Raw genomic sequence first — 71,435 nt, forward strand, 5'->3', positions numbered from 1 at the left:
TCTCCCACCCACTACCACATCCAGGTGCTCCCCTTTGAACAAGATTACAGAAGAAAACATGGTCTTCGGAGCCAGACACACCTGGATCAGCACTTCTTACCTGTAGGGCGAATCTTTTTGTGCATGTATGGGTTTAAAAAGGAAAGTGTATCACAGCCACACGACCAGATCCCCACTCCCTGCACCCTGGTCAGTTTTCCTAAGTTCAAACTCAGGCTCTCACCGATTGGCTGTGTAACTCCGCACAAATTCCCTAACCTGTCTGTCCACCTGTGATTCATCAGTAAAATGGGATGACTGGGCCTCCCTCACAGAATTTGTGAAGACCAACTAATATAATACACAAAAAGCAATTCAAATCATACCTGGTATGGGCAAGGGCCAACCAAAGGAGGGTTAGATATGATTATTATTTTCTGTGTCACCTTGGCCAAGTGACATGAGCTATGTGGGTCTCAACTTCTTCATCTGTAAAATGAGTTGATAATCATTAACCTTATCCATGCTTGTAAGAATTAGTTGCAAACTTTTACACGTGGGGCAAGCTCTACAGGCAGACAGCCTGGGTGGCATAGGCTCCCTGTGCCCAAATGCACGTTGCACCTTGAAGACGGTTAAAAGTGGGGGTTCTGCAGTCAATAAGTGGGCTAAGGAACTAAGGAGGCACTTCACAGAAGAAGAAATACGATCAGTCAACAAACATATGAAAAAAATGTTCAACAACTCTGGCAATTAGAGAAATGCAAATTAAAACTACACATGAGACTCCATCTCACTCCAGTCAGAATGGCAGTTATCAAAAATACAAGTAACAATAAATGTTGGTGAGAGATGGGGGGGAAGGCACACTCATTCATTGCTGGTGGGACTGCAAATTGGTGCAACCACTATGGAAAGCAGAATGGAGATTCCTCAGAAAACTTGGAATGGAACCATCTGTCACAGTTATCCCACTCCTGGGCATAGATCCAAAGGACTTAAAATTAGCATACTATAGAGACACAGCCACATTAATGTTTATAGCAGCTCAAGTCACACTAGCTAAACTATGGAACCAACCTAGGTGTACTTCAACAGATGAATGGATAAAGAAAAATGTGGTATATATCACAATGGAGTATCACTAGCCTTAAAGAAGAATGAAATTATTGCATTTCCCCGGTAAATGGATGAAACTGGTTAAATTTTCTTCACTTTTATGCTAAGTGAAATAAGCCAATCCCAAAACATCAAAAGCTGAATGTTCTGATATGTGGGTGCTAACACACAATAAGGGAGGGGAAAAGAAGAATGGAAGTTCACTGGATTAGTCAAAGGCATGGGGTGGGTGGGAACAGAAAGGACAGTAGAATGACTTGGACCCAACTTTCCTATGTTCACATGAATACACCATCAGTGTATCTCCACATCATGTACAAACACAAGAATGGGAAGTTATACTCCATGTATTTATGACCTGTCAAAATACACTCTACTGTCATGTATATCTAAAAAGAACAAATTTTAAAACTTAAAAAAATAAAACCAAAAAAGTGTGGGCTCTGGAGGACTTTCATTGGTGGCAAAAAATGAAAAAGACTGTTAAATCCAAATTTCAGAAAAACAATAGACTTGTGTGTGTGTGTGTGTGTGTGTGTGTGTAAGAATGACCCATGCAATATTTGAGACATTTTGAGACTATATGTATGTTGTATATTAATAGTTTATCTAAAATTCCAGTTTAACGGGACGTCCTGCTTGGCCACCTTATTCTGTGTTTGTGTTTCAGGTACAGACTTGAGCAGGTTACCTATCTACGTGGGGCCACCTTTTCCTGGCTTTGCCAGCCTGGGCTGTGTGGGTCAGAGAAGCCCTGAACCCCCTGGCGCCTGCCTGTTCCTGTCTGTCAGGTGGGCGCAGGAGAGCTCTGCTCCCTACAAGAATCCTAAGGAGAAATGAGGTGTTTCATGGGGTCACTATTGTGACAGAAAAATGCAAACGCCGTGGCAGGCCACACCAGGAGGAAGCGCAGCCTCAGCACCGTGTGGGAGGTAAATGCAGATGGGGGCGGGGGTCGTCTTTAGTAAGTGGAGCAGATACTCCATTTGGCTGAAAATACAAAATACCAGAAAATTGTCCTGACTTTCCAAGCTATTGAAAGGAACGTAAAATTGACCTGCTTCTTCCTTCCGGACCCCAGAACGACATTATATTCACTCGCTGAGGCTGTGCCCTGTGCAACGCTGATAAAACAGCAAACGGAAACGTAGGAAGTGGGGAGCAGGAGCTGGAGCTGGGGCGTCAGAGAACCACGCAGCCCCTCTTCCCGCCGCCTGCCTTCTTTTCTTTTCTTTGGGGGGGTGTGTGTGTGCTATTTCACATCAAAAAGATCTTTTCCAAGTGGTTGAAATATACTCCCATGGTCTCTGGACACAACTTGCAGATAGAGTGAGGAGACAGGAGCTGGGGCCCCCAGAGCCACCCCGGGACGAAGAAGCGTCCCCTGGTCCTGAACAGCGGACACGTGCAGGGAGCTCTTCCCCTGCTCAGGACCCTTCCTTCCACTTGCAGGAGGAGGGAGCTCCGCCCCCAGGACGTCCTCCTGGCAACGCCTTTGGTTCTCTTGTCGCCAGCGCTGACCAGGTGAGAGGTCCTGACCCCCCGGGTGACAGAGGACCAGGCCAGGGGGTGCTCTGAAGCCAGCTGCCCTCTCCCTCTGCTCCACCGGAAGAGGGCGAGCGCTTCCTCTACTCCTCACTGTCCCCCTGGGACTGGTTTTGCTTTGGGAAACCACAGGGGACAGCCCGCCTCAGGACTGAAGGTGCTGCTCCGGCCCTTCCCTGCTCCTCAAGGGGCGTGACGTTCCCACAGAGACGGCAGCTGTGACCGCCAACCCAGGGGTTGACAGAGGCGTCCGTGAGGTGTGGCACATGTCTTCAGAGCGACCTCGTCTTCCCGGGCCGGCCACATCCCACAAGGGACAGGTTAGAGGAACCTGTTGTCACTAAAAATCTCTCCCGGGAGTGATAAAGGAAGTTCAGGTGATGACATTCCTCGCCCCGCCAATTCCCAGGGCCAGGTCCCTGGAGAAGAGCCTCTGATTGTTTTTTAGTTGAATGGAACCTTTCTCCTGACTTCACGACGACTGTCTACCCAGGAGGCCGACAGCAACCTGCAGTGAGTGATTCTGGGAACACGTCCTTCCCTTGCACGTGTGTGTGTGTGTGTGTGTGTGTGTGTGTGTGTGTGTGTGTGTGCCCGCGCACGCGCAGTGGTGGCATCCAGGGCGGGGCATGGTGGGGAGGGCGTGGCCTAGTAGGAAGTGGGGGCATCCAGGGCGGGGCATGGTGGGGAGGGCGTGGCCTAGTAGGAAGGGGCAGAGTCTAGCAGGGAGGGAGGGGCTAGAGGGCTGTGGCGGGCACTTCCTAAACCACCTCAGATTAACTGATCCACTTGTCAGCAACGTCATTCTCTGAGGCAATGGTAACAGTGGTGGGTCATTTGTCCATTACTGCATAATAAGTTAAAGCTCAGCAGGGTCAGGCGGTAAAGGCTCCTTATCCTGGGTAGTTTCGTGACCAGAAATCCAAGAGGGGCTTGGTGGCATGGGACTGCTCCAGAGGTTACAATGAGGACAGCCATCAGATCTGCTGTCATCCAGAGGTTTGATGGGCAGTCCAGGTCCAGGTCCAGGTACAAGATGGCTCACTGGCCAAGTGCTGGTTGTGTCCAGAGGCCTCAGTCCCACCCATGGGGGCCTCTTCTCGGGTTGCCTGAGCATCACAAGGACTGTGGCTGGCCTTCCTCAAGAGTGGGCAATGTGAGAGCCCAAATGCTTTTTTTTTTTTTTTTTTTGGTACCAGCGATTGAACCCAGGGGCACCTGACCACTGCATCCCCAGTTGAAAGTACTATAGGCTTGCCTTCGGAGAAAAATGCCCTTTATTGAGGAACAGCTCTGTATATTTATAGAGCTGAGGGTGGTTTGACAGTTATGACAGTTTAATGGTTGAAGGGTTTGACAGTTGGCATGGGGTGCTTTCTGATTGGTGGGTAAGGATCCTGTGAGCCAGCAGGGCTCACCACTGGACGGCTCTTCTTGGGGGATGGGGAAGTTAGTCTTTGGAGCCGTGGCAACTCCCAAAATTCCCCCCTCTTTGTTATTAAATGAGAGTGGGCATAAACTCATTCTGGCTGCTTCCTGCTGAAATGGGTCTGTGTGGGAGAAAGAGAGGAGGGAAGTAAGGAACCACCGCCCCCCTCAGCCCCAGGGCAGAGAAGACCGGTATCAACGAAGGTTCCTTGCCACCACAGATCCATGATGATGTTAGTCCATTCGGCGTAGGTCTGGACTGGAGGTATCATCAGTAGCCAGGAGTTGGTAATTCCTGAGGAGAAGCTGGTTAAAAGCTTGATTAGAAATTTTACCCACCTGAGTCTGAATGAACTTTATGATAGGGGGAAGGAACAGGCACAGGGAGTTTTTGTTTTTATAGCCCAAATCCAATGGGGTCTCTGGGTCTGCAAGCTGCCTTGTTGGCCCAAGGGGGGTTAAGTGTTCAACCCTGAGCGGGGGTGGGGGGTGGGGGGTGGTGGAGTGTTCAGCCTTGAGCGGGGGCTAGGGTATTTGGGCTTGAAGCAAACAGGTGACATAGAACCAGACAGAGGGTTTGAGTGGCCAGGTCATTCTGCAGCTAACTTTGTTTGGCATGCCCTGCAGGCCCTGCAGACCAGCCTGTCCTTCACCTAACACCCTCAATTCCGCTCTTCATTCCTAGTCCGATCTAGCTCCCTCCCCTCTCTATTAAGGCTGCTCTTCAAACTTTCTCCTACCTGGGTGTACCAGCTTGGTTCTCTTTGCCTTTCTCGAAGGCAGTGAAGGGAGGACGGTGGCCCATTGTTACCATATTTCTCTTTGAGAGCAGTCAGCTCTCTCCAGGTTTTATGTGAAACACCTCAACTTTAAATACTGATACTTGAAATTCTCACGAAACTGGGAGGGTAAACAAAACACACATGTTCCTCCTCAGGCCCAGAAGGCACCTGGTAAAGTGCTCTCTTATGATCACACTTATTCAGGGTCACCATGCTCTGGACACCTAAGTGGTTTGTCAGAAGGACAACACACAACGGTCCCACTACCGGCCAGATTCAAGCAAGAGGGGGGGAGTCTGGCTGGAGGGGGCCCTTAGGGTCACTTGCCTTGAATCTTCAGACATAGGGCGAAGGGAGGACCCAAGAGGGGCCAGAAATGAGGGGGAGCACTGACAAGAGTACTAATGACAGGTGACGATCGTTGGTTCTTCTGATGAAGGTGTAGGAGTGCCAGGCTTAAGCCTGGAAATGTGAATTCACGGGGTAAGTTGGTTATTAGACAGCTTGAGTTTGGCCGCCAAGGGCGTGCACATAATCACCTGAGCAGGACCCTCCCATTTTGGTTTTAGAGGGGGCTTTTCCCCCCATGGGCAATAGTAAACAAGTTGACCAGGTGTTAAGGAGGTAGGGTTTTGAGAGGGACTGGGGTCAGGAAGGAGCCAGTCTTGATAGCGCCAGAGTTCAGAGCGTAGATGGAAGAGGAGGGGCAGGGCATAGATTTCAGAGATGGGTAGGGGTTCTGTAGGCAATCTGGAAGGAACGAGGGGACGACCATACATGACTTTGAAAGGTGACAGATTAGAAGGCTTCTTTGGCAAGGCCCTAATGCGCAATAAAGCCAAGGGGAGCACCTTTACCCAGTCCAGGCTTAATTCCATGGTGAGCTTGGTGAGGGTCTCTTTAAGGGACCGATTGGTCCTTTTCAACCTTTCCTGGGGGCGGTAAGGACAATGGAAATGCCTAGGGAGTGATAGCGTCTGAGCCAGTCCCTGACTTATCTGCGAGGTGAATTCTGGGCCATTGTCTGATTGGATAGAAGTGGGCATCCCGAAATGGGGGATTATGTGATTAAGCAATAGATCAACTACCCTAGAGGCCCGTTTGTTAGAAGTGGGAAAGGCTTTAACCCATCCCGAAAAAGTATCTACCAATACAAGAAGATACTTTATGTTTTTTACTTGGGGCATGTTGGTGAAATCAATTTGCCAGTCTGTGGCCGGGGTGTGACTGCGGGCCTGATGAGAAGGAAAATGTTTAGGTTTTGATGGAGTATTGGTATTGGTTCTCTGGCAGATCTGACAAGCGGAAGTGATCTGTTGTAGGAGGGTCTTATCGTGTGGGAAAGGGTGAAAAAGGAGTGAAAGAAAGTAGTGAGACTCTGTGGACTAGAATGGAATAGAGAGTGAAGAAACTGGAAGAGTTGTTGGGGATCTTTGGGCTGATCCCCGGTGGCAACAAAGAGAAGCAGAGAGGAGGTAAAGCTCTGTAGGGCAGCTGATCGAGCTGCTTGATCCGCCTTGGAATTCTCCATAGTAGTAAGGGAGGAGTCAGTTTGGTGGCCTTGTAATGGATTATTCCCAGTTGGGAAGGCAGCCTGGAGGCTCGTAGTAGGCCAGAAATAAGTGTGGAATTAATGACTGCCGTCCCTCTGGTGGTCAATAGCCCCCTTTCTTTCCAAATGGCTGCGTGGGAGATCAGGATATGAAGACTTATTATATAGGGAGAGGGTTTTTCCCTCCACTAGCTCGCATGCCCTTGTGGCAGCTATGGGTTCGCTTGTTGGTTGGTGGTATTGGGTGGGAGGTTTTGCCTCCATGATGGATGAGAGGGAAATGACAGCATACCCCACCACTTTAACCCCTTCGTGTATAAAGGAGCTACCTTCTGAGAACCAGATGAGGTCCAAAGAGGGCAGAGGTCCCTCAGAAATGGTGGTAAGGCAGGGTAAAATCATCTCTAATACCTCCAGGCATTTGTGGATGGGTTCTTATGAGGGAGAAGATGGGAGCAGGACTGAAAAGAGATGGAGGGATTTTCAAGGAGAGATAAGGAGGGATAGAACCCTGGAAAGAGCAAGTGACTGTAGCCCCTTTAAGTGAGAAAATCCTTTAGATGGTGAGGAGATGAGATGGTTAGTGAGGAGGCAAAGGTAAGCTTGTGTGCTTCTTTCTGAAGGTCATGGGCTGCTGATAGGGCTCTGAGGCATGGGGGCCAGCCCCTGATGGTGGGGTCGAGCTGTTTGGATAGGTAGGCCACTAGTGCAAATGTGGGGCCATATTCCTGACCCAGAACACCCAGACTTTGTCCCTGTTTTTCATGTACATAGAGGGTGAAGGGTCGGGAGAGGTCGGGGAGCTGCAGGGCGGGTGCCCAGAGGAGGGCCTTTTTGTAAAGGGCTTCCCTACCGCTGAGGGTAGGGGTTCACCTTGGGGGCCCTTGGCTAGATTATATAACGGCCTGGCGAGGAGGGAGAAATTCAAAAGTAATCCAGGCCCTGAAGTACCCAGCCAAACCCAAGAAGGACAGTCATCTTTGGTCTTTGGTGCAGGTATAGACACAATAAGCTGTTTTCTGTCTACTGTAATGGACTTTTTCCATTGAGAGATAGAGAACCCTAGATACATGCTATTTGGGCCTTTTGTGGAGAGGCCTCATATCCCTTTAGGGCCAAGAAATTAAGTAGGAAAACTGTGTCATCTGTTGAGCGCCTTTTGGACAGGCTAGAATTTGTAGAGGTTTGCAAGAGGTGCAGAGAGCAGGATTGGATCGGAGCAAGAAGAAGGCCTGGACATAAGCGATCTCTACCCATTTTTTGAATGCTCACAGTAATTGTAGAGATCCCTTAGAATGGAGGGATCCAGGGGCCCAAAAGGGGTCATCTGCGTTGGTCGTCTAAGGGATGAGTGGGCCAGCCCTGGGTGCTATATTTGATCCAAGAGGCATTGTAGGGGAGAGTCAACTGGCAGAGAGGACACATTGCCCATGTAAGGAGGAGGGAAGAGGACGCAGAGAAGGAGGAAACTGATTTATTGGCAAAAGGGGCGTCCCCACTAGAACCAAAAAATCAGGAGTGCCTAAGTAGCAGGTTTGAGCTGCAGAGATTGGTCATCACCAAATCCTGACAGTTGAAGCTCTTGTCCTGGACGGAGCCAGAGCCATGGGAGACCTTGGCCAAAGCTTTTTGGGACCCCTCCTGGAGAGGCTGGATACTCCCAGGGCCGGAAAGAGAGGAGAGGAAGGGGAGGGTAAGTGTCTCTCTAGCAGCCGAGTCTTAAAGGTGAGAGGACCAGGACTTTTGAATATGCCCAAGGAAGGAGTCCCTGAGGACCACTGTAGCCTTAAAGGCTGTGGTGGGGTGCTTTAATCAACATATTGCAAGAGAGTGGATTTGGGGCACTGGGGGTGAAAATATTGGAGGTCGCAGGCCAAGGTTTGTCCAAAGAGGTGTGGACTATCTCGAAATCCCTGAGGAAGGACAGTCCAGGTTAGTTATCGAGAATGTCTGGTGGTGGGATCTGTCCAGGTAAAGGCAAAAAGATCTTGTGATTCGGGGGCAAGGGGAATGGAGAAGAAAGCATCCTTTAAATCTGTGACCGAGAAGTGGATGGCAGAGTGGGGGACCTGAGACAGCAGGGTGTATGGGCTGGGAACCAAAGGATGTATGGGCCTAACGGAGGGGTTGATGAGTCGTAGGTCCTGAACTAAGCGATAGGATCCATTGGGCTTTTTTACCGCTAGTATGGGAGTATTGTAAGGGGAATGAGCAGGACGGAGGTACCCCTTGCTAAGAAGGTCCTGAATAATAGGTTGTAGGCCCAGAAGAGCTTTTGTGGACAGGGGGCATTGGGCCTGATTGGGGAAGGTGTTAGGATCTTTGAGATGAATGTTAACTGGAGGGCAGGAAGGGGGTGTGGGTATCCCATACAATCGGGTCAACCAGGTTAGTATGATATTTCATGTCAGCCTCAAAAATGGAGCAGAATGGCCAGTCTTCTGCCAAAAGGGCCAGAAAAGATGGACAGGCTGATTCTAGGGCCTGACTGATGCCAGGAGCCCGTATGTTGATTGTTGTATTGAATTTAGAGAGAATATCTCGGCCGAGCAAAGGAACTGGACATTGGGACATAACTAGGAATGTCTGAGAGAATGGGAAGTTGTCTATGGAAAGAGTAATAGGGGAGTCTTTCTTGGATAGATGGTCTTTCCTCCTACCCCAACAATAGGAGAGGTGGATGGCACTGTTTGCCCCCAGAATTCTGTCAGGACTGAGAAGGTAGCCCCGGTGTCAAGGAGAAAGTCAACCTTGTGTCCATCCACCTGAATCTGCACCCTGGGTTCCTGTCTATTGATCGTTACAGCTGGGAACAAGGACCCAAGGCTCCATCAATCTTCGATTGCCATGCCCAGAAGGTCGGAGGGTTCCCTGGCCATAGGCCTCCTTCTGGATCTAGGACAGTCAGAGCTCCAATGACCTTGTTGTTGACATTTAGGGCATGGGGTACACGGAGCGCATGGTGCGGGGCATGCCCTGGCCCAATGTCCCTCCTTGCCACACTTGAAGCAGGCACCCAGGGGGGTTTTCAGTGATGGGCGGCGACCCAAGGAAGCACCCTGCAGGGCCTGGGCGAGCATAAAAACCTTAAAGGCTACCGCCAAGAGCTCTGTCTGGGGAGTGGCAGGGCCTTGTTCGAGATTTTCTAGTTTGGCCCAGATGTTGGGGTAGCTCTGCAAGAGGAAATAGGTCATAAGGACATGACGGCCATCTGGGATTTGGGGATCTAGGTTAGTGCTGAAGGGCTTTCATAAGCCGATCCAGAAATTCCAGTGGGGTCTCTTGTAATTTTTGGAAATTGACAGCCTTACGTGCCGCTGTTTTGAGCCCAGTGATAATACATGCCTAGAATCGGTCCCTACTCTGTATGCCAGCTTGTGTATTATAATCCCAGTCGGGAGTTTGATCTGGGGCAGCAAGTGGCCCCAAAGGGTGACTGGGATTAACTCGGTGAGTTTCATCCACATGGGCTCTGGCAAGTTCCCAGACTCTGGTACGTTCCTCAAGAAGGAGAGTATTAGCCAATAACATATAAGTGAGGCTATACACCTGGAGGACCCTTTGAAACTCTCTTCTGTGGTGAATGAGCCCAACCTTCCCTCGAGTTGTGTGAGGTCATTCATAGAGAACGGGACATGTACCCGGATAATGCCCTCAGGTCCAGCAACCTCTCTTAAAGGGACCATGGTTTGTGGGACTAGGAGCAGGACCTAGTTTGGGGGGAACTAAAGGTGTCAGCCAAGTCAGGGGGAGCACCTGAGGGGCTGGATGGAGCCGACGGGGGAGGTCGGTAGGGAGGGGGTTCATCTGCCGGATAGGTCGGGGTGAGAACGAAGAAGAGAAAAAGCCTCAACATAGGGGATCTCCTTCCACTTTTTCGAGCACTCGCAGAAGTTAAACAGGTCTCTGAGAATTGCGGGATCTAGGGATCCTCCTGGGGGCCATTGACTTTGATGGTCTGATTGATAGTAAGGCCAATCTTGTGTGCAGAATTTAATAAGGGGGAGTCTGAAGAGAGGGAAGAAGAGGCCCCCATAGGTCAGGAGAGGGACAAGGGTGGTTAAGGGGGGGGGGGAGAAGGGAGTGCCTGTTCTCCACCCCTCAGGACCTCCCGCTCATGAACCGGGTTCCAGAGAGTCCACTGTGACTGTGAAGGTTGTGGAGGGGTGTGTTCTCTCCTCCAGATTGGGCATCAGAGGTTTGCCGGACGATCACGGTCAAAGCCCCTGCGTAGCCCATCTGAAGTTGGATACCCGATAGGGGAACTCACCTACTGAAGACTCCCAACACCAGTCCTATTTTGTATTTTATTTAGAGACAGGGTCTCATTGAGTTGCTTAGCACCTTGCCATTGCTGAGGCTGGATTTGAACTCGAGATCCTCCTGCCTCAGCCTCAAGAGGGATTACAGGCGTGCATCACCACGCCCACCCAAATGCCTTCTGAGGGCTATTCCAGGAAGGCTCAGCCCTGCACTTCTGCACTCTGCTTCACCTTCACAGGGAATCACCAAGCACAGCTCACACTCCGGGAGTGGGAAATTGGCCTCCACCTCTTGATGAGAGGAGCACCAAGAAATCTGGGAGCAAAATTAAAACCCTGCAAGTCACTTGGTTCAACGGGGAGGAGCTCAGGCTGAAGGATCCTGAAATTTGCTAAATTGACCATAGCAGGAATAACACACAGGTGTCTGCGGGTTTGGAGAGCCTTCCCCTCTGCCGTGGGCTTAGGGAGTTGACTTTCCAAAAGGAAGGGGCCAGTGCGGATGCAGGATGATGTTCAGAGAGTCTGGGGAAGAGCGAGGCATGAGGACTGGGGGCTGCTGATGGACGCAGACTGCTGGAAGGCGGGGGGCTTGGGGATCCTCGACGTCAGGAGCAGCACCTGGACTGCTAGGAACAGGTTTCCCTCTTTTTCCAGAATCACTTGTACTTACTGCAAGGTTTGGAGCTGTTTCATTAAGTGCTGCACTGTGGTGAGACTGGATAGTGTGGGTCCTGGTATTTACTCCGGTTACACTGACCCTCCCTGAGAATTCCTGCCACACGTGAAATGGCAAGAAACCACTGTTCTTCAAGATTCTTAAATGCTTTTGTCTCTTAAGATGTTCTGATTCTTAGTACTCACACACCACTGATCACTTAGGGGGTACTTAGAATTAGCTAAAAAAAAAAAAAAATCAAATGAAAAAATTAATTTGCATTTTCACATGATTTTTGAGCCAAGATGCTATAAACCAAAGGGGCAGGAAAAGGATGTAAATTTGAAATTAAAAAATACTATGGAATTTCCATGTGTCCAAAATTCTTAGATGGATGATGAGAAACCCACACAGGACCCTGGGGGTGAGTCACAGCAGAGGGGTAGCCCGGGACAGGACAAGCATCCAGAGTGCTGTCTCCAGAAGCCCAGCTCCTATTTTCATGTGCCCTTTGGCTCTCAATGCCCTTGGAAGCAAACTGGGAGATGGCGGAACTGGCAGTAGGTGACACCACCTGGAATCATCTCTCGGCCCTGCAGCTGGAGATGCTGTCACTTTGGGTGGCAGATGGCAAGGTGCAGCGGGCACGGTGGCTAGGCTTGCCTCCTCCTGCCCTAGCAATCCTCTCTTGGAAAGTGAAGGAAGCCTAGCTGTCCTCCCTTCCTGTCTTCCGGAAGTCTCCTGGGACACCTGCAGGAGTGTGCCCCGAGGTATAGATGGCACATGTGAGTGGGGAATCTGGGGCAGTCTTTTCGTCCCTGAGGTGGGAACAGAAGTTCACATTTAACGAGAGGCTGCCTGGAGGAGAGGCCAGGAGGTGGGGGCTCGTCCAGGGCCTCTCGTCTCCCCTCTGCTACCAATTTGCTGGGGACAGCCATTTGTGCCAATTAGACCCATTTGGCTGAAGGTCGTCCTGTCTGTGAGACAGGTAAGAAACCAATGGCAAGGACAGGGGGTCAAGGAAGGGGACACGTTACTGGTGCCTCCCATTCTTCTTAGTGAGGCCTCTCAATTAGCTCCCTGAGAAAGTAAGTATGGGTCCCTGCCTTAGTTGGGGCTGGTGACCCCACAGAGCACTCCAGTTCCCAGACAAATGCACTGAGATCAGCCTCAGCCTTAATGAGCCCCTGACTTCAGAGGAAATTCCGGAAAGTCCTAGTTCTTTCGTGAACTTCTCCACAAACACAGAGCAGTGATTTAATGGTGAAACAAGAACAGGAAGGAACCAGCCCTTCCCTCTGGCTGAAGTGACCCTTTCTCCTGGGAATTTGTGACTTGCCTTCACAGCTCGTGTTCTGCTGGGTCCTTGGGCAGGGCTGTTGGCGGGCGGGACTTCTCTGAGCAGCTGGCATCCCACCTGTGGGGTTGGTGCCTGCAGTGAACGCATCTCCCAACCCATGAATCTGGTGTGACAAATGCCCTCCCTTGAGCAGGGCAAGGGGGACAGGGTATCACTTCCAGGGCTGCTGATGACCTGAGGGGGCTACAGTCAGTGGTCAGAGAACTGGTGGAGAAGCCACATGGCAAGGAACTAGGTGGCCTCCAGGAGCCACAAGAGGCCTCAACCAACAGCCCCCAAGAAAACAGGGACTCCAGTCTCCCAGTCACAAAGACACCAATTCCACCCAGAGCTGAATGGGCTAGAAAACACTTTCCCCTGGTGGAACCTCCAAGTGATCTCACTCGGCCTGACCCCTCGATGGCAGCCTCGTGACATCTTGAGCAGAAGACCCTAAGACCCTAAGGCTGGACTCCTGACTACAGGACCTGGGAGCTAATGAACAGGTGCTGTGGTCCTTTGTCACACAGCAACAGAAAACCAACAATCTGCCATGCCGACCGGTCACTCGGTATTTGGTCATCAACCCTAAATTTGTCATTCATGCTCAGCTAGTCACATAGAGCTCTATGATGTGGAATTTTATCTAGAGATTGTATTGTTGACCGGAGCTTCGTGTAATTGTGACTTTCTTCTTCTTCTTCTTTTTAAATATACTGTAGTTGGGCACAATAGCTTTATTTTATTTATTTTTATGTGGTACTGAGGATCAAACCCAGGGCCTCGCATGTGCTACTCAAGCTCTCTACCACTGAGCCAACCCCAGCCTAATTGTGACTTTCTTAACAACATGGTAAGTCCCATGAGGTCCAGAGCTCTGTTCTTGGACTTTTAGCCCCACAGCACATCAACATACTTGGCACATAGTAGGTCCACTCACCTGTGATTTGGGGTCTGGACCCTTCCTTTGTCCAACTAAACTCAATGGGTCTTAGATTAAGATATGTGTGGCAACCATTTCTGTGTACCTACTATGTGCCAGGTGAGATCCCAGACACGCAGAGGACAAGTCAAAGGTCCTGCCCTTGAGGAGTTCAGGGTTCGGTGCCACCCTGAGATCTTGTGGTCTTACTTCCTATTATCAGGCAGAATCAGAAGGGACCCAAAGGTTCCTAGAGATCTCATTCAACCCCTCAAGATCAGGAGTTCACAGAGCCGGTGGAGGTGCACTATGGGGTTCCTCAGGGAATTTTTAGTGACTTTTTTGTGAATTTTGCATCTCCAAAAGAAGAAGAAAAACAGCCCCTGTGGTACCCATCTCCCATTTAAATAGGAAGTCACCACAAACACATTACTGTCCCCTCCCACACCATGCCCTATCACACCTGTCCATCAACTCGATGACTCAGGTGGACACATCAGAAGACCAGAGATCAAAGCTGTATCAGGCATGAACTACTTTTTATTCATAGGATTACAGAATAGATTGAATTAAGAGGCATATCATTTGTTAACTCTATTTACCAAAAAGAGCTAAATACAGATACAGCCTTAAAATGTATCCATTGTTGCCTGCATACTGCAAAACTTACTTTCATATGCATATAAACTATTCTAATGTTACCTAAGTTATGCATTTAAAATACATAAAACAGTACCAAATGGCATATTGGCCTATTTTATCACAGTTCTTATACATTCTTGATAGTCAAAGGGATGGATAGGGAATGCATAGTTACCTACTAGAAAAAGGTGGATTCTGACCCAAGCCATGGAGTGCAGTCGCTCTGTGTAGATCTCAGAAGCCTTACAATGTGATTGTTATTTTAATCAGCATCACAATGGGTGGTCTTCAATAACCACTGGGACGCTGTTCATTGGCCTGGTCATCCTACCCTCTGCTTGCCTGGCTGAGGAAAAGGAAATCATGAGAATTTTTTTCTTCCAGGTTTGTTTCTATTTTCCCAAGATACTTTCCTTCAAGGCCATCTGCCCTGAATTTCTTCCCGTTACCTCTCGATGGTCCCCAAATATGGACCACCTTTCCCATGGCATCTGCAACTAGCCTGAACCCAGCCTGCAGATGTCCTGGGCAGCGCACTTTTCACCCCAGTGCCCTGTTGAGTGGAATCCCTGGCCACTGTCTAACTAAAGAGCTGCCTTCCAAAGCTGTGAATGAGGAGCTGATAACTGCAGCTTAACGCTGCAGAAGCAGAAAGGCTGCTTTAGGCGACATGCAAGCAGACTCCCCTCCTGAGCACCTCATTTTACCGCTTGCCAGAGAAATTTCCATCGTGAGCGCTCCTGGCAGCCAAACCTCCTGCACCCCACATTGATTTCTTTCCTAAAAATACCCAGCATTTCACTCCATGGGGAGGAAAAAACGCAACGCTGTCATTTTCAGCGAGCTCCCTAAAGGCTGACGAGGGCCCAGAGCAATTCATCACTGCTCGTACATTTGGGTTTTTAATTTTTCTCTCACCAAACTCCTCTTGTTTATCTGGTGGATGGTGTGACAAGAAGCAGACTGTGTCCAAACCTCAGCCTCCGCCCACAGCAACGTGGGAGGAGACACCACCATGCCAAAAAGAGATCCTCCAGACAACAGAAGACTCTCGGAAGTTTCTGGAAGACTTTCAAGAATGGGGCCTTTCCTGTTATAGCAGTTCCATGAAGCTTGTTCATTGTTAAAAAGAACCAGCGGATGGGCGGGGTCTGTGGGGTATGATGTTCTTTCTGGCTTATGGATATTTTGTGACACTTCTTATTTATCCAAAGGTGCTGCTGTTGCACCATCATGATAACATGAAGGTCTTTTGTGGGGAGGGTATTGCAGAGTGTCACAGAGTTTAAAAAAAAAAAAAATGGAATGCTGCCAGTCAGAGGGAAAGTTGCAGTTTTGCCACTCACTACTGATAACCAGAGGTGGGCAATCTTCTGAGCTTCTGTGTGTCATGTCCCTCTTTCTGAAATCAGAACACCTTGCTCTCCAAGCTGAAGAATCATTTATGTTCAACGAGATGGACACAAATGTACATGGAAAGAACTTAAAGCTTTGCTGAAGTGCAAGGTGATTTGTGCACTGCTCACGAACACGGTGTTCTTCCCTTCTGAGGGGCTCTTAGAGTCTTTATGGAAACCACTTTCCACCCCACGGGGTCTGGGGACAAGTCCTCACTTTAAGGCGGTGGCTTTAAAGCCACATGGCTGTGAGGAGGGACCAGTGCAGCAGCCTAGCCACAGAGATCATGAGGAACAGACAACTGAGCAGGTGGCCACCCCATGATGACAAGTGGCCCTCCTCCGGCCATCTCCATGAGGGGTACTCCTACCTGTCTCTCCGCTTTGGGTTTTTGTGGGCCTCATTTGGTTGGTTTTGTTTGTGGTTTTTTTTTTTTGTTTTTTTTTTTTTACATTATTACTGGAGAAAAGCTTCTTGTAGAAGTTGCTTAAAACTCCAGGGATTCTCGGGATGGGGCCATCAAATTAACAAAGCAGAACTTCTACCACCTTATGCCAAGAACATCTAGGCTCCCTTGGTAGTTTAGCCAGAACAAATCTCTCCTCCCTCAGCCTAGAACTACAAGATTGCAGACTCCAGTCTTGTATAAGCTTTCGTAAAAAGGAAAAAGAAAATTGGATTACTGTACCCACCCTCTCACACCCTGTCCCCACCACCTACATGAGATCTTTCTCTTACTTCCTGCTGCCCCATCTGGACTCAACAAGCCCCCACCCAAGCCCAGCACCTGCTGCTCCCTGGTTCTCTAGATGCTAAGCAATGGTTCCCAGTGTGGTGAGTATAGGTGCCTCGTCCACAGCTTTACCACGCCGAGGTGGCACTACAGAAAGATGTCCCATCTGCCTCTTCTGTGAACTAATGGCTGAAACCTGGAACATCCTTTCAACCTGGCACAAAGGCAGGGACTTTCTCATGGCCCCTTACTGCTTGCCCAGGGCCTGTTTCTCCACCCTGGCCTGTATGAGGGGTTCCATGCACCGGGAAGAGTTGGCCTGTCATCACAGCTGGAGCCATAGCAGAGCTGTCCCACCTGCAGCCTGCGATGTGGAGATCTGGGCATCTGTAGGCCATTCAAATAAACCAAGACTGCAAAGAATGCAGAAAAGGGCTTTGTGTTCAAAAATGAAAACAAACCACTTTTCTCTGTTTGTATGGTATTTAGTAGAAGAGTTGCAAAAACCACACTTTGGACCGTGGGTGAGCTGGTTCCCTAAACCCCTGGCTTCCTGGGCTGCAAGCCTTGGCCTGCGATTCCAGAATGTTCTCAAGAGTGCTGATGCAACACCAGCGTCTCAGACTGAGTGCCATTGACTGCTCAGTCTGCGTTGCTCAAAGTCAAAAACAACAAACACATTCACATTTGGGGCAAGACATCCACCTACTCATGATGTGGCCAATAATCATTAAAACCTAATCCCACCCTGCAATTGCGAATTTCAGGGCTGGAAGGAGTTGCTGGGGTACTCTTTGCAAATCTCCGACTAAAGCATCCACCTCCTACCCTCTGAAGAGAAGCAGCCACCCAGGCAGAACATCCCCTAGGACACTCCCACAAAAGCAGACCCATGTGCTTCCCCGATGTCCACCCAGTAGCCAGTTTGAAACAGGCCACCTGGTCCCCGAGCACAGACCTGTCTATGGGATTCAGCTAGTCTGGCTCTAGCTGCTCTCTCCAGCTCAGCCTGGAAGTCCTGCCTGTCCATGATGTCCCACCACCAACGTGGCCCTCTGCCGAGTGTGGGGCTCCAGGGGTCTCCTTGCTAACGCACTAGGAGAAGAGGGTGCGTCCCCGTTACAAATGCCCAGCTGGTGATTTGATGGCTGCAGCACCTTCAGCAGGGCAGCGAGACCAGCAACTCAACAGGGCAGGACTGTCCTAGGAGGAGGGAGGTAGGCTGGGGGCAGGTAGGCAGGCTGCTACTCAATCACTTGAAATATTAAGTTGCCCAAAGGGCAAAGACATGCACAAACCAAAGGGCCACCTCTGGGTTTCAAAGCACAACGAGATCTGTGTAAAGTCCCCTTGGACTCCATAAATTCTCACTTCAAAAACTCTACCAAACACACATCAGATGGCAATAGCTGCTCCATCCCACTAAAGGACAGAGTAAAAAGCACCTTTCAGTCTTTGGCCTGTCTGCTAGTTACCCACAAACACAAAGGAGGGGTCGGGGAAGCAGAGGAGTCACAGAGCACATCAAGCAAGCATTATTGCTCTGGCCACCGCAAGGGTCAGCTTTGAACCACGCCAGGGGAGGGAGGAAGTCCTTTGTCTCACTGCTGGGCCCGCAGCCCATGCTGGGCCCGGACAGGTGTCACCAGACGTTGTCTCTGCGGCAGAGGAAGCAATGTCCAGCTTTACACTGTGAACACACCCAGGACAAATATCCCGCGGTATAAGCCAACAAAGAGCCGAGGTTCTGGAATGCAGGAGGACGCGGGAAGGCTGGGCGATCCTTTCAGGAAACTAGGATGGCTCAAAATAGCACTGCTGAGTGGTTTAAGATTTTTAAACTAATCATCAGCAAATCTTTTCAGCTGATTTTGGCTTTAACAGTTCTTACCAAAAAGATTGCTGAAATGAAATGAGAAGGGTCCATGGGTTTGGTTTGCTTTTTCTTTTTCTTTTTTTTTTTTTTTTCTTAATTTTGCTATAAGAGCTATCCTGTCTTGTTCAATTTTCTCCTTCCTCATTAAAAACAAAGAAAAAAAACCACATTACTTTCTAGATGGCAAGAGGAAATGCTGTACTCTCAGAAATTACAGGTTTTGAGATGTCTTTTTAAATGGTGGAATGGGCATCTCATGCGGTTAGCCAATAAATGCAATCCCTGATTAAAATGTGAGTCCTAAAAGTTGGAAAATTTCTAACTATTTCCCCAGTGCAATTGAGATTGCCATTTCAGAGCTCTGAGCCTGGCTTATTGTATTTTATTATTTCTTCCCGGTCCTCTCTTCTGAGGGCTAACGCTTCAAGTCTTTTAAACCCACCCGTCACCCCTTCACAAACTTAAGTCGACAATGATGTGTTCAAAAATCTTTGTTTTCCCTTTGAAACTGGATGCAAAAAAGAAATCCCTCCTGTCGGTGGAGACGGCGGTGAAGGAGCGAGGGGCCTGCACATAGATCTCCTTGAACTTTTTGAACAGCTGCTTCTCCTTATCCCACTGGTAGATCTGTGAGAAGGTGTAGTCGCTGCCCAGCGCCAGGTAGTGGTTCTCTTTAAAGGAGAAGGGCTGCAGGGTCATGGCCCCCCGGGAGGGGAGCGCCTGGATCTCCACGAACTGCTTGCTGTTCCACCTCATGACCCGGGAGTCCCCGATGAAGCGGGTGAGGGACAGGTAGAGCGTGTTCTGCATCCTGAAGCTCTTCACAGCCAGCACGTCCTCCATGTTGGGGATGTCACCGTGGGGGACGAACTTCTTGGAGCTTTTATTCCACTGGAGGATGATGGGGACCTGGGAGCGGCTGGACAGGATGAGGTGCGACTTGCCATCGATGTCCACGAACTCGGCGTCCGTGTCGCGGAACCACTCGTGCACCGACTGGTAGGAGTAGAAGCCCTTGCTGTTCCACTTGTACACGGTGGACAGGCCGGCCTTGGAGCTGTCCGCGATGATGAAGAACGTCTCCGCGTCGATCTGGAACAGCTCGATGTCGTTGGGCTTGGAGATGCGCGACACCTCTATGTCCTGGAACTTGACGAACTTGGTCCAGCTCTCGTCGTATTTGTAAATGTGGGAGCCGCCGAAGAGCTGGGCCACCACCACGAAGACCTGGTCCTCGATGAGGATGGCCTTGCAGCCCACGATGGACTGGCCTGCGCCCCAAGAGAGGGAGGGAGATGGACAGGTTAGCCTGGCACCTCCAGATGACCGCCGGGCCTGTGGACAGCCACTGTGGGAAGCAGCTTGACAGCACCCCCTGGGGCCTTACGCAGAATGACCACGGGACACCACAGTTCCTCCTCCTGACACGCACCCCAAGAATCAGAGCAAGTCCTCACAGGGAGCTGCAGCAAAAGCTATTGGTGTCCCCCACATTCCTGTGTTGGATCCTATCTCCAAGGTGATGGTGTTAGAAAGTGGGGTTTGGGGGAGGTGAGTAGCGCCCCCATAAAAGAGGCCCAGAGAACTTCTTCTGGCCTCCCACCATGTGAGGGTACAGCAATCGGACCTCCTGCTATGACACAGAATCTGCCAGGGCCTTTGTCCTGGATGCCTCAGCCTCCCAACTGTGACAAAAAAATTCCTGTTGAGCAGCCCCATCCCAGACACCCACGCTCACAGCGTCATTCTCCATGACAGCAGAAAAGCAGAAACAGCTCCAGTGTCCATGATGGATGAAGGGACAGACAAGGTGTGGCTGACACATACAATACTACTCAGCCCTAAAAAGGAGGGGAACTCGGACACATTCTACCACATGGACCTTGAAGACCAAGTGCTAAGTGAAACCAGCCAGGCATGAAAGGACAGATGCTGCCTGACTCCACATAGGAGGTGCTCAGAGCAGCTGTGACGAGGAGAGGGAGAGGGGAGAGTGGGCTGAGGAATCAAAGTCGCTGTTTGGTGGGTACAGGTGAAAAGAGTTCTAGGGATCACTGGAATGTATCTGACCCTATGAAATAAGTACACTAAAAGGGTTAAGATGGTAAATTTTATATTATGTGTATTTTGCCACAATTTAAAAAAAAAAAACTTTTTTTTTTTTTTTGGTACCAAGGAATGAACCCAAGGTAGCCTGACCACTGAGCCACACCCCCAGTCCTTCTTTTATGTTTTATTTTGAGATAAGGTCTCATGAAATCCTTAGGGCCTCACTAAGTTGCTGAGGCTGGCCTCGAACTTGCAATCAATCCTTCTGCCTCAGCTCCCCTGACGCCAGTTGCCGAAATCACCAGCATGTGCCACCAACTCAGAGTAAAAAAAAAAAGAATTTTTGAAAATCTTTTAAAAATGTGCCACCATGGAAATGGGCATGGGAGGTGGTTAGGGCCTGCCAGTCTGTAAAGGCAGGCATCCGACTCAGGAAATTCATTAGCACATGGGAGAAGTGTCTTGGTGTTAGTCAATAAATGTACGTTAATTAGCTTAATGGGACTAGTCCACAGTGAATGCGTATTTCCAAATATCTCATATGTGATGAATATTTACAATTTTTATCTGTCGATAAAAATATTTAAAATAAGTATATATTTAAATAATATTTAAATATATGTATATACATATACATATTCACATATATATACATATTTTATCCTTAAGAAGAAGAAGTCTTTCTCGACTGGCAGAGTGGGCAAGGGCACAGCTGCTCCCCTGGGTAGTAAGGCAGGGTGAAAAGCAGGGGTCAGCCCTCAAGGCAGACGTTCCCAGGGCTCTGGAAGCCATGCAGACTCTGGAGGGTTCTAGAAGACCAGGGAGGCGGTGGGTGTTAGACCTCAGCCTCCACAGCAGGTGGCCTTGGGTTCAAACCCCAGGCACGAGGCGGTAGGGTCCAACGCTGGGCCAGGGAACTCAGCTCTGGGGCTCCAGCCCTCACGGGTACACGAGAGGAAGGCAGCCGCGGAGCTGACCTTGAGAACTAGAGGCCAGCTCACCTGAGTGTTAGCACAGCAGGGCAGCGTGCAGGGGCCTCACAACTGGTACCATCTTCACCTCACACCAGGAGCAACCTTCTTGGTGGTCAAAAGACCCTACCCCCAGTGCTCGCCCACAGCGGGCACTGTGCAGACACCCGCAGAATGGGCAAGGTCCCCGGGATCAAGGTCAGGCGTTTGATGGAAAAGGGGGCCGTGCTCCACAGGAACTCTCCTCTCTGGGTCACACTCGCGGTCCTGTTCCCCACTGTACCTGGACCTCCCCACTTCCCCATCCGGAAGCTAACCAGCAAGAGGACCAACAAATCTCAAGGATTTCCCACCCTCCGTCTCATCATTCCATGAAGCTATTTCCTGGAAGGTGTGGTGATGGCCAGGCCCGTGGTTCATGACTGGGAGGCAGAGGCAGGAGGATCTCAAGTTTGAGGTCAGTCTCCGCAACTTAGAGAGACCCTCAATAACTTAGCAAGACCCTGTCTCAAAATAAATAGAAATAAAAGGGACTGGGGATAAAGCTCAGTGGTGAGTGCCCCGGCTTCAACCCCCAGTACCAAAAAAAAAAAAAAAAATTAAGTTCTTTCTTTCCCTTAATTTGCTAGGTAATTTGGACTCAGATGAATTTGGTCTGTAAATTATAAGGATTAATTACCCAACGTCTGTCCTGAGGATTAACTCTGAGGCAGACGGTGGGTAATAGAGTGGTATTTACTCTTCTCTTTCACTGTTCTACACTCCATCCAAGAGCCTGACCCCTTTTCTCTGCTTAAAACTAGGGCATTTTTTTTCTGAATAAAAAGTGTTAAATGTTCACCAAAACAAAATGTAAAAAATAATAATTAGTAGAACTAACAAAGTGGGTATTTACAACCAGGCACTACATTCTAAGCACTTTTGTGTGTATTTACTTATTTGATTTTCACAATTACCATCTGAGGAAGGTACAATTCTTGTCATCAACATCCCCATTTTACAAAGGATGAAACAGACAGTGAAGCTCACCAATTTACACAAAGTCACACAGCTAGTATGTCATGGAGTCTGGGGTTTCAGTCCAGTAGTCTGTGACTCCTAAGTACCAAAAGGCATGAAGAAGAAAATGAAAACCACTTGTACTACAAACATACAATGAGAATAACTTGATAGATTTCTTTAGTCCATACACAAATTCAAATATGCTTATTTTAAAATATTGGGATTTATATTACACACATACTTTCTAGAATCTACCTTTTTCTCTTGACTTCTCTGTTGTATGTAAACTTTCTACGATTTTTTAAAATACTACACAGTATTCCACGGCATGCATGCACCATATTTTATTTAGCTAATCCCCTGCTGTTGGACATAGCAGTTATTTCTAATTTTTCATTATTGTCAAATAACATGTTTCTTTTAACATATTGTTAAATAACTTGTTTTGGAACCATCTGGCAATGTTCATAAATACAGGAATTGCTGGGGCAAATATTGTGAATGTTTTTAAGGCTTTGGGGCTTCAACTGTCAAACTGTTCTCCAAAAGGTGCATCAATTTCCACCCTCCCAACACTGACAGTGCACACTCCTGTCTCCTTCTGAGTGGCCTGGCTGTGCAGGCCCCACTGCCCAGAGGAGTCCTAGAGGTCTGCCTGTCACAGCCAAGGGGACCCATGAGACAGTTTCTTGGAGAGGCTGCCTCAGAGTTCTGTAAACACTTTTAGTCTCTAAGGAGTTGTCAGTAGCAGCAGAGTGTGTGTGTGTGTGTGTGTGTGTGTGTGTGTGTGTGTGTAGGGAGAGAGATAACAGGTTGGAACACACATAGCTTCCGACACCACAAAGCAAACAAACCCCTAAACCAAAAGCAGGAGAGCTGAGATGTCGAAGAGACTGAGGAGCAGCAGACACTGGCGTGATCATGACCCTGGTTCCTCCCTCTCCTTGGGGACAGACAGCTGGAGCTACCCCATTGGCACAGAGGTTACCAGGAACCCAAAGGGGGAAGCGGGTACCCCTCTGAGTCCTTGGAGCCCACTCTTACAGACACAGACTGAGAAAATCCTGCCTAGCCCTTGCTGACTCAGGGATCACCCCATAGCCACCCAAAATGACATGAGGGGACCTGGTCTGAGGAGTGGGGGAGGGGGACATCCACATCCACCTTGATCCTGTGCCCCTGCGTGTCCACCTGTGCTGCAGGATCTTCCAGGCTCATTTCCAGCTACCAACAGTGATGCTCCCTCTCCCAGCCAGGGGATCTGCCCTGTCTGTCCCCACCCCTGCCCCACCTCCCTCAGGTGGTCCCGGCTGCTCCCTGTGCTGTGGACAGCCCTAGGGAGGCTTTAATTAAAGTAGACAGTTAGGGTCTGGGGTGGGGGGAAGAGGTCCTATTTTGTCCCCAGCTTGTTGTTGTGTCACTCCGTGCCGGGCACTGAGCTGTCACACACCCATTCCCCACGAATCCTAACCAGAGTCCCCGAGTCCAAACCCTGCTGAGCCCATTTTACAGATGAAAAGTCATCAAATGCCCATTTCATAGGTGAAAGGGTCCCTGCTGGTAGTAACCACAAACCAGCCTGATGTCAGAGCTCCCAAGTTCAACTACCACAGTGCTGTGACAAGAGGGTCCAGGAGGACCCAGCTCCCGAGGACTCGGGCTTGGAGACCAAGGTCTAGCCTGAGGTCTGGCCCCGGCCACGGCCACTCCAGGACACCGACACTCACCCACCACCCTGCAGCTCCGTCAGGCCCAGGTCCCCATGGCTGCCCCAGACCCGAGTCCCTATAGCAGCTCCTTGGGGAGTTGCTCTGCTTCCGCCTTTGAACCCTTTCCCCAGAGTGCAGAGCTTTGAAGTCTCTCTCTCCCCCCCAAACCCATCTGTCCATGTCTCTCCCTATCTCTTTCTCCTCCGTTATAATCTAAACTCCTCTAGGGCAGAGGTTTTCATCTCGCTTGGTCACAGCTGTGTCCCCAGCACCTACAACATGCCTGGCCCAGAGAAAGTACTCACGAAATGTTTGTGAGTAAATGAATGAAGGAAGAATGAATGAATTTGGGGATGCCACCATCTGCCACATGTCCCCAGGGTAGGGGGTGGGCAGTGCCGTCCCCTCCACCAACATCAGCTTGGGTCAGAGAAGGAATAGGGTGCCACGGGGCCAGGTCCCAGCCCTGTCCTTGAATGAACATGGAAGGACTTGATGTGTAGAATCCTCCCCATTCGCCAAGGACAGCCGCCGCAGAGGCACACCGACTTCCCAGCACCCAACAGGGCACCAGCGCTCACCACTAGTCAAACCCTCAGCTCTGAGGTCGATATCCCAGGTCTCTCTCGGAAAGAGGGCTTCGGTCCCTCCCTGTGGGCAGGCAGCCCAGGGCCACTGCGTAAGGGGCTGCTGTGAGTTGCCCAAGAGAGCAGCCAGGGGCCCTCCCAGGCTGCAGCAGCCCTGGGCCAGAGCAAAGCTTCAGGCTGCTCCTGCCTCCTGTCCTGGGGCAGGCGGAGAAAAGATCCGGCAGCCCGTTCATCCTTCCCCTCTCCCAAGTCCAGAAAAAGAGGGAAGCAGGAAACACTGGGCTTCGGAGGCTGCACCTGGGCTGCCCTGCGCTGAGCCTGCACCTCCAGCTGCTGCTCAGGAAGGGGAGCTCAGCACCCAGAGGCCAGATGGCCCAGCGACAGCAAGCGGCTCCTCTGAAATGCCATCCCCAGGCCCATGAGCAGTGCCTCCCCAGGGTGACACCGCTCTGGCCTCCTCACCTGCTGCAAGGCCACCGTGAGCGACCCCTAGGAGCCTCCCAACCCTGATGTTCTACCTCCTACACTCCGGCTGCACAGGTTAAAGGGAAAGCTGCTCTACACCCAACAGGGGCCTGGAGAGGAAGCCCTGTGGGGGTGGGGGGCACTGTTGGTAAAGTCAGCACCACATCAGACTGCACTTGATCGCGGAGAAGTTCCTGAAAGCCTTTTTTTTTTTTTTTTTTTTTTAAATTTCAATTGTATCCACTTATTTCAAAAGCAAGCAGACATTTTTTAGATCTAAAACCCTGGGATCCCATAACAGAAGCCTTAACTAAGCCAAATCCCAAAGGCCTGAGTTGAGCGATCTGTTGGTTCTTATTTTGTATGTTCCTATTAAAGGAGAGCAGTGTCGGAGGAAGGAGCTGGAGGGGGCGTGGGTGGGTGTGGGGCGTGTTAGTTAATTAGCTTCACAAGCTGGAGCTATTACGGAGCTGCTAAGAAGCTGGGCAGACAGGCTGCTACAGCAACACAGGTCCCGGGACCTGGGGGGACTTCTGCCACCACACAATGCTTTCTGCTTCCCACATGCAGCCCCGGCCCCTGCCCCCTGTTATCCGGCTCTCCACCTGTGGTCTCTGCTCTGTCCAATAACTGACCACACAGATAAGACACAGGAAGGACCAGGCTGGGCTGCCATGGTGCCACCTCCGACTGCGTTAGAGTGCCAAGTCCTCCCTCGACATGACTCAGGGGCCCAACTCAGCCACAACGCACCTGTGATATTGTCGTAGCTCCGGAAGTTCATCTCGATGTGGTCCCACTCCAGAACCATGCAGTTCTCCATGCTGGGCTGCGCGATGGCCACGTACACGTCGTTCTTGGAGTTGAACGTGTCCACCGACACCGACTGGTAGGGCAAAGTCTGGTGGACAACAAAATCTGGGGATGGGCATTAAAAAACAGTTCATGAGATCTGTAAACTCTCCCGTGGGATTCACCAACCGCCCAGGCCCTTCTCTCCTTCCCAACACGGGTTCCAGAGGCCTGGGGAGGAAGCAGGAGTGTGGGAGCCAAGCAACTCGTTCTGACGGCTTTTACTCTGGAGATTGCAGAGGACCATCAGCTTCTCATGCTGCTCCCTGTAAACAAACAGCCTCATGGGTTTGGCAAAAGATAACATGTTGAACAAAACTGGTGAGACCTGGCTTTCAACAAGCCAAGGCCGCGAGGAGGCTGCAGAGAGTCTTGAAGCTGTCATGCAGATTGCTCTGTGACCAGGGGGTGCTGTGGTCCACTCCAGCCCTCCCAGCACAGCCCTGCAGGAAAGCAGCCTGCTTCTGAGACTTACCACCTGGAGATCCCCGTGGTTGAACGCACCCCAACAGCGCCCCCACTGTTCAGAACTGACACTGCACTCCAGAGAGCAGGCGCCATCTGGAAACCAAACCAAGCCCTCCCCTGCCGTCCCAGAGGTTTCCCAGCCAAGGGGGAAGTGAAACTAAAGGCGCTATCCTGGGGTCTAGAGCCTGGCACACATTCTCCTGGTAGTTCATGGTGAGTCAAGGATCCCCGTCTGTGTGGCTACCTTGAGCTGCAGCTGACTTTCTGTATTATACCTGACTCGGGAGGGACATAGAATTGCCAAGGAACGGAGCAAGCATGCGCTTGGGAGCAAGGCTAGCTGGTGTGCAGAGTAGCTTCAGAAATGTAGAGGAGAAGGAGTCTGCTTCAGACACACACACACACTAATAAAGGTTGTAAAATAAAGTTTGAGCTACATTTTTGGTCAGAGGTGCTTTAGTGCGTGCCACTCTTTAATAACATGGGGCCATGATGGGTGCCAGCTAAGGAGAGTCATCCCTCGGAGGAAATCCTGGCGTTTCCCAGCCCCTTCTCACCCAGTGCTTAACCACCCCATTCCAGTGCCCTGTACTCTGCCAGGCCTTCCCTAAGCAGCCCAATCCATGAAACTCGCTGGGCTGACCCTAGGCACGATCATTTAAATCTTACTATTTACCATGACTTCAAATAACATCACAGTCCAGTCTGGAGATAAGGGAAAGAGCCTTGAACATTTTAGAGTGCCCAGAAAGGGTGAGCACCTGGCCTTGGCCACACAGCCAGATTGATGTGTCTCCTGAACCAAGGGCTCCCAGAACTGAGGCTTGGGTCCTACTCTGAGCCCCCCACAGCGCAAGCCCATGGCGGCCACTCAAGAAATAACCACCGATTAGGAAGCCTCATCAGAGATGTCACTCAAGAAAGGCACCAAAGGGCTGCTCAGTAGTGAGCAAAGGAGGAGCAGAGGAAGGAAAGGAGACAGCAGCAGCTGGGCAGGCTGAGGTGGGCGCCATGGACCAGGCACAGGAAGGGCAGGTGGAGGAAAGCGCCAGGGCTGAGGGGCGGGGCGATGGGCACCAGAAAGCACACTGGTCCTGAAGGCCCATGATCTGAAGCTACCGAAGACCCACATCACCCCCAGGTCTCATGCACAACATGGGGCAAGGCCATGGACCTCCCAGGGGCAACGGCGGGATAGATCAGGCCATGTGGTAGAAATGCCTATCTTAGCGCCCCACACCTTAATAAATGCGTTCCTGAGGTCCAAGACGAGAGAGCAAGCTTCCAAGGCAGACCTAGCCCAAGAGAGGCAGTGTCCACTTTAATGACAACTAAAGTAAGATGCTGGTGCTGAGCCGCCACCTCCTTGCAGAATGACCTTGAACAAATGGCTCAACCCATCCCTGCCTCAGTTTTCTGGATTGCCCTGCCCTTACCTAGCACAAAGTGAACTTCAACAAGTTAACTTGAAGAAGTGCCCCCCCAACTCTGGATGCACAGTGGATGCATGATAAACTCTTTTCCACTTAATGAGGGTGGGAGTGGTCAAGGCCCATCGTAAAGACTACCGCAGAGCGCATGCGGCCAAGGACGGTGCCGGTGCAGGAAAGAGGGAGGTGGGAGGTGGGCCGCATCCCTGGGAACCAAGAGGGAGCTGCCTCCGCAGCCCGACAGGCAGGAGGTGATGGACAGTGGAGGGACGAGTGACCCTAGTGGACAGGGCAGCTCCCACCCCAGCAGCAAGACAGACTGGGCTTCAGAGTCTACTCTGCTCAAGGTTAGCTGTGTGACCTTGAGCAAGAAGATGGAGCCTCAGGTTCCTCACGGTAAAATGAGAGGACGCCAACTTGCCAAGGCTGCTCCCGAGCTTTCTAGACGCAACCACCGCAGCACCTGGATGCTGCTGGAAGATGGAGGGAAGAGTCCCAGGCCCCGCCCCGCCCACTCCTAAAGATCATAGTGCAGTTCCATCAAAGGCTAAGATCAGAGCCACCCCTGCTGGCACCAGCAAAGCCAGCGCAGGAGCCACCAAGCCTGGTTGACCTCACAGGTTTTGCTGGCTTCTGTGTTCACGCATAGATAAATGAAAGAGAGGTATGTGGTGCTCAGGGTGCGCCTTTTCTGGGGGACATAAAAGGATTCCAAATGCAGCGAGTTCTTTTAATTACAGCCGGGACGGCTGTAAACTCCTCTGCTCGTCTCAGGTTGCAGCGGGCTCACCGGAGCCTGCCAGAGGTTCTAAACACTCCCTTGATGGCCATAACTCACCTCCGCCTTCCCATTAGTCTCCCAACTGCGCTCTCAGTTCTCAGAAACAGGAGCATTGGCTTTTAAATGCAGGCTGTTTAAAGTGCAGACCAGAAAAGTTTCCATTTTTATTGAAGAATCCCAGGATGAAAAGAGGCAGCCAGGAGAGCGAGCATTCTCCAGATCTACCCTTTAGCAGCCCCGGTTCCATTTATTTTTCCAAAACAGTGGTTTCCTCATATTTTCTCTATATTAACCGGCACAACACAGGCTGTTAAGTCCCTTGAATGACAAAGCTACTTCTCAGTAGAAGACACCAGCAGCAGCCCGGCCATAAAAGGAGAAGACAGAAGGCAGAGAGAGAGGAAAGGGCAAAGGAAGCTCGTGGATGTGTGTACCTCTGTGCGCATCAGAGCCGCGGCCGGGAAGCATTCAAATATCTTCTCCCACCTCCATCTTAATTTACCTTTCCCAAGCTGCAAAGCAGAGTTCTTGTGGAGGCAACTCAAAGAACACACATCCTGACATGACATCAATTCAGGGGTGTTGAAATATTAATGGCACTCTCGGCCATTCACACTGGATTAAGTTCAGGATGTCAGTGGGTCTCTGACAATTTAGGCCTTTCTCCCCCTGGAAAATCAACAGATTTGTACGAGGCTATTTATAGCACTGGCAGAAAATAAATTATACATGATGCTGAGCCTACGGGGAGAGAAAGTGCACATTAATGCACTATTTCTCTTTGCGTTTTCATCAGCCCCCAAATGGGGAAGCTCCTAGGACAATTAGGATGCAAAGTTCACTCCCTCTAAGGAATTGAGTGGATTATCCACCTAACAAGGGCCATCAGAGTAGGTAACAGGGATTTTTGAGTAGTTAGAAATAGACTTGAAGGGAGGCTTTGGAAGAACTGTGATTAATCGGAAGAGCTGGAGCACCCAGTGGTGGCTGCCTTGTGTTAATTAGTCCCCTTTGCCAAGAAACAGAGCCGTAATGGTGCCTTCCTCTTTCTGGGCCAAATGGGGAGATCTACTAGAGGACATTGTCTCCTTTCCTGAAAAGCTGAGCTAAGAGGAAAACAAGGCTCTGGGAAATCTGCTTCTTCCCCAACCTCCAGCAAGGAGACAGCAGCCATACCCTGAGCTGCCCATGGGCTTTGATTCTTCCATCCGTCCTTGTTTGCTCCCCAGCCTTTGATGAAGCACCAGAGACCCGGGCTTGAGCTGAGCAGAAAGCAGGAACCCCAAACCTCCACAATTCACTCAACTCCTTCCTGTATCGCAGAGACTACATTTGGGGACAGTTTACACTTTGTGGTGCCACCTTTTCCAGATGGGAGAAACCGTAAGAGCTAATGTGTCCTTGAGTCTCAAAAACACAGCAAAGATAGCACTGTCCTCTCTCTTTCCCAGAAAGCCCTATTCTGGCTCTGCAAAGCGGGACAGGAAACTTGCAAAGACAAATACACACAAGACAGACACGGCCCTTCAGGGGTAGGGGTCTCGCGCTGCCCCTCGGGTTCTGTTTCAGGACCTGGCAGCCTTGGTTCCAAACCATCTCCTTTCCAATAATCATTCTCAGTACCTGGGTCATTTTTATAACCATCTAGATGGTCCTAAAGTCAGAAATCGTGTTTTCTTGGATGAATGAATCCCTACTCCTAAGGTCCTCTGTGGTCCACGTCAATCCTCTCAGAAACTGGCCAGTTTTCCCCCACGAGGGCCAGTTCAGTAAGAACAGAACAATGGGAGATGCTACCTTCACCTTGGGAATTAGAGAAACCCCTGAAAAACTAGACAAGAGGCAGAAAGGAGCCCCAGCGAGCTCTGGTTTAGCATTTCATACTAACTGATCTCAAAGGCCACCTTTTGGTGCAAATGTCATTGACTATGACCTCTGATTTATTGTCCTGGCCCCACAGTACAATAAATAACCTCTTAGTGGCCTCAGCTGACTAGAGGGCACCTGCCAATTACACAGCTGAATAAGTCCCCAGTCAATGATGAAGGACAGGGCACTCCCATGAGACTTCAGGCTTTCAATCAAAAAGAGAGAACTTGTAGGGCCCCTTATTTACAAACAAAGTCATCAAGAAAGAATTTTCACTTTGTGGAATTTTGTTTATCTGTGGGGAGGGTGTTGGCAGGTTCTGGCCTCAAGATGATATTTTCTTCATGGAATTTGGGTGTCTTTTGAGTTTCTGCAACTATTTTCTGAGTTCTCATTCCTGCTGCCTCTGCTGACATGCCTAGGGGCTTTGTAGATACCAACTCTCAGCCTGAATGTTTATTTTTACAAACATCTAGAAAGCAGGTTTCATGCTGTGGATTGATCCTCTCTCCTTTAAAAACTGGCTTTAGAAGCGGTAGAAACTGTGCCTGCGCCTTTCATATGGAGATGCTCACCTGCTCTCTGCCTGCTGTGACAGTTGAGCCAGTTGGTATTTTAATTCTATTCTATAACCTGAAAAATGTTTAAACCAACACCCTGAGGCCAGGCCTAGAAAAACAAAACTGAACTTTACATTTTTCTCTCAATGATTTTGTTTCTTTTGATAACTTATATTATTTTTCTTTGGATAACTTACATTTTCTTCTTTGCTACTTATTATAATATACCTCGTGAGCTCTTCTTACTTGGAACTACAAGAGCATTTTATAGATTTAGAAGTCTGGTATTCAACTTCCAATAAACATTGTCTCAGTGAATCAGGAGAAAGCTAAAGACAAAATAATTCAGGTGTGTGACTGATTTCCCATGAAACAAGAGACAGACTTGAAAGATGTTCTTATGCCAAACTCCTGAGTTTATATTTTGATCTTAAAAGAGAAAGAAAGAAAACTTTAGAGAACTTTGAATTTTGTAAAGAATCAAAATGAAAGCGCAGTTAACAAGAATCCTTCCAAACAGTTGAGAAAGTTTGCCCACCACGTGGTCTCATTTCTTATAGAATGCTGGAACTTTCTCTAGCTTTGGTAGGAAACCTCTACATTCTCATTTCCCGGCACCCTGTTGACAACCTACAAGGAAAACGAAGGGCTTGTTCTAAATGTCCACCTTTGGCAAGGCAGGCGCTGGTACCTGTGGTTGTGCACTCGTAGTCGAAGCTGGCCACCTCGTTCAGCTTCTTCTCCTGGTATTCTGGTGGACCAGAGCACAGCACGTCGGAGACGGTGGAATTGGTCATCTTCAACCACAGATACAACCACTTGGCTTTGCAGTCACATTCAAATTTATTACCCCTTAAATCCCTGGAAAAAAAGGAGAGAGAGAGAGAGAGAGAGAGAGAGACCGACTTGATATGCTTTGGTAGTGATGTAGGTGTATAACAGCCTGACATATTTTAAACTCCTTAAACATAGAATTTTTTAAAAGGGCATTTCATGCTTCCTATCTCTTCTGTTTATCATTGTCCTTATTTAGTGCTTCTTGGGGCATGATTCTAGCTGTATAATATACAGACAGTTCCCAGAAATGGCATGTCAACTTTCCTCCAACCCTCTTGAAATTGTCACCATGTGGAAATGGGGGAGGGACAATAGAAGGACACCCACAATGTAGGTTCCCCAAAACAAAACAGGTTGTTATAGGAAGATAGCTTAAGATCCTATCAAACCATGTTCAGGAAGACGTGACGAACACCACACGATAAAGCAGATGGACTCGCTGTTTGGGAGAGTGGGGTCCTCCCGTCCAGCAGGCCTAACTTACCATTGGCCTAATGGTACCATGTCTACCATCAAATGGCAAAATCCAGCACAGGGCAAACCGCACATGGTTTCCCAGGACGTGCTACTTGCTATCAATTGTTAACGACAACGTAAAAGAAATGCAGCAAGAAGCAGAGGTGTTGGAAGATACGATTAACCCGGACCCCGTGACAAGTGTACACAGACTTAATCTCATTACTTACAGTTCAATCAGAGAGTCTAAGTCACTGAAGACGTCCCTTGGTAGCGCTTTAATGTGGTTATTGGCCAAAGAACTAGAAACAGAGAGTCACATTATGATGTGGTTATCATCTGCACGCCCTGACACTCTGAAGTCCCTGTAAATATAGCTAATGACTTAAATAGCTCTCGACCTCCTCATCACAGTGTGGCTTAATTCCTGGCCTTGATCATCAGCACTGGGAGAAAGACATGAGCTCACTTACACAAAGAAAACGTTGTAGATGTCTGATTACCAGGGAAGCCTTTTTGTGTATGTTATTTATTATTAGTACTGGGAATTGAACCCAGGGTCACTTAGCCACTAAGCCACATCCCCCAGCCCTTTTTTGTACTTTATTTAGACACAGGGCCTTGCTAAGTTGCTAAGGCTGGCTTTGAACTAATGATCCTCCTGCCTCAGCCTCTTGAGCCATTAGGATTACAGGCGTGCACCACCGCACCCAGCTTGTGTTTGCTTTTAAAATAAGAATTTATAAAGCTGTTTAGGCACATCTGTTAAACTTCAGATGGCTTTCTGTTTCCTGGAAAAAGTCCCTTTGATGGTGTGCAGGACTGTCCCTGCTCACCTACGAGAGCACAACTCACACTGCTCAGATCCAGCCACATGGCCTCCACGAGATTCCCCCAGCAGCCTCCAGGGCTGGGCACCTGTGGGCCTGTCGGGGCCACTCTTCCCCCGACATAGACACAGCTCAGTCTGCCTCCTGAGGTCTGCACTCAACTCTTCCACCCTCCCTGACCTCGGTACATCTCTCTTCCCAACTCTGTTGATCTTCATTGAAAGATTCTCATTGGCACGCTCCATATTTTAATTATCTGTTTTAATTATTAGTTTATTGGCCATATACCCTCCCCATACAGAAGCAGCATGAACACAGAGATGATTGTCTGTCCCTAGCTATATTCCCAGTTCCTAGAACATTGCCCAGCACATGGTGGATTCTCAATAAATTCTTTGTTGAATGAATGAATTAAGCACCCAAGTGACGGTGATGACAGAAGATGGATATAGTCTGGCCCCAGGAGGTTCCCTAATAGTCCACCTAAGTGAACTCTATCACTTGTGACTCTACGAAGAACCCAATGTATACTCTCTTACATAAAGACTCTCAGCTGTATCACTCAAGAATAGTATAATAAAAACTCAGTGAGTCATAATGTTTAGGGAATGACTGGTAATGGCAATTTCATTTTCTCGTTAACAAAGATTGAGGAGAAGCTGTTGTGCATGCTTGTCCTTAGTGTTGAAGATCTTCCCAAGATGCCCTGGTCTATGCCCCACCTCCAGAAGTAGACCCACGTGGAAACATGAACTCCTGAGGATTCAGGATCCTGCAATGCCCTGCCACCATCTTGCTGAAGGTGGACATCCATTATACAGGGCTGTCAAAGGAAAGATGCTGGGAATCCAAACGCTGTCCATCAAGTCTGGTTTTGCCAACCCCCATGTGCTTGTGGGAGTCAGCTAAGAAACTGATGCCTACTTTTGTGTTCTCTTATTAATTCAAGAACAAATGACAAAACATAATTAATAGACAAATATAGCTGAAATAAGTTGTTCATAGCATCCTAAGGACCCATCCCACCAAGATGACTAAAGACATGTTGTTTCTTCTTAGAGTCAGTTAGCTTGGCGAACTCAAAAGATGTGCCCATTGTGTTTTTGTTTGGGTTTGGTTTGCTTAGGGTTTTTTTTTTTTTAATCATTCTTTTTTTGGGGGGTAGGTACCAGGGATTGAACTTAGGGACACTCAACCACTGAGCCACATCCCCATCCCTATTTTGTATTTTATTTAGAGACAGGGTCTCACGGAGTTGCTTAGTTCCTTGCTTTTGCTGAGGCTGGCTTAGAACTCATGATTCTCCTGCCTCTGCCTCCTGAGCCTCTGGGATTATAGGAGGAGATTTGTAGTTTCTAAATTGCACCCCTTCCCATCCATGTAACCACAAACGGATTAAAATCCAGTTGCAGGTTACTATTTTACATTTTTTTTTCTAAATGCTTTATATTTTGAAATGCATTGGGAAAGAGGCTGTAGATGTGATCAGACTGAACCCAGTGTAGAAGTAGCTTTTTGAACTTTAAAAAAGGGGGTGTTTTGATTTTTTATGGTGGATGATGGCTTTTTCTGGAAAGCAAACTAAAAAAGGGTTTTGACTAATTAAAGGTTAACTATTGAGCTGAAAATTTTGGCTGACAGAAAGTTTGCATCGAAGGGATAAGAACATATGGAATACTAAAGCCACAGAAAGTGCGTTCAGCGATCGTTCCAAGAATGCAATTTAGAGCTCCGAAAGCAGAATTATTTAGAGGGTCATCCACCCCACTCACACTAAGTGCTTAACATCTCCCTCCCTACTTCATTTTGACTACAAATTCATGGCACTTACTTCATTTCTGAAACTATTTAACAGCTCTCTGTCCCTCGGGCTTTACAGGACTGCTGAAAACCAATGTCCTAGATTTTAGTTACAGATTGGCGTGGCTTCTCAATGCTCTGAAACCTGATCTGTGTTTCTTTACATGTGAATGTGCATCTGAAGGTGCTGGGGGGAAAATATCAGGTCTCTAATTTAAACAGGCCAATTTCAAGCCACATTGTCCCGGGCGCAGCAGTGAACTTCAGAGGTGGTGTCTTCTCTTCATTAGAGGTTTAAATAAAAACGGAAGGAGGGGGACCAGCTCATTCATTAAACACTGTACTAAATGCGTTTATTTCTAAATACATCTGCTAGCCTAGAGGAGCAACTTTAAAGTCATAGATTTCCTGAAAGTAGAGGACACCCTAAAAAAATCCAGCTCTGTAGGAAATCCATTGCTCAACCAATGAATCACAAAATGTTTCCTACAGGATCTGCCCTGAACTGGACTCTGAGGGCTTGTGGAAAGTGTGCAAGGGCTTTGTCCTCAGGGGGCTTCCTCCCTTGCTGGGGAGCCAGGACCAGCATCATGAAACCTCAGCCAGGGTGGCTGGGGTAGTGTGTGTGTGTGTGTGTGTGTGTGTGTGTGTGTGTGTGTAGCCAGCAGAAAGGGGGACAAAGGAGATCAGGAAGCGCTTCATGGGGGAAGCGTTTGGACTTGATTTAGACTTTGAGGGAGAAGGCGTTTCTAGGAAATTGAGGACAGAAGAAGTAGCATCGCAGGCACGGGGAAGGGCGTGAGGGAAAGCCCTGTCATTAGATGAGCGGGGGTGTGCGGGGGCACATGGAGAGCCTGGTTTTCTCAGGATGTCCAGGGTACTGAGGCTGGAGAGCTAGAGGGGGGCCTGGGGATTTCCCCCTCCCAGCTGAGATGAGCCTGCTTCCCCTCCAATGCATCTAGAATACTCTGGGCCCACTTGGAGGTTTCCCTCATTCTTTCTGAATTTGCACTCTCTGGATGTCTTCTGGAGAAGGAGGTATGTCTTGTAAGCGTGCACATAGGATAACACATGAAATAATTCACAGGCATGCACACGCAAACAGGCATGCACACACATATCAATGTCCACGTACCCACAGGTGCACAAGCACAGAGATAGCAAATCCACACCCAGGACCTGCCAGGGTATGTACGCCCCCCCCAGAGGGAGGAACGGTAGCCAATTGGACAAATGAAGTGGCCATCTGGACTAAGTCAGTCACACAGGCTTGCTTAAAAACAAAGCCCCTCAGTCCTGACTTCTGGGAGCCAGGCTTGCCCTCTCCAGACACCGCAGCTGTCCGGTTAGAAACCCCGTCTGGACACCCAATCTTCCAAGGCTATCTAGCAGTCCGTGGAGAAATCGAGACTTAATGAGTGGAAGGCAGGTACCACGTTCATTGACGATGGTGTTGAGGTCCACCGTACCTCGAGCGTTCCCCATGAGGAATGGGCTGGGTGCCACCAGTGTCATCACCTGCGGCAACCCTACGAAGTCAGCACGATCACCCTCTTATTAAGAAAAGGAACATGAATCAGTGATGGCCTTGAGATCTGAGCCCAAGTCTATGGAACACCAAGCCCATAATCTTGCCTCTACAAGACCGTAGGGATCTGGCGTCTAGACTGAATCGGAAACAAGTCAAGGCTTTTGTAGGAAGAAAAGGAAACCTGGAGGCAGAATGTCAAAGAGGACCTGCGCTCTCCAGCATGGCCGGGTGGATCCAGGTGTCCTGTCTCTCACCATCACAACCCACCTCCCTGCTCCAGAAACCCCCTGTGGAGTTCTGCCTGGTAGCCCTCCAAACACAGGGCTCCCTGTGCCCAAGACAGGTCACTCCCCCCGGCCCCCCCGGCCAGCATCGGGGCTTGATGTGATGGTTGTCTCGAAGACCATTATCTGTCAGGGTCACACCCAAAGGTACTGCCCTCCCTGCCCAATGTCCACACCCAAAGCCCTTCAGATTTCCCAGTGCTGATGAGACCTGTCATCTTCCTCAGACACAAAATATCAAGCGTGCCAACGGAACCTGGCTCCTGCCTAATAAATCACCCTCACCAAGACAAGGACTATCTTTGCATTTTCATAAATACAGCCACTACTTTTTTCTAGTTTTATAAATTTGCTCAATGTGTGTACTTGCTTCATTTTGATATGCCAATTCAAATCAATTTAATATTTTTTTTTTGTCTCCAGAAAGCTATTAAGGAATCCGAGAGCTTAGCTGAACCCGCAGATTAATCCAACATAAAAGAAAAAGTGATTTGCATTCAAATGAGAAGAACCGTGAAGATGTCTCTGTTCTGCTTGGTCCCAATTCTGATCACATATTTAAATTTCTTTTTCTTTTTTTTTTTTTTTTAGTTAGAGGTGGACACAATACCTTTATTTTATTTTTATGTGGTGCTGAGGATCGAACCCAGTGCCTCACGCATGCTAGGCAAACACTCTACCCTCTGAGCCACAACTCCAGCGCCCTGATCCCGTCTCTGACATTCTGTAAGGAGTTATTTATGCCTCAGTTCTCAAATCTGTACAAGGGGGACTCACAGATTATACAGAAGAGAGAGGAGAAGGCTCATAGGCCCCCAGCCCTGTACTGACACCAGGTAGGTGCAGGACGCATGTTAGCCCCCTTGCCGTTTCCTCCACCCAGCCGCGAGGCCCCTCACAGCTCAGGGCTCCTCACTTCACGTGACCCCAACTGCGACGCAGGGGATGGAGAAGGTAATTAAGCCAAGTGTTGGTAACCCCAAAGAGCAAGGTCTGCTCCATAGCAGAAAACCTGGGCAGCCGGGAGGTGAGTCCCCTTTGGGGGACGTGCAGTACGGAGCTATGGAGGCAGAGACACACGCCAGGGCCAGTCCTACTCCACACATTAAAGAACAGGTGACATTTGCTACAGGACTTACAGGTGGGTCAGATCCCGGAGGCCGCGGAAGGCATTTCTTGAAATGGTTTCTATTTTGTTCCCTTCGATGAACCTAGGGGAGGAAAGTCGCATAATTCAACTGAATTTCCTCTTCTGAAAATGTCTAAAAAAGTGATTCTGGTATGATTTGGGAGTAAAATCTAGAAGCATTCATGAATCATCACATCTCTGAAGACTAAGTTAGCCGCAGCAAAGTCCACGAGGGAGCAAGGCACAGGAGCGTTGTTTGCACTCCCTCCTTCCGGACAGCACTTCAAACTCAGAGTTGGGATGGGGTAGGGAGTGCATGGGACAAAGGCAAGAAATGCTCATCTCTGCTTCCAGACATGCCCCCAGCCAGCTCAGCTCTGCTTGCATTTCACAGTGCCTGGCTACCGCTCTTCTGATAATATCACAGTCCCTTGAGGAGACTCCAGTGTTCTACATGGTGCTATTAAAGTTTTTGAGGAGGGAAAGTTCCATTAAGCTTGTTTCCCAGCAACTGTGAGCTCCTTAGGTCCCACCCTCCAAGCAAATGGGTGACAAGGCAGGAATCCTTTCCAGATCTGTGCCACGAGGAATAGGGAATATGCTGAAGAAGAACCAGGGCTGGCTTTCTCTATCTGTGCTAAAATGGTGCAGGACTTGCTCATAGAATCTTGCAACCACCGCATTGGTGGTGCTTTAAACTCTGTGGGGAAGACAGGGCGTGAGTGTACTGTGACGACTCCCTAGGGCCACAGAGAACTAAGTTTTAGTTTATGGCTTTGCATTACGTCAATTGTCAGGGGGCCTTTGATGAGACGGTCCAAGAAAGAGGCTTTGCTAGATCTGTGAACGGGTTCTTGATCCTCACACTGAGAACTTTCTGATGCCTTAAAAAAATAAAAAATAAAAAAAAAGAATCTGGGGTCTCTCTAGTAATAGTCTACAGCATAAACTGACAAGCTCACTTCCTCCCCAGTGACCTGGCCACTGAGATGAACTATCTGCTGGGAAAACTCACAGCTTCCCCTTTGTACCTCCCTCTCCGAGTGTGTGCCTGCAGAGAGGCTGGCTGGAGCTAGCACTGGGGTTGGCTGGAATTAGCAACGGGGTCCTGCCGTTCTTTCCATATCACGTACAAGCCAGAGTACCGCATGATCACAGCATCCAAATCACATCTACTCTGGGGGAAGCATTCCTCATTCCCCAAGACCCCAGGTCAACAGAAAGTTTCCCTATACCCAGATGTGTCTAGAATTCCAACATCTACTGTTGACATCAAATAAGAAAGCCTCAAAAATCCCTCTGAGTGCTAAGTGAGGAAATCCTATCTGATGGCAGGATTAGCTTTATGACAGATTTACGGAATACCAGAGTGAAAGAATTTAGGGGGAAAAAGACATGGTGTCCTGGTGTAGAAACCAGAACAAGGCAAAGCTTGTTGCTAGGAAAAATAAAAATAAGAACTACACATCCAGAGAGCGGGAAATCACCTTTTTTTCTCATAGAGGGGAAAAGAAAATACAACTCAGCAGAATCCACAGGAAATACTGCGGAATACGGGACGTGGAAGAGCTGGATAAAGAATAGAGTTGTACCCCCAAATAGGGAAACTTTGTTTAAAAATAAGTAACCCTCAGAACCCTTCAGCCCTATTTCTAACTGATCAGCAAATCCACGCCTGGTTATGAGAGGTAAAAATATCCAACGCAGTTTCCAATTTTGCTTACTCCACCACAAATTAAATGTCACCAGAGAATGAATGAAATGTCTTTCCCTCTTTGTTTGCTTCCCCGCTCTTTGTCTCAGCCTCCTCCTGGCCCAGTGTGTTTAGAAGCAAGGAAACTCTCAAAGTCAGTGCAGAAAAGAAAATAGGGTTTACTTCACTTGCAGACCCAGCAGAGACGCTGTCCTAGCTTAGGACACAATCCAGCAAGCCACCAAGAGACAGAGCACTCTGGGAGCAGACAAATCACCACACTTACAGGTATTCCAAATGGAAAAGTCCAGCAAATGCATCGTCACGGATCACGGTGAATGAGTTAGAATTCAGCAGTCTGAAAATAAGACAGATATCAAGGCAGAGATGCAATGCCTGAACCACATGATACAGCCCTTTCTGTTTCTTTTGCTGTGTTCTGATTTGTAGGCAAACCTGGGCTGTTCTCAGCCCAAGAGCAGCCCATTAGGTCCCCAGCCTCATTTCCACACTACTGATACAGGTGATAGGGAGTGGGTTCCTTTTGGCCAGATTTTCTGGTCATTTCCAATACTCTACACCTCTCACTCCTGGGTTTCTCAGTAAATATGAGCTGATCATTCTAAGGTGAGGCACAGCTGAACAGCTAGGGAATGCTTTATAATACACCAGAAACCATGGAATCATAGACCTAGAAGGATCTCATCCAACTTTATTTTTAGAGAAATCCAAACCCAAAGAAGTTTAGTGGTTTAACCAAAGTCACACAGTTGGGGGTGGGGAGAAGTCCCTTCTACTACATTATACATTCCCATGAAAAATGTCAGAAAAGTTTAAGAAGTCTTCAGAAGACTCTTCATCATTATATAGTTTTCTATTTGGTAAAAGTCTATATAGTCTATAGTAATCACTTAAAATACCTAAATTTATATTTATACTCCTACCATGGTAGAGAAAGTTCATTCTAATATCATTACAATTCTAAGAGAATTCAGCTTTTAAAGCATAGTGTTGTAAGCAGACACATAACACTTCAAGAAAAAGTATCCGCAGTCCGTTTATTTAGGAGGAGGAATGATCTACATTTCTGTATATCTTTCTGTAGCTCATTGCTTGCTTTAGTTTACAATCTCATCTCAAATTTAAGAAATTAATATGATGAAGAGAATGAGCTGTGTACTTGACTTTTTATGGCAATGATCTGCTTTGGAAAACTGCTTTCTGGACATTTGTCTTCACTAACAAACATTAGCTGACCTGGGTTATGGGTACTGCACGTCACTTATCACAGTGACCGGGGCATTGCTCACCAAGAAGTGCTGGGACGAAGAGTAGTTATGAGTGAGGTCTTTGAGTTTTGGGTTAGAATCTGTGATTTTTTTTTTTTTTTTTTTTTTTTTTTTGGCAAGTTACTTAATTCTCTGACCTCAGCTTCCTCATCTGTCAAACGGGAAAATCAAAATATCCTCTTCAGAGAGATGCTGTGTTCATGAGATATAATGAAGCACATAAATGCATGCTACGGTGCTTGCCTGTTTAATGGATAAACTAGAAATGCTCCTATTTCCAGGGTAATATTAAGATCTTAAAAAGTAAGTCTCTTTTAAAGTGAGATGTTTGGGGAACACTTCATTCTGGTCATGACTGATGTAATCACCTGCCCAGTTGCTGAATCTGGAAGTCGAATCTATAACAAAGTCCTGGAAGACAGCATGGACCAAAGTCGGGAGAGGACCTGGAGCAAGGGGCCTTGATACTTTGTTGAAGACACCCCGGGGCCAGTGCATCCCAAGAGGCAGCCACCATTCATTCAGGGAGCTAGGGGACTTCAGGAAGGACTGACACCAAAGAGGCAGAGACCACCCTTCAAGGACCACACTTCAGGGAACCCCATTTTGCAAAGAGAACTTTCCATACTTACAGCAGCTGCAGGGAAGGCAGATGGGAAAACATTCGGTCCTTGATTTCTGAAAAAGTTCCATTTACTAAGCTCCTACAGGCAAAAAAAGAACAAAAGAAGGCCTGGGTTTCTTTCAGGAAGTGCGGGAGGGGTGGGCAATCCGCCTGACCCTTCACCTGCACTTCAAACCCTTCCTCTCAATGAGGCTTACCACAGGAGGCCATCAGCTTCCCCGGGGTAGGAACAGGAAGAGCGGGGCCTCTTGCCAATGCATCTGATCAATAGGAAAACTAGTCTGGATACTAGACACCTGCACCATCGGTCTGGCTTCCTTTAGAGACATTAGCTCAGCCAGCTCCAATCAATCCCCGGGCTTCCTTTGCTTAACTACAGGAGGCCCCGGCTGCAAATGGATAATTACTTCACCTCTGCCCAAGATTCTGTGTGTGCAGACACAAAGTTAATGTTGGCCCACGAAACTCTGGGGTAGAATTAAGCATTCCCCTTGGGAGCATGTCTTTGAAAGACACTCAGAGCACTTCTGATTAAATGCACCGTGAAAGCCTTGAGGGAAAACTCAAAAGACACCTGAACTTGACTGTGCGGGGGAGGCAATGCCATCTGCCAGATGAAACGGTCAACTCGGGGGCAAGAAGCTTGGCTCTAGTTCTGCCCCCAGGTTCCCTTCCCTTCCTGGCCACAGCAGGACCTCAATACTTTATTTCCGTTAACATGCAGATCAATTAAGCAGCTGCTGGTTTAAAGGATTTAACAAGGGGAATTCTAATTTCTGGAATCCTCCATGTCACCTGACTTGGCAACAGTAAGAATCAAACAAGCCTTCTGTTCTTCCAGCCACACTCTCCTGCTCCGAGGTCCAGGCCCGGGTCTGGCCTTGGACAAAGGCAGGGGAATGTTGTACATGAGCAAGCACAGTAACGTCACTCTCAGGACTCCCTCTTTACAACCCAGGGGGCACCCCAGCACCTGGGCCTGCAACAAGGCAGACGTCCTGGCAGTAGATGTGGCCCAACAGCCCTTCCACAGCCATTAGGACGGCTAGTCATTGGACCTGAGTGGCTGTAGGACCCAAGTTGAAAGCCTCTCTTGGCAGGGGAACAAGCAGTGCAAAGCCCTTCCTAGTCATCCACTCCAGAGCTGGAAAAGCAGACAACACAATGTGGGGGGGAGGAAGGGCAAGAAGACCCTTGGACTTCAAACAAGAACTGGGCTGACTTCCTGCCCTTGACACTGAGCTGGACAACCCACATGGCGGGGTTTCGCCAAGATTTCCGAGCCCCCTCTTGAGGCCACGTGGGGTGGCCTCCACTTCCAGAGGCTGCATGCCTTCCCAGGCTCTTCTCAACCTGCAGTGTGGAGGGAGGAGGAGGCCACAGTGCCAACCTCAGCCCCACTGTGAGGTGGGGCAGCCAGGCTCACTGAGTCTTAGTTTGCACCCCATCCAGTCGGCTTCTGCTGCTCCTCTGGCAACCACACACCCACCACCCCACAAGCACAAACACAGCCTGTCAAAGTTTAACGCTGCAACCCAGAATCACAAGTGGACGCCAAACGCCGACCCTCAGGCTCCGCTCCACAGACCCTACCTCTCCATGGGCCCCAATCCTTCACTGTCACCAGATCCCCCAGGTGGGACTGATGCAGGTGGACCGCGGGCCACACTTTGAGAGATACTGTCACGGGGACCTGACTGGGTTTCCAGACTCTAGAGCTCAGGGTCCCTCCATCCTCCTGGGAACCGAGACTCCACCCACGTCCCTAGAGCGCCCGCACCCAAATGCCAAAACAGGGACTGGTGAGAGGGGTCCGGCGCGCTGCCCCAGCGCCAGAGGCAACTCCCTGGCGGCGGCGGGCACAGGGTGGGGCGGGGTGGGGGCTGGAGGGGTCCCACTCACAGGGAGCTGATGTCGCCCGGCACGATCCTGGGCACCCAGGAAGAGCCCACGCAGATGATGGACTCCTTGGTACAGCTGCAAGTGGCGGGGCAGCGCGCCAGCCGCCTCACCTGCGCGCTCCGCGGGATCAGGCACGCGGCGCCCAGCAGCAGCAGCAGCAGCAGCCCCAGCGCCCCGCCGCCGCCTCTCCGCAGCGCCATGCCCGGTCCCCGGTCCCCGGCCCGGCCCCGACCCCCGCCGCCGCGCCGCGCGCTCGGACCCGGCGCCGCTGCAGACCGGGGCGCCGCTCGCTGCTCGGCCGCCGCCGCTGCTGGCGAGGACGCGGGCGCCGCGGGTGTGGGAGGCCGAGCCGCAGCCGAGCAGCATGCTGGCCGCCACCCCCACTCGGCGCCCCCACCCGAGCCCGGGCTGCTGGGCGGCCGCCGCTGCGCCCGCCGCCGCTGCGCCCGCCTGACATCAGCACTCGCGCCCGCAGCCCCGCTGGCCAATGAGTAGCGCACGGCCAGGCCCGCCCCGCGGGGGAGGGGGCCGCCGCGCCCCGGAGGGCGACAGGGAAAAGTTGGGGGACCTCCGGGGAGGGGCCAGCCCAGACCGAGACCCCTTGGGAGTCCGGCCCAACCGCAGAGGGTCAGATGCCCGCAGTCCCTCCACGGGCTGCAAAGAAGGTGGGGGAGATCTCAATCCTTAAAGCCTGGCCACAATGTGAGCCCCAAAAAGTAGGGACAGGGAGAACTGGCGTGTTCAGTGGGGAGGGGACTCTGCCCCGGGAGCTTTGAAGAGTCCTGACTTTTGAGCAGCCTTTAGTGATTTTGAAGTGAGCCGTGGGGCTCAGCGAGGGTGGCTTTGCTTGTCTTCTGAGAGGGCACGGGGTCCTGGCTCCACGGCATCTGGTTACTGGAACCAAGCACTCGCCCAAGCTGAAGGCTTGTGAAAAAGGGAAGTCGCCACAGCTGTATGCGCTTCTGTCACTCTGGACCCTGCCTGAGCTTGACAAAAAGCCTGCAAAAGTTTTCCCTCACTCAGCAAGGTGGCTTGCTTACCAGGGTACCCCACCACCCCACTAAACAGGGGATGCAAACTGATTGGAACCCAGGGCATGATGAGTTTAGGAACTGCTGCTTAATCTCCACTGATGGTTTGAGGCAGATTGATTTGCTGATAAGGAAAGAGCCAGAAGGCATCTGGACAGGGCCTGTGGTCTAAGTGATTTGGCCTGGGATGGGGATTGGTTACCTGGCCCCACTGAGTCCCTTTGGCACTCCTTGAGTTTGTCATGTGATCTTGAGTTAGCCCGCAGCTGGGGAAATCAAGGAAAACCACAAAGCAGAACCCAAACAGTGGCCAGTAGCCCACACTGCTGAATGAGGGGGTCGAGAGCCCCATCCTGAGGCTACAGACCAAGGAAACCACTTCTGATATGGAGCAATACCCAAGAAAGGCTCAGCACCAATGTTTAGGGCTATCACTTCTTCACAATTATTTATAGCACCATCCCCCAGGAAAATACCACACCAGCGCACTGTGAGAGGGGACAGAGGAGCAGGCCCTATCCTCAGGGAGACTGAGTCTAGCTCAGCAGGTAGCCCTAAAGGAGTAACCGCACAGGGCTACATGGAGGTCACAGACCTTCCAGAAGAGGTTCAGAAATGTAAGGTGAACTCACTGTAGGAAACTTCATGGAGGGAGTTGGACGTTCATTGCGGCCACCATTTACCCGACACCTCGTATCCATGCAAACCAAGCAACATTTATCATTTATTCTCACATCTACCCTGGGAAGTGAGTCTTTCCATTTTATGGATAGGAAAATTGAGCGCCAAGATTTTTTTTTTCTTGCCCAAGGTCACTCAGGACCCAGCCAAAAGGATTATACTCCAAAATTGGCTGCTGGGTCTAGGGACAGCAATAGATACAGGGACCCAACATCATGCATGTGTCTTTCTAAAGGAGAGGCTGCTGCTTTACAGAGTGGCAGAGATGAGGCTTCACAAATGTAGCACTTCCTGCCAACCCAGGACAAGAAGATCTGCACTGAAGCCTGCTGGAGGTCCGGGGAGGTAAGTGAGCTCTGCCCCAGAACCAGACAGGCCTAGGTTTGGCACCCAGCCTGCCGTGTACTACTATGTAATGCTGAGAAAGCTAGGCCCTCTCTGTCCTCTGTTTCCTCATCTGGAAAAAAGGGAGCTTTCCTGGCTCCTGAGCCTGCATTTTAATCAAGGTCTGGGTCACAGTCTAGCACCCTGGTTTTCCACTGAGCATGATACAGGTGATACTTGGCCAGGTCTGGATGTATTTGTGATCATCACAGAGGGGTGGTAGAAGCCAGGGATGCAGCTGAACATCCTAGAGTACACAGCAAAGAATGATCTGGCCCACAATGTCACTAGCATGTGGCCTAGTGACCTAAACAGATCCCTGGAAAACTCTAGAGGCACAGATTCCAGGCCGGGCTCCACTTCTCACAAGCAAACCCTCCTTCATGTCATTCCCACCTCCTGCTGCTCTTCCCTCACCTGTTACATGGGGATAAAAAGACTTCTCTCTCTTCTCTAAATGAATGTGACTCATCATCATTATTACTGTCCTTACTCTCAGCAACTCAGGCCAGCTCTGGCTCATCCTAGAACACAGTGCGGAGAGAAGCCTGGAGTAGGGAGCTGGCAGAGCTGGTATTTGTTTCGGCTCTGCTAAAGACACTCAGTAAGCGAGTGCTTGTAAATTATAAGGCGCAGTTTATAAATTAAGATATAAAAATGGAAATGCAGATGACTTTGGTTTGGTTCCAAGATCTTCAGCAGTTTAAAAAAAAAAAAAAAACTTAATAGACAATCAGAGAGACACAATCTGTTTCCAGGAAATAGCAAGTTTTTTGAAGATGTAGAAATCCTCATTTAGATGTACACTTACTCAGGCGGAGCCCCATGACATGAATGCACGTTGCTACCTTGAATATGGATGAAATGGTAGCTCGAAATAGCATCCAATCATGCACACTCACATTCCGCTGCTGGTCCGTTCAGGGGTCAGTATAGACTGAGAGGTTGCTAGGTGCTTGCTGGGCGTCCATATGAAGCAATGGCAGAGACAGACATGGTCCCCACCTTCATGGGAGACACATGTGATGACAAACGATGGTAAGACCCATGAAGGAAGAGAAAAGGGGAGACCCTAGTTGAGTGGAGGGAAGGGGGACTGAAAGCCTGCCTGAGGACTTCACTGAGCATGAGGAGGAGAAGGAGCCGGGGAGAGGCAGAGGCTGAGGAAGGGGCCGTGTCCTCAGAAAGCAGAGCATGTGCAAAGGCCCAGGACCAGGAGGAGGTGCATGTTTGGAGGGATTCAAATGAAGGTCAGTGTGGCCAGTGCACAGAGAAGGAGGGAGAAGGAGAAGGTGAGATGAGACCTGAAAGGTAGGGAGGAACTAAATCACGCAGGACTTTGTAGGCCAAGCAAGGAGCCTGCCTGTCGTTCTAAATGCCACTAGGGAGTCCACCTCTCCCATCAAAGAGGTATGCTGTCACGTGTGACTTCAACCAGATGATCAGGTACAGAATGGGAGGAACTAGTCCTGGAGAGAGATGGTGGCAGCTGGGGCACAGTGGGCAGCAGAGAAGATGCAGAGTGGTGTGCGCTCAAGGTGCAGCTTGGAGGGAAGATGAGCGGGACTCGCCATTGGGCTGAATTTAGGGGGAAAGATGAGTGAAATGTCCGTGGGTGTGGGCTAGAGCCAGCGGGTGGGTGGAGGAGCCATCTCTTAAGACAAAGAAGCTTAGGAGAGCAGAGGGTGGGGGGAGAGCGGTGTCGGGAATGTGGTATCGGGAGGTTGAGTTTGAGGTGACCTTGAGGCACCCACGGGCACAGGTGGAGCTCAGGGTGGAAAGAGGAGCTGGCATAATGGGAAATGTCCACTCCAGGGGAAGCTGTGGTCCTTCCTCGGGACGCTCTGGCTGTAGTGTGGGCTGATGGAATGAAGAAGTGACATTTCAGACACCCCAGACATGAGGGACAAGAGCCATCCCAGGTACAGTCAGTGAGGAACGGCAGCAGTTCTACAGAAGGCAGGGAATCTAAGAATACTGCAGTTTGGGAAATCTATTTTTAGATCACAGCTCATCTTCAAATCCTCAACCAAACTAGGAATCTTGTGAGAGTCTTCAAGACTCCAACAGGCTGTTGATCCCCCTCCCCTACTTTCCAACCAAATCCCACCTCCACCCCTGGCCTGGGTCCCCTCACCAGGACCATAAGCTCCGGCTTCAGAGGGCCTTTGCTACCGCCCAGTGCCTCTGGCTTCAATGCTTACTGTTAACAACCGAATAAAAATTATTCATCCAAACCTCAAAGGTATTTCCTGGTTTGAATGAATACAGACGAGATTCCCTGGGGTTAAAAAAAAATTTTAAAAGCCTCCCCCACGCCCAGAGTCTGCCAATCCCTCTCTGACCACATCACCCTGATATGCCACTCTGTGGTTGGCTGCTGGTCAAATGTGGATGCGGTTCCTGGCTCCTCGTCATTTCCTCTCCAGAACTTGGTGGTGTCAGAGGCTGGAGCGCCTTTGGAAGCTGCCCCTGATGGGCCTCTTGAATTCAGTTGTGTTCTTGACGGGCTGCCAGTATGCGTTCTTCCTGAGTTTCCTAAATCAACTGAAAGACCCTCAGGACCCTGGTCACAGTTCCAGTGACCTTTGTCACCTCCTCCACCAGCATAAGGGACTCCTGTGGGTTTCTGTCAGCTCATGCCAGCTGCACCTTCTCATGGAGACAGGACGCCATCTTGCCTGGGAGGGAATCGAGCCTCCTCAGTGTCCAGTCCAAGGGCCTCACTTGCCCAACACCTCCATCTTCCACTGTACATCTCAGCTAGACGACAGCATTCCAGAACATTCCAATCCCCCAGCCACAGTGACTGGTTTAGATATGAATACACCACCCAACTGGGCCAACCAGGGCTAGCAAAATCCCTTAACTGGGATTTTTCTTGAAATGTTGGGAACAGAGTCTCTCTGTCCCACTGACGTGAGACCTGTGTGACGTGAGCCTGCAAATCCACATATCCAGAGAGAGGCCCCACCTGAGAGGGATCTCAGGGGTGTTGCTCGAGTCTCAAATCAAGCCTACCCTTCAACTCTTCAGTTATGAGAGATAACACGTGCTCTCCGATGCTTAACTTCTCTGAATCTGGGTTTTGGCCCATTGCACCCAAACAAATCCTAACTAATCCACTGAGTTATCACCAAGAACAGAGGCAATACGCAGTGACCGAGATGAGCAACCACCACAACTGTCTCGCCACGTGCTCCGCCCCAACTTTATGATGTCCTTTCCTTTTCCCTTGCTCAAGAAATTTTGAAATTCTGCCTCCCCTACACATGCACACTTTTTTTTTTTTTGTTTTGGTTTGGTTTTATTCTCTTGAATAGTAGCAACAGTCTACTTTATTAATTCACTCAAGGAACCAAGTCAGGCCCTTGTTGATTTTCTTTCTTCTACCTTAGTTCTCTACATTTCATTTCTATCTTTGTTAATTTTCTCTGTGCTGAGTTCGCTACGCTGTTAACCATTCCAACTGTTTTCTTCTACTTCATCTGAAATCCAATACTTAGGTGGTCAATCAGTTAGAGTCACTTAACCACACGAGTCACCGCATTTCACGGGTCACTTGTTTTGCACTTTATTTATGTTTACAAGACCGAAGGCCTCAGCTATGTTCCTAGTTCTAAGAGAAGGTGCCAGTCTTTCAGTTGGGTTGTATAGGATAGATCACAGGCAGGTGGAGGGTCTGTGAGCAAAGATCTCCTAAAACAAACAGGGTGCCCTTTATAACAAATTTTCCCGGACTCGAGTTTACTAGTCAACATAATAACTGTACGGGAAATCTCTTTGTTCTTCTTAGTGAAGAGTCTTAGCACAAATTCTCTTTCAGAAGTAGGAGTTAAGAAAAAAGTAGAGATTTAACTTAAATGTATAATAATAGATCTGTAAATATCCTCTAAGCTCCTCTCTTATCCATAAACCATGGTTAATCCAGTGCTTTGCACTCTGAATCTTGAATCTGAAGATTCTTACTATTTAAGGCTGTCTGACCCTTGGTCCCCACTTAACTTTAATCAAGGCTAAATCAAATATATTTAGGACTTATAATTTTTCTGTCCTACCACATCTGAGTTATTCTGTGATCAAATGTCCTCTGTTCGACCTGCCCCAGCCCACATCAAAACGTGTTCCTTGGGCAGTATTGGCAAGGCCTGCGCTGCATATTTATAGGGCTCTCCGTCTCTGGCACGTTACTGATTTGACGTGGCTCTCGGACTTAAACTAAACATCATGGGGGTGATGCCAGGCAGAGTTCCTGAAATCAGAAAGTGGACCACAGTTTCCTCTGCTCCCCCTGACCCACCCTAGGTCTCTCCTCTGTCTTAGAGGAAAGGCTGCTCAGAAGAAAAGCAAGGAGAGCTATCTTCAGAGCCTCCCCAGGCCTCCCTCTCCCGAGCTCTTCAGAATCTGGTACCAGAAGTCGGCACAGCAGGGAGCGAGGAGTGTGCCCTCAGAGTCCTTCATTTGAACCCCCCAGTCACCACTCATCTTTCTGCCCTCGATTTCCTGTTCTGCCAAGGGAAGGAGACAGCGCACATCACCCCGGACTGCTGGGAATGTGGAAAGTGTTTATAAGCCGTATGAGTTAGTCCATTGTGTGTTCAGCTAGTTGGTCTCTACCTATTGACTGAGAGACAGAAATCACTATGAATATGGGCTTTGAAATGGATAGATGGAAGTGGATTAGGAATAGGTTATAGATATGGTCGCTATTAGCCATGGGTAATTCTCCTCAAAGAGCTTGAAATATATACAAGGAAGTAAGGCCCTTCTCTGTCAGAGGAGCCTGTCAGTACCTCAAAAGGGTCTTACTTCTTCCCCAAGACTTCTTTCAACAGCCCCAGGAGACACAATCTGTGCATTTCTCTGAAAGCTGAGAAGCTTGGTTTAATTCTTCAACAAATCCTTCCCGAGGCTCCTGTGGACCAGCCCTTGTGTTAGACCCTGGCATCCGGTGGCGGGCAGACGTCTCCTGCTGCCTCCAGCCTGCCCTGCACATGGAGGAAATCCAGGTGGACACCTTGCTCTTGGATTGGCAGCCCCCAGGCAACTGAGCAGTGCCCCAAGGCCAGCCAGGGGACAAGAGTGGAAACTTTCACATCCTGCCCTTCCCCCAGGGCAAGAACAGGCCTAAAGGAACCTCCTGACTCCCTGTTCTTGATCTTCACTTTGACATTGGAGCTCAGAATCTATGTGGCTCCTGAGGACTGCTCATTTGGCAGGAGAGTGGGTGATCCATCACTTAAGGAAGGGCAAGGGGTCATGTCCATTGGCCCAAGTGCTGACACACAGGAACATTGGCTTTAAGGAGAGGACGGTTGTAAATCCCACGTTTGTCCCCAGCAGGTCATCTTAGCTCACGTCCGACCAAGGTTTGCCCTCTGTTATATATAAAGTTCTGGGAGTTTCTATGTCAAGCTCTGAGCATTGGTAAGATACTGACCTTCACTGGAACAAGAGAAGTAGCACTCGGAGGTTCAGTGAGGCATCTGACGTTCACGCCACAGCTGTGTGGTCTACTAGGCCTTCTCACCCCGTTATCTCAACCACAACTCTCCGGCTCACAGCTGCCCTGGAGCAGGCGTTTTCAAAGGAGGAAACCGAGGTTTGGAGGTCAAGTGGCCTGTCCATGATCAGGAAGCTAATGTCCACGTGTCAAAGACTGCTCCACCAACAGTCCTGCTGGAGGGAATCAGGACGAGTGGGGAAATGGTATCAATGCCTTCCACAAGGTTCTAGAAGGCCGAAGAACCTACCATGCCTTCCTCCATCTTAACCCAAGGCTTTCGAAGGCGTCTCTTTGCTGTTAGAGCAACATTAATATGACTGTTCTTTAAGCCCTTGGAGAAGACACCTTCGACAAGTCCGCACTGAGGCAAAGGAGACCTGGCTGGACGCAAGAATCCCCAGGAACCAAGAGAGAGTTGCTGAGGGTTGATGGAGACAGAGAGGAAATGGCAGAGTCACCCTGGGAGAGCAGAGATCACTCCTGAAGCCTCTGGGCCAGGAAAGGGCCATGGGGCGAGCCCCCGCCCACCCCAGCCTCCCCCTCTAGCCGGAGCTGCCACAGTCCCCTGGGGGCCCATCCAAGACAGCACTATTTATTTTTATTTTTTATCCTCCAAGAGGAATAATAGGATTCATCAATAATGTCTTTGGCTTTAGACTCATTTGGGAAATCAGGAAATTTGCCATGAGAATAGCTTTCCCTCTGATTGATTTTACTGTACTATTTTGGACAATGTAGTTACAGTTGAATTTCCCCAAAGAAACAAAAGACCCATGTCCTTCCTGGGATATGGAGAGGCCACTGGAAGAGGCTTCCAGTGACCATGGTATGGCCAGAATCAGTGTCATCAGGTCAGCCCACCTTCTCTCTTTTCCTATGGTGAATGTGCAGGGTCGGTCTGCCCTTGGGCTCTTTGTTGGCGCTCTTGGAACTCGGGTCTGCAGAGTGTGCTGTTTGGGATCACAGGGAAGCGGAGGCTGAAGCTGAAGTCAAATGCAAAAGGCTTACTAGGGGTGGCTATCTATCTCAGAAAGCTAGAGAAGCAGGCTGCACAGCGAGGCAGACACACCAGGTCTCTGCCTGCCCACCTGGCACTCCCAGGCGGAGACCCCCCAGAGGAGAGCTACCTCTGGGGGAAATGGCTGGGCCTCCTACCACCGCCCAGCTTGGTCAGGAGGATCCCTAGGCACTAACAGCTGGAGCCCGTCCCCTCAGCACACGGCCATCCCCTGGTCAGCCAGCCCCTACTGGAGGAGAATCTGAGCTGCCAGGCTCCGGGTCTGCCACAAAGGGTCAAAAAGACATTTTGTTGGTGGGTGAATGTGAGCCAAGAGGAGCTCAGTAAAGCTGTGACACATCTCCAGATCCTTCTGGAGCCAAGAGAATATTAGTGGTGATAGTTCTTAGAAATTTGCTGCCACCTGGGAGTTGACGACGCTTCCTGGTTTGGGATTCATTCTGTCACTGCTCCCGGGTCAACTCCTGTGTTAGTCAGCTTCTCAGCACTGTGACCAAAGAACCTGACAAGAACAACTTAGAGGAAGAAAAACTTATCTGGGGCCCACCGTTTCAGAGGTCTCAGTCCACATGGGCCCACCCCATGGCTCTGGGCCTCGAGGGGAGTCAGCACAGCATGCTGCGGTGGGGGTCAGCAGAGGAAAGCTGCTCTGTCATGGTGGGATCAGGAAGCAGGGGAGGGGAGTGGCCCAGGGAAGGCCCACCTCCTCCCACCATGCCCACCTGCCACAGTGACCACCCAGCCAGGTCATTCTAACGAGGGTGGACTGACTGGGTGACAGCTGTCACACTCTGATCATCTCACCTCAGAACATTCCTGCATTAATGCCGGAGTTTTAAGGGAGCACCTCACTGCCAAACCACAACAATCTACAAACAAGTCCCTCTACCCAATATGGATCTACTGAGCGGCTTGAGTTGGGAGAACACTGGACGAAGGCCCGAGGCTGCCAAGATGGATGAGGATCAAGCCCTGTCTGTAAAGAGCCAAAGAGTGGGCTCTTCAGCATAAGACAAGTACAGCAGAGGAGTCCCTGAAGAAATGCAAGACGGTGGGGGACAATGGCTGTGGAGGTTCAGAAAGACAGCTGGACTTGATCAGTGACCAAAACAAGGGGAACTTGGCAAAGATTGTTTCAGAAAATTTCAACTCTATCCAAGAGACTTTGAGCAGCAGTTATTTTCTTATACATTCACTACTTTATAGGAGTTGGTAACAAAGGACAGCAAAAGGGCCCAAGGCCAGCAAAGAGCCCTAGAGGTGCAGCTCAGAGCGAGATCCTTTGCTCAGCTTGCCTGGGGCCTCAGGCTTCACCCACCACACACAAAAAGAAAAAAGGAAGAGAGGGAATGCTTCCTTCTCATCTGCAAGGTCAAGTCTGGCTTCCCAGGCTCTATCCTTGCAGCTGGGTCAGGAAGGATGGACAGGCTCTAAACCACCAGATATGGGAGAGGGACATTGTGTGTGGAGGAAACGGAATGGCTAAAGCCACCAATTAATAACAACAGTAAAAACAACAGTGAACACTTTCTAATGCCTCTTAGGTGCCGGGCGCTGTATGTAAGTTTATCTTAAGACCTGAAACAGCTCTGCCTGGAGGTGATACTATCCCCCATTTACAGGTTAAGAGTCTGAGGCTCAGAGAGGTGGGTGATTTTGCTAAGTTTGCACAAGGCAGTGATAGATTCAGCTTAGCCCATTCCCAGCCCTATGCTGTCTCCCAAGGTGGGTGAATTTGAGATCGAAGACTCCATTGGCCAGAGAGAGCACACAGAGAACAGGGAAGAGGGGATATTGGGAGGGAGAAAAGCAGGGGCCACCACTGGGTTGGCTGGACCACCTGGGTGGGCATTCCCTGGGCGCTAGCTGGAAATTTGAATTTGAAATGCAGACACGAGTCCGTGGTGAGGAATGGGTTTGGGTGAGAGATGGAGAAAGGTCATCGGTGTTGGGAGGTAGGGATGAGTTTATTCATTCAGGGAGCTGGAGAAATAAATAGGAAGGACAGAAGGACAGAGACCGAGTGAGAGGAGGAAGTCCCCGTGAAGATTGCCCAGCCTCTGGGGAAATTTGAGAAAGCACTCACGCTCTGGACAGGGAATGAGTGTGTGTGTGTGTGTGTGTGTGTGTGTGTGTGTGTGTGTGTGAAAGTCGCCAAAGCAGCCTTCACACTGAGGCCTCACCTGGTGACACAGACCATGTACCTGACAAGGGTCTGGGCAGGGGGACCCTGAGCACCCGGATCTCCAAAACCGTGAGCCCCAGATACAGATAAGCAAAGCTCCGTCCTCAGGTTAATTTGCAGGAGTCACGGGCAGGGCTCTGGCCCTTCAGACTTGAGTCAGGTCTTGGGAGGCCCTGGCTGGGCCAGCACAGACTCCCTGGCTGGGCTTTTGCTTAAGGCCACTGCGTAAGAGGCCACGGAGGGGACGAAGCCCAGAGAAGGAGAAAGGAGAGGCAGATGGAGAGAGAACAGAGGCAGCCCTGAGCCGAGGGGAGCCAGGCCTGATGCTGCCCTGAGGCACCTGTCGGGCTCCGGGTGAACTAGTGACAGTCTTGGGTCTCAGAGCCCCAGAGCCCACAGCCCCAGGGCCCTTCCCGTGGTGATGCTGTGGGCCCTTCTAGAAGGGGCCAGGAGACAGGAGCAGAAAGAAGAGCTGCATTGTCCTGGGTGCCAAGTCGGGCACCGCAGGGGGCTGTCCCTGGAGCTGTGGAGGGCTGAGGCTGGGGAGCTGGGGAGCTGCAGCCGGTGTGGGAACCTAGAAGGACTGTCATAGCCTGTTTCGGGAGGAAGTGGCCACGATCCTCTTTGTATGGTGCTGGACACAGGAGTACTTACCCCGGGGTACACGTGTCTGTACCGAGCAGAGTGGGCACCCTGGCCCTTGCTGGCACTTCTCGGGGGCAGTACATTCTGTCTTGGCTGCTGATCCGTTTTTCTAGTGCCAGGTGACAGGAGTCCCACTGCTCACACGCATGGCTGCGGGGACAATGAGGCTGTGGTCAAGCCGTTCTGGTCAGTAAGACTCCCTCTCCCGATCAGATGGGAGGTGAGATGGAGGGGGCTGTGTGCTGGGCCTCCTCCTTCTCCTTCCAGCTGGCTCCCTGCAGTCTGCAGACCGCTCTGCCTGCCGTCCAAGAGGAGCCTGAGCACCCGCAGGCAGGGCCTCGGGACACGGAGCGGGGAGACTCCCACCTGCCGACAAACCCTCCCTACACAGGGCCACAGGACAGAGGCCTTCCTTCAGCAGGGCTTCCCGCTGCAGGAGTGATGCCCACGGCCCGTCCCCCCTCAGCAGCGCCTGGCCCTGCTTGGTGCGGGTCTCGTCCTCTTACAGGCCTTCCCTGCCCACCCCTCTCAAGGGTCCCTCCGTCGCCGCCCCCCCCCCCCTTCACGCAGTTTCCTTAGGGAGGGTCCCCACTGCTTCACTTCCTGTGGGCCCATTTCCCGGCTTGTTGAATGCATGCTCCTCACCAGGGTGTGGCCTCCTGGAGGCAGAACCCCGCCGTCCAGTTCTCTGCTGAATCCTGAAAGCCTCAAATGGCCCCTGTTGGAGGATGGTGGCATTGAGACCCAATGTATGAGCCACACAGAGCCACACAGAGCCCAGCATGTTGGGTTCGCTGGTCCCTGCATCGCCCAGCACGGTGCCCATGACAGCCTCCGGGATGACTGATGGATGGGTGACGAGGAAGAATGAAGGGAGGACCCAGGTCCGGGCTGGCCTTCCCCAGCGGGACTGAGGACGTGTCCTGGAGAGCACAGGGCTTGGAGCACCTGGCACAAGGGCTGATGAAGAGGAGAAGCCACCCAAAGAGAGACCAGAGAGGATCGAAGGTTCTCCAGGCCCCTGGGCCAACGGACCCCTGGTCCGAGAGGAGTCTGTGAAGGTCGGCTGTTTAATTCTGCTTCCATCAGAGGAAAGGAGGCTGCAGACAAAACAGACGCCAGCACTAACTGTCTCTGTGAACCTCACCACCTCCGGGGCTCTCTGGGCTCCCCAAATGGCTCCAGGAAGGAGTGAAGGAAGGGACAAGAGCACCCTGCTGTAGGGACTTCCAATGGAGCATGGAGGGAGGGGAATTCGATGACTGGGAAATCAGATGACCTCAGAGATGTCCTTCCAGGGTTAACCAGCACGTGTCCATTTTTCAAAATGTAAAGGAATTTATTTATTTTTGTGCCAGGAATCGAGCCCAGGGGCACTTAACCACTGAACCATATCACCAGCCCTTTGTTAAATTTTTTATTTAGAGACAGAGCCTCATCAAGTTGCTGAGGCTGGCTTTGAACCTGCGATCCTCCTGCCTCAGCCTCCCAGGTTGCTGGGATTACAGGCATTCTCCACTGCACCCAGCTGAGGGAATTTTTTTTCACAAGAATCAGACATATTTAAAGGTGGCAGGGCTTAGCTTGGAAATAAACACCTGAGTCTGCTCCCCCCCGCCCCCGCACCCCTGCTCTCATTCTGTCATCTTCTTGAGCACAATGTGCTCCATGCTCCTGGCTCAGACTGCCCAGTCCACACTGTGTTGGGATGGAGGACGGAGGCCGCTTCTGGCCAAAGATGGGAATCCAGTGAGTCTGGTACGAAATTTCCTGTGGGGTTGCTATCTCTGATAATCCAATTAAAAAAATGGGTCCATCTTGGCCAGGAAAGGGCACCCTGAAAGTTACCACTGGCTCCCCAGGGTAGTGTGGAGCTGTTTCCCTTGAGTGATGAGCAGGGAATGTTTTAGGAACTTGAAATCTTTGAGTGTGGCGCAGGCTCGTCTCATCTTCCGAGTGAGCCTGAATTATTTACACCTGTAAATATTAGATGAGTTATTTACTCTAAGCTCTCAGTGGTACCGGACGTCCCCAGAAGCTGTGGACAACTTTCTCTCTGTCCAGTTCCACAGCATGGTCTTGTACTCCAGCGCCCTCAGCAGCAGGGGAGGGGGATGCAGCCAGTGACTGCCCCCAGGTATCCACTGACGTTGTGCCAGAGGATGTTTCAGTTTGGCCAGCTTTGGCCACCTTGTTCCTGGGGTGGAGGGGCTGGGGAGGTGGCTCAGGAGAAGACACTATCCCTTAGCTCTGTGCCCTCCACATCCTGCTTTTCTCCATTAATTAAGCCCTCATGAATCTCCCAACTCAGTCTAAGCATCCCTTCTCCAACCCCATCCCCGAGGGTCAAGTCCCCTGTCTTGTGTCCTACAGTATCTGGACTTTACTCCTGGAAAAGCAACATGGGATAGAAACATGGAAGAGCAACATGGGATGGTGCGTGTAATCTCAAACCTTTTGTCAACATTTTTAGAAAGTCAACAAAGAAGGGATTTTATTTAGCCCAGATGTGTCAGCTTGCTAAGGGGACCGGAACAGAGAACCACAAACGGAGTGGTGGAAACACCGGAAGTGTCTCGCCCACAGTCCTGGGCCCTGGAAGCCCGAGGTCAAGATGGCCCCTGAGGGCTGGGACGACAATGTGCTCCAGGCCTCTCGGCCAGCCTCTGTGGGAGGTGGCAGGCCCTCTGCGGCATCCCATGGCTTGGGAATGGTGTCTCCCATTGTCTTCCCGAGAGTAGGTCACTGCCCCTTCACTAGGTGCCCTTTAGTAAGGACGCCAGTCTGCTGGGCTGGGAATGACCTCATCTCAACGAATTCCATCCACAACGACTGTTTCCAAATAGTCACGTTCCAAGGTGCTGGGGTTAGAGCTTCAACACGTGGCCTGGTGGGGACACAATCCCAACCCCTAAGAGACTCGAGATATTTTCATTGCATCTTGTCGTTGATATAAAAACTCCAGAAATATTTTATTTTCTTCACACTAAGTCTTTGAAATACGGTAGTGAATTTTATACTTATACCATGATATAGAGTGGTGTATTTTTATACTTGTAATTATACTTATAGCAGAAAATTTTCATCGTAGCTATTTCTTCTATCCTTGTACCTTATAAAATTTCCAGTTGGAAAAAAAATCATATACCCCAAAATTTCAAAACATTTAAAATTTTCCAACAATGGAACAATGAGCACTAAATGAATTATTTCCTTTTGATATGCACGGAATGTAAGCACACAGTGGGTCTTCAGTTCCAAGAGGTCGTGTAGTTAAGTGGTGGAACAGCACCTAACCCAGGTTGGGGTGGCCTTCTTTCTGTCCCCTGAGTGTGTAAGGGGCATCCTTTGCTGACATTGTCAGTGAAATCTGACGTTGTGTGTCCCTGGATTGTGCTGTTCCTTGAACCAGTGAATTCTACATTTGTAAGATATAGAATTTACTTTGTCCATTTGCCACTTACTATTAAGAATGCAAACACAATGTCATTTAATTCTCACATCAGGAATCTCTGTTTTAGTCAGCCTTTTCATCATTGTGACCAAAAGACCTGAGGAGAACAACACAGAAGTAGAATTTTATTTGGGGGCTCACGGTTCCAGAGGTCCCAGTCCACAGACGGCCAACTCCATTGCTCCAGGCCTAAGGTCAGGCATGGCAGAAGGACATGGTGAGGGAAGCAGCTCAGGATGTGGCAACAGGAAGCTGGGGGTGGGGGTGGGGGGCTCCCTAGAGACAAGGTATAAACCCCCAAGGCACTTCCCCAGGACTCACCTCCTCTAACCACACGCTCCTGCCTACAGTTACCACCCAGTGAATCCATATCTGTGGATTAATCCACTGGTTGGGTTAAAGCTCTCATAACCCAATCACTTAGGCTCTGAATGTTCTTGCATTTCTTACCTTGAGCTTTTGGGGCACCCCTCATATCTAAGCAATAACACAGCTTCTGTTTTAGCAATAAAGAACCTGAGGCTCAGAGAACTTAAGTAACAAGTTCGTCAGCCACTGGGACTCCCCTGCATTTCCTGCTTTCTCCAATGAGGGTGGCATCGCCACGTGTCTGCAGTGGCTCCTGTGGACAGGGCACAGAGGAGAGAATGACAACCCACAAACACTGACTGTGAGTAGCAGGACGTTTTAATTTCCAGTAAAAAAAATAAAATAAAGATGGAACATTCAGACACTTAGGGGGAAAAGAGCCAGATTCAAAGAGGGTCATCGAGGGGCTGGGGATATGGCTCGGTTGGTAGAGTGTTCACCTCGCATGCCCAAGGCCATGGGTTCAATCCCCAGCACCACCAAAAAACAAACAGACAGACAGACAAAGAGCCTCACTGAGAAACACTTCAGAGCTGGGGAGGAAGAGATGACGCCAGTGTACACACGGTGGCTGAACCGCAAGACACGTGACAGTTCATGTCTGACAGCGTCTCCCTCCTCTTTGGACTTGGTCTTTGTCCAGCTGGTTCTGTGGGGCCACAGAGGACAAATCCGTCTGGAAACTTACATCTGAGCTCAGGGGGCTCCTGTCCCCTCCCACTACCCCATCATTAGGGACAAATGAAACATCGTAATGAAGCAGAGAAGTCACTGTGGTTTGTGTCCCCCCACCACCCCTCAAAGTCCACAGGTGAGAAAGGTAATTCCTGGGTTTGGGGGTTTGGCTTTGGGGAGGTGAATAGGGTTAGATGACGTCATGAGGATGGGTCCCCTGTGGTGGCGTTAGTGGCTTCGTAAGAAGAGGAAGAGAGACCTGAGCTGTCAGGCTTGTTCTGTCTCGACATGGGATGTCCTCCGCCATGTTGGGATGCCTCGGGAAGGCCGTGACCAGATCCCAGTGCTCTGCTCTTGGACTTCACAGCCTCCATGACCGTGAGCCAAATAATCTTCTATTCTTTATAAATTACCTGGTCTCGGGTATTTTGCTATAGCAACAGAAAACAAACTAAGACGGAACTTTTAGGAGAAGGAAACTCTCGTAGAGACGGAAGGATGGGCATGGACACACTAGCATCTCTGTTAACAGAGGCTGGAAGGCCCATTCTCTGAATATCTCACTAGTTCTCACAGCCTTCTCCCAGATGAGGGAACTGGGGCTCAGAGAGGTTGGACAACTTGTTTGGGTCACACAGTGTTCAAGGGACAAAGCTGGAGCATTATCCTTCATCGTCATGGAGACCTGTCCTGGAAGCCTGGTGGTTGCTCTGCAGTTGCGTTCTTCCCTGTTTTCCTCACATCTCCCCGCAGTGCTTGGTGATGTCCGTCTGATTCCTCCCGCCTCGTTGCCTTGTGCTTTCACATGAGGACAGGCGAATGGCAGGGGCATCACCGGAGGTCTCAGGTGTGTTTATGAGACCCCTCCCCCAGGTGCGGGGGTCAGAATCCTCAGGAGTCAGAGGCTTCCTGATGGACAGTTGGAAGGCCCGAGCTCCCAGTTATGCTGTATTCTCTATTAATGCACAGTGTGTTCTGCAGCACTCACTGGCCCTGGGCACCTTCCACAGTTCTATGAGAAATAGTTTTTTCTGGAATTACGTGGAACTTTGGCGCTTCTAGCCTCTGCTCTCCAACCTACAGCTGGGTGAACTCGAGTGCAGCCTTCACCCTGCCCGGAGGATCGGCTTCCCCATCTGGGAAGTGGTGAGCCAAGTCCACCCTCGCAGGGTTTGTTAGGTAGGAGAACTTTAGACCTCACTTAAATATTTATTTTCTCCTGAGTCCTGCCCCCATATAATGTGTACAAATATTAAATGTTCTTCATACATAAAACAGTAGGATTTTTGCCACCCTCAAACCAGCTTTCCCACTGAGATCCGTGTCATTTTTCTACATGAGCCACCAAAACCAGGTTCCAGACAATCTGTTTCCAACACAAGCATCAGTGCCGAGAGCCACACTGGTCCCTCTCCCCCAGGTCACCTTCCTCAAGGGTGCGGGGACAGGAGGGCAGATGGGAAGACTGCAGAGCCATGTCCTCAGGCATGGGGGATGTGGCACACACTGTACTTCTTTGTAGAGTCACAGAACCTGCCTCTCTGGATGGAGATCTAATTTCCTGGCACTGGCCTCCCCCTGGGTTGGTCAATCTGCCTGGACTTGCCAAGGCAGCTGCAGGTGCAGGACCCTTTCTCACTGGCATATTGGGACCACTGGGCATAAAGGGTCCTCCGGCTGCTGTGTCCCGTGTCTGGGGAAGGGCGATGGTCATCGTCTCCTAGCTTTTTGGAGACAATGGATAAATTTGTGGATAAATGGTTCTAGGTCAAACAGGTACGATTTAAAAATCAGATATCACCATGTCATTGAATCATAAAAGTTTGTCTCTTCAAGCTCCTATTAGGAAAACCAGGGCTGCGAGGGACTCACTCCTTCCTTCCCTGGTGTTCGCGGAGCACCTGACCTGCGCCAGGCTCTGTTCCGGGGCCCGGGGGCTGGCATGTTCTTGGAGCTTCCCTGCCAGAGCGGGAGACACCGGGAGGCGCTCTGCAAGGGTGTGGGGAGGTGTCTTTGAGGAGTGCGGGTGGCCCTTGATGAGACAGGCAAGTCCGGGGACAGTGGGGAGGTCATTCTGGAGAGAGGGACAGAAGGCCCAAAGGCCCTGGGGCAGGAGAGGACCCGGTGTGTTCAAGGAGCAGAAAGGAGGCTGCGGGGCGGCTCGGAGGGGTGCAGACGGGGACCTGCAGGCCGGATGGCCAGGGCAGCAGGAGCAGGCAGGGCGGGGGAGTCCCAGGATGACCACACAGCGTCCACAGGACATGCTGCTCACAGGCTGGACCCCACAACCAAGCAGGGAGCAGGAGGCCAGGTCTCGGGACACTGGGAGGGCGTGATGGGGCTTGGACTCGCCGTGGTACCACATACAACTACAATTCTATATTCACCAACCCAAAGGCACCTGCACTGTGGATTGGACACACGAACATTCAACATTCAGTAACTGAGAAGGAGGAGCAGGGTCGTGACAGTGACACAGAGCTTGAACATGTATCGAGCACTTGCTATGGACAGATCCTGAGCAAATCACTTTATCTCATCTTTAAACTTCACCCCTACCCTCTGGGGTACGCACGAGTATCATCCCCAACCCAGCAGGCACAGTGAGGAGGGCCTGGCTAGGAAGGCACCGACCCCGAATTTGAACTCAGACCTACGCGACTCTTACCTGTAGTCCAGCTGGTCAGCCGGGCCCCCTTTCACATAAAGATAACCCTCCAAGGTCCCCTTTGGGTCTGGACTTTGTAAGCCTAGGGTCTTTCCCAAGTTGTCAGGGTGGGCTGTGGGGGCAGGCCCTAGGGAGAGGCCAATGACCACGGCTAAGAGAGGGGACTGTGACTCCTTCTGCCCTGTGCAGTACCTGGCTCCAGGTGAGCCCTCAGCAATGTCTGCTCAGCAAAGGTCTGAAGGAGTGAACGAACCCACCACCCCTGAGCCCAAGACATTTGCTCTCTCCCAAACCAGAAGCTGTTTCACCTCCTGGAACTAACACTCGCTCAGGAATACGAGTGGCAGTCCCTGGCCTGGGGGTGGGCTGTGGCTGGGTGGACCATTTTCACTCATTGACATTTGCCTGGGATCCGTCATTAACAAATGTATGCCAGGTGTGAATGATGATGGTGATGATGGTGATGATCTTTAATTAGTTTTAATTAGTTTATTGAGTTGGGTGTTCTCCTAGATCCAAATACAAGCAACAGTAATATAGCACTTAAAATATCTGGTTCAAGAGTTCCAGCCCCAAATGCTTCCCACCTGCGTGAACTTGACCTGCAAGCACCTGACTGCTTCCTATGAAAACCTGGCCAGTCCTACCTCTCTCATTAAGTGAGGAGAAAAGGATATGCAAGGTCGCTCTCGACGTAAGCTCTCTGCAGTGAGATCCATCACTGTGTCCCTGTCCCACTGTTGTTCTAGTCTGTTGTCTTTAGGAGTAAAAGGAATTGGTTCCTGGTGCTTTTCCCTTCCTCTTTTGATTTCCTTTTCTCTAGAATGGAGAGAGGAGCTTGAGGGCTCCGCCCTTAATTAGATCACAGAAATCTGGCAACAACACGAGCTATTATTCTAGAAAACATTCTTTCCCACTTCGTTTGTCTGAATCAAGCCTGCTTCAGTTAAAGGAAGACACTCCAGGAATAGCAGAAGACTTTCACAGCCTTCATCAATAGCCACCAAAGCAATGCTGACCAACTACCAGAGCCAAGCAATCACGCCTGGCAGGTGGAAAGGGGCGTTGCATTGGTGGGGACGCAGTGCGACTGTCTGTTGGTGCAGGCGTAGGACCAACCCCTGCTCCGTAGGTGTGGGTCACACTTCCACACAAACCATCCAAGCACCAAGAGTGCTTAGGACCAAGAGTGGTTTGTAATCCCCCGGATGGCATCAGGCCGTGGCCAGCAGCTGCTTGGCCATTTGTCTTTGCCTTGAACACGTGTGGTGGAGAGGCACAGAGGAACGTGTGAAAAAGGAACTGGGCCCATCACAGTCTCCGCTGGGCACAGAACGGGGCTGGATGTTTCACCCTAACATTCGAAGTGGTCCCATGGATGTTTTCCTACTGTAACCACCACAAACTGGTTTAAGCCCACGCCCATGTGTCATCTCAGGGATCTGGAATCCAGAAGCCCTCGGCCAGCCTCCTTGGACTAGCCTCAGGGTGCTGAGCTCCTTCCTGGGGGCTATTTCCTTGTCTTTCTAGGGGTCCCCCATTCCTTGGCCAGGGGCCCTTTCCTCCAACTTCAAAGCCTGCCGCAGTCTGGCTGGGCACAAATCACGAGTTACTGAAGCAGGAACAAACTTTATTTCTGAACTCCAACAGCACATTCCACACACGCTCCCCGGGAACTCTCCCAAAGGTCATGCTGCAGCTGGTCCAGGAACAACCAACCGGAAATCCCTCCTCCGGCACTTCCCCAGCCAATGAGAACTCTTAGGGAATCTCTGCAAGAGCTCAACTGGAACTCAATGGGAACTCAGCAAGAACTCACTGGCGTCACCTTTCAACCACTACTTCTGGCAAAAATGCCATGCGTCATCCCAACTCAGCTATGGCCCTCAACATCTCCCGCCTTCTGTTTAATTTAACAACAAGCAATGTGGCTTAGGGACCGTGCCTGTTAGGCTGTCCAATACTACACATGGTCCTTACCCGTCATCGGATGAGCTGTCCTCAAGACATCAGCCTCCTGTCTTAGGTTGGTACCACTGCAATTGGATCATACCCGTCACTGACTACCGGTCCAGCATACAGCCATACTTGTGGATAGGCCTATGCACCAGTGGGGGGGTGAGGTGCTTTGCCTCACCTCTGTTGGCCCCCAAATTTTAGACCATCACTAGCAGAAGGGAGGAGGATACAGAAATGCCACGACACTAAGCCAATTGACGGCTCCTATGGAAAAATTGTACCACTGGTGACACAATCAGCAAAGATATGCCAGCGCTACCACAATTTGCTGCACCAACAGATAGTTCACAATGTATACAGATGATACATAGTCCAGGCAAGTTCTGCAAGCAGTTCAAAGCAGAGGAATCTATCAATGTGTCCATTTCCTCCCAAAGTAAATTGACTCCTTGATTGAGCATTACTTGTTGAGTTATTCATTGATGCATCTGTTTATACAGTTTACTGTGATAGCTATCGAAGTTTGGTTTAATCTTTGTCTTCACCGGCACTAGGATGAAGATAGGAATTCTGGCAATGATGGCTAAAAAAAAATTATGTAACATTCCAACAGGCACTAAGAAAACAATTTTCTGAACAATTTACATTATCCTAAACAGAATTATTAAATATAATGAAAAGGAAAGGTGAAAGTAAACAAACAGACCTGTTAACCTCCTTATTTGTTCACATATTAAAACAATCCTCAACAGCTGTTTACCCCATTTAAATCACGTGAATAAAAAAAAATTTCAGATCCATTTTTTTCATGAGCGCTCCTCATATATGATATATGGACATACGCACATACAGACATACAACACAAAACACAAGTGTGCACACATAACATACAACACATAAGACAATAGTAAAGGCCTTGTAGCTTTACACAGGTGAAATCTCCATTGCAATGTTAAAAACTCCACAGTCGAAAACATAAAACTGATCAGAACAACATTAATCTAGTTCTGTATGAGCTCAAAAAATAAAGTAGAACATTATGATGTGTGAAAAGGCAATAATAAAATAGATATTGAAAAAAGCATCCTGGTTACTACATGGGTTTGACTCTTTTTTGGATATCCCATCCTTTTATTTTTGTAACTTTCATTTGGGTCTGAAGGTATTCCCACAAGCAAGCCTCAAGGTTTTTTACATTTGAAATAGGCCTTAATGGTGTTCATTATTCATTAGCCTCCAGGTGGGGGAGAATCACTGTTTCAGATGTAAGAATAGCCAAGCTGGAGCTCAGGATATCAGCTGTTATGGATTTGAGTCAAATCATCTTCTTTTTGGTTTGTAGAAATCGCTTTGGTTAATCTCTCTGGAATCCAAATCGGCAGCTGTTCTCCCTGTGGAAACACACAAACAGAACCCCAACTCCAGACAATCACTGGGTCAGGACCTTAGTTAATCTCTCTGGAATCCAAATCGGCTGCTGTTATCCCTGTGGAAACACACAAATAGACCCCCGACTCCAGACAATCACTGGGTCAGGACCTTTCCATTGTCCTTTAGAATATCCTTCCAAAGTACCTTGGGCTTATGTACATTTTTTGGACACATATGCCTATCTGCAGCACTAAGCCCTGATGAATCCAAATTTTAAAAGTTTAGAGTAAAAAGTGTTATTTTAAGTTTATCTTTGGGGGATATACACCCCTTTCCAATTCCCTCTTTTTGCTTTAATAAGTACATTTTAACAGTTTGATGAGCTCTTTCAACTATGCCTTGTCCCTGTGGATTGTATGGGATTCCTGTTATATAAGTAATGCCAAATGATGGGCAAAATTGTTTAAAAGAGGTAGAAGTATAACCAGGACCATTATCTGTTTTTAACTGTTTTGGAACGCCCACAGTGGCAAAATTTTGTAAGCAATGAGCTATAATATCTTTAGTTTTTTCTCCGGCATGAAGGGAGCCCATCAAAAATCCGGAAGAAGTATCAACTGTGACATGCAAATATTTTAATTTTCCAAATTCTGGCAAGTTTGTGATGTCCATCTGCAAAATATGGTTAGATATCAATCCTCTAGGATTGATTCCAAGATTAACTTGTGGTAAAAAGGTCACACAATTTTGACATTGTTTTATTATTTGTCTAGCTTGCTCCTTAGTTATTTTAAAACGCTTTTGTAAAGTATTAGCATTGACATGGAACCTTTTATGAAAATTTGTAGCTTCTTCTAGTGTAGAGAAAATATGTATGTCATGTGTAGTTTTATCTGCTAAATCTTTGCCCAAACTAAGGGCTCCAGGCAATCCTGTATGTGCTCTGATATATCCTATAAAGAATGGATCTTTCCTGTCCCAGATTAGACTTTGTATAGTGGAAAACAAAGAGAAAACAGTAGAGGAAGGGGAAATCCTACCAGCATCTTCAAGGGATACTATAGCATTAGCTATATACTGACTATCAGAAAATAAATAAAGAATCTTTAAACATCACAAAAGCTTGTAAAACTGCATTAAGCTCTACCTTTTGAGCTGATTGTTTGGGTACTAAAAATGTAAAAGTTTGATCAGGGGTAACTATTGCTGCTGTACCATTATTTGACCCATCAGTGAATATATTTGGTGCATTCATGATAGGGGTTTTTCTTGTCATTTTTGGAAAAACTACAGGATGTGAAGACCAAAAAGACAATAAAGGATTAGATGGTAAGTGATTATCAAATGAAACATTAGATTTACACATGATTATTGCCCAAGTATTTAACTCATTAGCTAACTCATCAATTTGATCCATAGTATATGGAGTAATAATTTTACTGGGAGAAATTCCAAACACTCCCTTTGCTGCTTTTATTCCTTTGAGTATTAATTGTCCTACAGCCTCAGGATACCTAGTAAAAATAGTGTTAGGAGAATAAGATAAATGTATCCACAATAATGGACCTTCTTGCCAAAATACTCCTGTAGGAATATTTTTTGTTGGTAGTACAATAAATAATAAAGGCAAACTTATATCAATTCTATCCAAATGCATATTTTCCATATATTTTTCAATAATTTTTAATGCCTTTCTTGCTTCAGGCATCAACATGCGGGGTGAATTTGGATCTGATGAACCTTTTAGGATATCAAATAAAGGTCCCAACTCTCCTGTTGGTATACCTAGATAAGGTCTTATCCAATTTATGTCTCCTAATAACTTTTGAAAGTCGTTAAGTGATTTGAGTTGATCTACTCGTATTTGAATTTTTGATGGACGGACCATGGTTGAGGATAATAGAACTCCTAAATAATTAATTGGAAAATTTAATTGTACTTTATCTATTGCTATCTCTAGATCATAATTTTTTTAATAAGTTTGTAAGTGTGGCATAAACATTCTAGCAATGTGTTTTTATCTTTGTGTGCTAATAGTACATCATCCATATAATGAAATATTTGTAGTTCAGGATTTTGATTTCTAAGTGGCTGGATTGCTTTGTTAACATAAAGTTGACACATAGTTGGACTGTTAGCCATTCCTTGAGGGAGTACTTTCCATTCATATCTCTGATCAGGACCTTCATGATTCAGTGCAGGGATAGTAAATGCAAAACGTGGACTATCCTCAGGATGAATTGGAATTGAAAAAAAACAATCTTTAATATCTATAGCTAAAACATACCAGTTTTTTGGCAAAGCAGACAATTGAGAAATCCCTGATCGAGCAGGTTCCATAATAACCATCTCATTATTAATGGCTCTTAAATCTTGCAATAATCTCCATTTACCAGATTTCTATTTAATGACAAAAATGGGAGTATTATGGGGAGATACAGAAGGTTGTATGTGTCCCTCCGCTAATTGTTGTTTGACCAGGTCATGGGCTGCTTATATCTTTTCTTTAGTCAGGGGCCACTGAGGAACCCATACTGGTCTATCTGATTTCCAAGTAATTTTTATTGTCTCAGTGACCCCTTCTGAAAACCCAATCCATGTCTATTTATTCCTTGATCTATTTGAATTGGTGCTGCTATACCTTGTTCTTATTCTCCTAATCTTTTTTCTTTCCTAAAACCTTGTCTAGCCCTAATAGTGGACGCATTTGGATTGATGTTATTGATTAATGTCAAACCTAAGTGATCTAAGACATCTCGTCCCCATAAATTTATAGGAAGATGATCCAATACATATGGCTGTATAGTTCCTTCACATCCTTCAGGATCCTTCCAATCTAATACCATTGCACTTCTATGGGGATTCGTTGCCACTCCTAGGCCTTGAAGTGTTTGAGTGGCTTGTTGTAATGGCCAATGTTTTGGCCATTCTTGATGAGATATGATGCTAAGGTCTGCACCTGTATCCAGTAGCCCATTAAATTCATGTCCTTGAATATTTAGTTTTAGCATGGGGCGAGAATCTAAATTTAAAGACAGCATAGCCCAATCCATACCTGTGGAGCCTAATCCCCTGGAACCTCTTTCTATAGTACTACAGGAAATTTTATCATGTAGGGTATTATTAATAACTGTGCTATTCTATCTCCTGGTGAAATTACTGATATGCCCTTTGCAGAACTAGGTATAATTTTTATTTCACCTTCATAATTGGGATCAATTACCCCAGGACTTACCATAAGTCCTTTTAGTGTAAAAGAAATACATCCCAATAATAAGCCTACTGTTCCTTTGGGAAGAGGTCCTTTTACTCCTGTGGGAATGATTTGAACTCCCATCTCTGGAGTTAGTACTGCTCTGGCAGAGGCACAGATGTCCAACCCTACACTCCCTCTGGTTCGTCTGATGAGAGATCTGATGGACAATGTGTCCTGGGCACTACTCTGATGGTGTTGCTGGGTTCCTCCAGTGTCCCATATATTTGTGGTCATGGGCCCCGGAGCATTGGGCCTCCCTGTCCGTTTTTTGGCAATGGAGCCCGATGCCTTGCTCCACGATATCGTGGGTAAACACCTGGTCCTTGTCCGTTTTTTGATAATGGAGTAACCTCTATGGTGGTTTGAGAATGGCATTCATTAGCCCAATGTCTCCCTCTATGGCATCGTGGGCAAATACCCGGTATTCTACTCCTTTGATACCTAGCTTTGTTAAACCCTCCTCCTATGGGGCAATTCCTTTTAAAATGTCCTGTTTGTTCACAATTGTAGCATGTTTTCAGCCTGGCATCTAAAGCCTGTTGTACTGCAGCTGCCAAGACTTGCCCTTGTTCATTAATGTCTCTACATAATTTAATATATGTGTTTAAATCTCCATGTTTCCATGGTCTAATGACCTCTCTGCACCAACGATTTGCTTGGTCATAAGCCAGTTGTTTTATTAATGGCATTGCTTGTTCTGTATCCCCAAAAACTCTGGTAGCTGTTTGAATAAGCCTATCTACAAATTCAGCGTAAGATTCATTAGCTCCTTGTATTATCTTAGATAATTGACCTTGTAAATCTCCATGTCCTTGTAAAGTTTTCCATGCCCTAATTGCATCTGCAGCAATTTGTGAATATATAGCAGAATCATATTCAATTTGTTGCCGTTGACCCTCATAAGGTCCTTTTCCTAACAACAAATCTAGATTTCTTTGAGGGTAACCAGCTGCTGCATTTCGCCTAGCTATCTCCATGCAAAATTCCTCATTGGCAACCTTCCATAACAAATATTGCCCTCCATTTAGCACAGATTTACACATACTAGCCCAATCTGCTGGCGTCATGTCCAAGTTGGTAATGGATTCGACCATGCTTACAGTGAAGGGTGCTTGGGGACCATAGGTTGTTACAGCCTCCTTTAACTGCTTCACTGTTTTGAAATCTAAAGCATGGTGAATTCGCTGCCCTCCTGCCTGCTCAAGTACAGGGCATACTAATCTTTGAGGTCCTGTCTCAGGATCCCATCTATCAACTACGGGGGTTGAGGGCCACTGTTTCCATAGGTGGAGCTGTTGGTTGAATTACGCCCTCTGGTGATAGAACGGTGTTAGTAGCAGCCTCCTGTTGTAGCTTCCCCCCTGATAGCTGTTTCTCCTCTAAGCTTTCTTTCTTTAAATTTTCTTCCTCTATCTGACTAGCTGGAGAGACCTTCTCTTTTGCTTGATCTAACATGTTTTCTACCATAGTCTGGACCTCTAACAATTTACTTAACACTCTTTCAGTTTGTTTTTTACTAATTTCTAATCTACTATAAAGATAACGCAATCCAATAAGATAACAGAAAACAAAACCAAAACAGAATGAAACAAAAACGGAACAAAAAATCGTTGTATCAATTTTCCTATTTTCTTGACATGTGCATTTGTGGTCTATTTCTATCTCTTCCTCAGGGGCAAACAACTTCAAACCTTGAGCCAACCATTTTTCCCAGTTTGCCTGAGAAAGTTCTAGGGATAGGCAGCTTGAAACAAAAACAAAACAAATCAAAACAAGAACACATTGTTTTTTGAAATGGTCATCCATTCTCTCGCCTTCCCTCAGGGGCGAGCAATTTCACTTACCTCTAAGCTTCAGGCGTCCCCCGCACGGGCCGCCAAATGCCGCAGTCTGGCTGGGCACAAATCACGAGCCACTGAAGCAGGAACAAACTTTATTTCTGAACTCCACCAGCCCACTCCACACAGGCTTCCCGGGAACTCTCCCGAAGGCCATGCGGCTGGTCCAGGAACAACCAACCGGAAATCCCTTCTCTGGCACTTCCCCAACCAATGAGAACTCTTAGGGAATCTCCGCGGAGCTCAACTGGAACTCAACGGGAACTCCGCGAGAACTTGCTGGCGTCACCTCTCAACCACTACTTCTGGCAAAAATGCCATGCGTCATCCCAACTCGGCTGTGGCCCTCAACAAAAGCCTAACCTCCAACCCCAGCTTCGTTGTCCCTCTCCTTTTTCATCCCGGATGCTCCTGCCTCCCTCTCATAAGGCCCTTCATGGTCCATGGGGACACCGGGCAATTCAGCCTCATGTCCCCATCTCAGAATCCTTAACTTTATCACATCTGGACAATCAAGGTAACGTACTCACAGAGTCCAGGGACTGGGCGGCAGACCTCCTCGGGGAGCATCCCCCTGTTGCCATGAGGGGACATGAAGAGGAATGGGGCCGAGTCTCCTGGGAAGGCGGAGAGCACCTGTCCCACCCCCAGCCCAGCCCTGGCATCCTGGGCAGCTTTACTAGAAGTGTGTCATCAGGAGACGGTCCAGGTCCTGGGTGGCTCAGTCCCAGGTCCCCTCACCTTTCCCTGCTCTGTCCCCTGGGGACTGTCTCTCTCTCTCTGAGGCTGCTTGTCGGGGAGCTGCTGGCTGGGGTCACAGAAGAGGGACTAGCGAGGGACAGAAGGTGGAGGAAGGAAGAGCTGGGCATCTCCCCCTCCCCCTTCACCTCAGGTGTCCTCTCAGCTTCACATCCCCCCACGTAAGCCCACCATGCTCCCAGCTCCCTGCAGGTGGCCCTGACCCCTGGGCTCGGGTAATACCACCTCCTTCCTGGGAGTGGCATGGCTTCCTGTTGCTGCTAATTTCTGGGTGACCTCTCT

At 49.2% G+C, this 71,435-nt stretch overlaps 1 protein-coding gene across 1 annotated transcript; it reads right to left on the minus strand.

The window, feature by feature from the left end:
- Positions 1-18,388: 18,388 nt before the first annotated feature.
- On the minus strand, positions 18,389-43,554 carry Lgi2 (leucine rich repeat LGI family member 2). Its single transcript, XM_076864910.2, has 8 exons — positions 43,355-43,554; positions 41,460-41,531; positions 39,825-39,896; positions 37,856-37,927; positions 32,502-32,573; positions 31,670-31,839; positions 25,772-25,936; positions 18,389-19,506 (listed from the first exon to the last, which is right to left on the minus strand). The coding sequence occupies exons 1-8, from the start codon at positions 43,552-43,554 to the stop codon at positions 18,689-18,691; spliced, it is 1,641 nt and encodes a 546-aa protein (XP_076721025.2). The 3' UTR covers positions 18,389-18,688.
- Between the last annotated feature and the right edge of the window lie 27,881 nt (positions 43,555-71,435).

The sequence above is a fragment of the Callospermophilus lateralis genome, chromosome 8, assembly GCF_048772815.1.
Source record: "Callospermophilus lateralis isolate mCalLat2 chromosome 8, mCalLat2.hap1, whole genome shotgun sequence".
Classification (NCBI taxonomy): Eukaryota; Metazoa; Chordata; class Mammalia; order Rodentia; family Sciuridae; genus Callospermophilus; species Callospermophilus lateralis.

What these genes read in the sequence shown, in the direction of transcription:
- Lgi2 (XM_076864910.2), bottom strand. Translation starts at nt 43,554, where the DNA reads ATGGCGCTGCGGAGAGGCGGCGGCGGGGCGCTGGGGCTGCTGCTGCTG. An exon ending in CTCCGGGATCTGACCCACCT is followed by an intron (nt 32,574 to 37,855) that starts GTAAGTCCTGTA and finishes CTCTGTTTCTAG; the next exon opens with TTCTTTGGCCAATAACCACA. An exon ending in CTACGAGTGCACAACCACAG is followed by an intron (nt 25,937 to 31,669) that starts GTACCAGCGCCT and finishes GCCCATCCCCAG; the next exon opens with ATTTTGTTGTCCACCAGACT.